The sequence below is a fragment of the Ipomoea nil genome, unplaced genomic scaffold (genome assembly GCF_001879475.1).
Source record: "Ipomoea nil cultivar Tokyo-kokei standard unplaced genomic scaffold, Asagao_1.1 scaffold0317, whole genome shotgun sequence".
Classification (NCBI taxonomy): domain Eukaryota; kingdom Viridiplantae; phylum Streptophyta; class Magnoliopsida; order Solanales; family Convolvulaceae; genus Ipomoea; species Ipomoea nil.
Window position 1 is genome coordinate 1,940,621 of NW_017616745.1, and position 56,420 is coordinate 1,997,040.

General features: G+C 36.5%; 3 protein-coding genes across 3 annotated transcripts; 2 read left to right on the forward strand and 1 right to left on the reverse strand.

Annotated features, from left to right (window-relative positions):
- The first annotated feature begins 1,205 nt into the window (after window positions 1-1,205).
- Window positions 1,206-2,980, forward strand: LOC109168872 (sporamin B-like). The gene is made up of 2 exons (XM_019317730.1): window positions 1,206-2,006; window positions 2,444-2,980. Exons 1-2 carry the CDS (start codon window positions 1,249-1,251, stop codon window positions 2,868-2,870), a joined length of 1,185 nt encoding a protein of 394 aa, XP_019173275.1. The 5' UTR covers window positions 1,206-1,248; the 3' UTR covers window positions 2,871-2,980.
- Window positions 2,981-9,734: 6,754 nt separating this feature from the next.
- On the forward strand, window positions 9,735-44,788 carry LOC109165655 (tobamovirus multiplication protein 1-like). Its single transcript, XM_019314512.1, has 8 exons — window positions 9,735-9,746; window positions 9,812-9,946; window positions 10,053-10,125; window positions 10,224-10,269; window positions 10,708-10,771; window positions 10,933-10,986; window positions 11,709-11,786; window positions 44,511-44,788. Exons 1-8 carry the CDS (start codon window positions 9,735-9,737, stop codon window positions 44,571-44,573), a joined length of 525 nt encoding a protein of 174 aa, XP_019170057.1. The 3' UTR covers window positions 44,574-44,788.
- Window positions 44,789-52,061: 7,273 nt separating this feature from the next.
- On the reverse strand, window positions 52,062-52,691 carry LOC109165663 (sporamin B-like). The gene has a single exon (XM_019314526.1). It carries the CDS (start codon window positions 52,689-52,691, stop codon window positions 52,062-52,064), a length of 630 nt encoding a protein of 209 aa, XP_019170071.1.
- Between the last annotated feature and the right edge of the window lie 3,729 nt (window positions 52,692-56,420).

Consider the following 56,420-nt stretch of genomic DNA (forward strand, 5'->3'; position numbering starts at 1 on the left):
GGTGTAAAATGCGGTGAGATCTAAGTCGTTGATCTAGATCAACGATTCAAATTGAAGGAAAAAAAAATTGCATCCTTAGTAACATGAATTCAAATGATGAAGTATATATGCACCTTAAGAAGTTAAACTGATCCACCCTAGCTTATTAAAGTAAAAAGTCATGCACTTTAAGCTTTAAACATATGCACCTTAAACAATAAAATTACTGACATTAAACTTTAGATTTACGCACTTTATGTTGTGACCTTACGCACCTAACGCTATAAACCTACGCACACACCTTAAGTTATAAACTTATGCACCTTAAGTTTTAAACCTACGTATGCACTTTAAGCTTTAAACTTACGCACACGCTACGTTAGGTAGCGTTTCAAAAATAAGCTAGTAGCTTATTACTAATTTTTTTTCATTTTTATCATTATTATTTTAAATAAATAATATCATTTACCACTCCCAATTAAAACCCTTTTGATATTTTCTCTTCTTCTATATTTTTATTCAACTTCTTCTGCAACTCTTCACCGCTGCAACTCCTTAAAGTTCCAACTGTAATCGTCCGTTCATAAGTCCATGACTACTTTATTATGAGATGTTAGATCATGATTATGTTAATAGTTTTATTTCAAAATGTTAAATTCTAATAGGTAAACAAACCTATTTAAATTTTATGAAGATGTCTTTTTTAGTCATTTTACATTTATCAAACTTGTATAAAATAAAAAAAAAAAAAACAAATTTTATCAAACACTTTTAAGCATAATTAGCTAGCTTTAACAACTCTTCAGTTTTCAGCTTCTAGTTTATACCTTTTCAGCTATCTTTTCAACTACGTTTGTCAAACATAGCCATAATCTAGATAGTGTGATTAATAATAATTAATTAATTAAGATCTTATCCATCCAAGGTAACATAACTTTGCACATTTAATTCAATTAACCAGCTGCTTCAATTCAGTAGATTATATTATATGGTCTAATGGTATCCGGGTTGGACTTTCATTTGGAAGATTATGAGTTCAAGCCTCAGTGGAGGCGTTATTGGTTCTTTGTGTTTCAGTAGGTTGAGAAAGTATATGAACAGATACTACAATGTAATAGAGCCAGTAACTTTCAAAAAAATATTATATTATATTATATTCCCTCTTCTGCCCTATAAATTATATTGCATGAGAGCTCATCTCAAACAACACAACACAACACAACACACCTACCTACCTCTCTTTTCCCAATTATTAATTAAGTTGTGAAGATGAAAACCCTCGTGGCACTGCCACTCTTATTCATCGCACTGTCCCTTCTCATTCTTCCCAACCCAACTCATTCTATACGCAATAATCCCATCCGCCTTCCCACCGCTGCTCATGTCGTAGCTCTAGCGTCTGATGACGTCACTCCGGTGGTTGACATCGACGGACACGAGCTCCAGCCCACCGGAGATTACTACATATTCACCCCTGATCCGGAACTAGGTCAAGGAGTGGTTGGGTTGAGTCGTGATGCTAACAAATGCCCAATAATGGACGTCATCCTATCCACCGACTCATCAGCCGACCCCGTTATAATCACGCCGGCGGACCCCAACGCCACCCAAGTCTTGGAATCCACTTTCCAGAGCTTCAAATTCAACGCTAGTGTTCCTCTCTGTGGGAATAACGTGTTTTGGGAGAGTCACTACGACATTCAAATAGGGCAACACATCTTGCAGACTGGCAACGCTAGCCATAGCCCATTCCTGATTGAGCGGGCCTACCCAGACGCCGGCACTGACTTTCCTATTATTTACAAAATCACTTACTGTCTTGACGATGATTGCTACAACGTTGGCACATACTACGACACCTTAATTCACGCTAGGCGTCTGGTTCTTAGTCGTGAATCTTTCCTCCCGGTTGTGTTTCAGAAACGTACTCCGCCGGTGCTCGACCACATCGGAGACCAGCTCCTCGCCGGCGACCTTTACAACATACTCTCCATTGATGATCCCGAAGGAGAAGTGGCACTTGTTAGGTTTGTAAGAAATATTGTTTTCCCGTGTTTCAGTGTCAGTGCATGCACGGCTGGAAATTATGAAATTTCCGACCACTTGAAAGTGATCAAAAAGTGGTCGAAAATAGCAATAAAGGTTTTTTCGGATATCAAAAGTGGTCGGAACACGGCTGGAAATTATGGAATTTCCAACCACCTGAAAGTGATCTTAAATCAAGTCGAAAGCCTTGTTCCGATCACTTTTGGTATTCGAAAAAACCTTTGTTGCTATTTCTGACCACTTTTTGCTTTAGACTTGATTTAAACTCACTTTCAGCTGGTCGGAAATTTCATAATTTACAGTAATGAAATAAGATTTTCTACTTATTTCACTTTCAGGTGGTAGAAAATTCCTTAATTTTCAGTAGAGATGGTAATAATATTGTTTACATATTTATCTAATTACCCTATTCTAATAGGTTGGAGGTCAACAACGACACATGCCCAAGCGACGTGATCATACATGACGAATTAGGCGACCCCATTATATTCCAATCGTGGGGCCCCGCCTTCGTCTTGGAATCGACTCTCCTCACCATCAAATTCAAGCCTTTGCAGCCCACCCCAAATTGTACAGAAAACGTATATTGGGACAGTCAGCCCGACCCAAGCACCGGCCAAATTTTCGTGAAAGCTACCTCTTTTTTCTCGAAGCTGTTCAAGATTGAGAAGGTCCCATCGCCGGATGAGACTTACTTTTACAAAATCATGTACTGTCCTCCGGCTACCCCATGCTACAACGTTAGCACCTACAAAGACACGCGTCCGTCCGTTAACGCTACTCGTTTGGTTCTCACTTATGATATCCCCCACCCTTTTACGTTTAAGAAAGTTATCACACTGTAAGCACTTGCCGGTAATGTAGTACGTAGTTGCATGCTATATGATAAATAAGTTACGTTGCAACTGTATTGACAACGTACATGCATGCAACAAATCCGGCCTACCTTCTTCAATTCTCTGTATTGTATTGTATGGTATTGTATCAATGTATTGTATGGGACGTTATCTCCGCACCTGAGCTGCTCCATACTGTGTAAAGTCTAAATATGGAGGTTATTCAACTTAAAGTGATTATTAAACCAATTATCCATACAAATCGTTTGTAAATCTTACAAATTTAATTAGAAATTTAGTTATATGTTATTGAAAAGAATGCACAAGATATAACAAATACTGCCCAGAAGTTATGCACTTGAAGGCATAAAACTGTGCTCTTGAAGGCAAAAGGGTTCACTTGAATGCTAAGTTTTTTATTTTATTATTATTTTTTAATTTAAAATTTGTAGACAATACCAAGACATACATACACTTTTAGGCATTAAATTGAACACTTGAAAGCATAAAGAGGATCACTAGAAGGCAAGGGAGAAAAAAAGGACACTAAAAGAGAAAATTCGAATGTAATTAATTATGCACTCTTAGAAAGTAAAACATGCACTTTGAAGGCTACAAAACGTGCACTTGAAAGCCAAAAGATTTGCACTTAAAGGCACAAAGATGTGCACTCAAAATAGAAACTAAGTACTGAAATAAAACTGATGCACTCGAAGAAGAAAAAGTATGCACTTGAAGAAGTGAAAATGTGCACTCGAAGAAAGACAATTGCGCACTCGGATACAAAAGACAAGCTGACTTATTTACTCAAAATTACAATAATATTACTGCGCATTTTTTTTTTAATTATCTTCAATCTGAGCTGTTGATTTGGACTACATCTATGTTTGATACTTAACCCTATTTTTTACCTAAAGACCTCTTGTGCATTTGATCTACATCATATATATATATATATATATATATATATATATATATATATATATAAGTTCAAACGCGGCGATGTCCTTAGGTGCGGCGGTGCGACGAAATTTCAGAATCTTGTCCTTATCTTTTATCCTTCCTTCTTAGACGAAGGTTCCTTTTGTAAGAGCAGTCTATCTGAGACTTGCTCAATCCTTCTTTTGTCTTGAAGCATCTTTCGATCATCTTGTTATCTTTGAATCTTCATGTAGACCTATTATACTAGTCTCGTGCATGGTTTATACATCTCATGACTTTGTTATACGGGACTTATCTAACAAACGAAAAATAGGGGTCTGCAATCTAAACAGTTTGGTATCATCAAAATCTAAATACACTTGTTCCTAACACTATTTCCGACCACTTTTTGCTTTCGACTTGATTTAAGATCACTTTCAGGTGGTCGAAAATTTCATAATTTTCAGTAGTGATTTAATCATCATAATAATTGGCATTGGTGTTATGAACAAGTGTACTTAGATTTTGATGATACCAATCTTGCTAGAATCGTAGACCCCTCTTTTTAATTTCTTTATCTTAGAACTTTCGTGTTAGATGAAAGCAATAGCAACTCACCATGTGATTCGGTTAAGTATCATACATACACGAATCTGAGTTGTGTTCAATAGTTTTGGTCTACGAGAAGAAGTGAAGATCGAGAGAATAGCATAGATCGAAAGACGGAAAAGTCTAGCTCTCGTGTAAATATCAAATGTTAAGAAAAGCCATTTGATCATCGAAGACAACGAAAGATAAAGGCAATCTTTCGTATGACTCTCCCGAGACCATTAAGTCTAAGTCAGACTTAAATAGACAAATTTAATACACGAGCAAAGAGAATGTTGTCTATGTCTCACTGTTGGGCAATCATCTTAGACAAAAGAAGTCCTAAGAATGATATTCACAAAAACAAGGAGCATTAAATGATTAGTACTTATTGTCAGTCAAAAAGAACAAAGCCATAATGCTTTTTGACACCAACAACTACACAGTACAGCCGCAATAAATGCTCCATACTCAATGGCCTCGACCATCGTTGTGGTTTTGCGCAGTTGAGGCCTCGTACCTCGGCAGCTGCCGAGGCCCAGCACCTCGGCCGCTACCGAGGCCCAACGCCTCGGCCACTGCCGAGGCCTTACACCTCGGCACAAGCCGAGGACTCACACCTGAGTAGTGGCCGAGGTCTTGGTTCATGTGACCCCACGGCCACACCTTTGCGCTACGAGCGGGCAAGGGACAATGATGGTACCATAAAGCCTCAATAAAGGAAAGCTGATTGTTCATTCAAAACACCAAGTCTAGTACATAACAAAAAGGGGAAGAACGACCAAGTCTAGTGCATGGAAAAAAGGGGGAGAACAAGTTTTTTGGCTACATGAGCCTAAAAAGAAGGTAATCCAAAGCAACCTAAATCTAGCCATTCAGGTAGGGCGTGGGGGTGGAGGCATTATAAGCGGCGACATCCTCTGCATACTCTTCCTTGTTCGACGGGAGATGGATATTCGCCAAGGTAGTGGAGACAAAGCCAATAGTCATATAGTCTGATTCTCCAGAAACTCATCTAACCCCCTAAGGTCCTCTGCACCAACAGGAACAACGATTCCACCAACTGGCCACCTGGACGAGCAAGACAGGGAGGCAGCCATCTCGCCTGGGGATTAAAAGTAGCGTACTGCTCCTTCAAGATAGCATAGATGTCCTGCTGCATCATATACAGGCCCACATCATAAGGTGTTATCCCCTCATCCTCAATACTGCTCTTCCAGTCCTCCGAGGCGAGCCACTCATCTATCAGCTCCTGCAACGGCCGTGGGCGTGTGACATAGCATCCACTACGAACTGGGGAGACTTCTGGTAAACCGGAACAGCACGGCCCAGCTCATATCTCAGCTTCTCATTGTCGCGGCGGCGGGCCTCTTTCTCCTACTCCAACGAACGGGTAAGCTCGGCAATCCGCCCCTGGAGGGTCTCATGGCTCCCGAAGAGAGAGGTACAGTGGGGGACAGTCTGTCAATTTAAGAGGGGAAGCATGTTTTCGAAGCAAGGTACGAAAAAAAAGTTTGTGTTCAGCTTGGGTTCCACCAAAACCATGGATATTTGGGATTCTTGTAGTAGTAATACTGGTCTCATCACCTCACAGTTCATCACTTTCCATTCTTCTGCCAGTTTTAGTGATTGCAGTTCCTTCAATTCAGCATTCCCAACTGCTTTATCTCTTTCCTTTTCTGTATTTCAATGCCTCAATTCCACCATTTACTTGAATGATGAAGGGATTAGTTGATCACCCTTCTGAATTCAGCAGACTACGAATCCTAGCCGTCAATGGTGGTCACGGTGCCGGTGGGAATCCTCCGCGGTCGGTCGCTGCGAAGCTGCCTCAGTTCACTGTTTAATCGGGGCAAAACACTAATTTCGCATTTCCTGTGCCGCGAAGTTGCACTGATGCCAATTATCAAATCAAACGTACATACGCCAAAAGTTTTTCTCCAGGAGATAAAGATATATGCATTGATATTTAGGGTTTACACAATACAACACATACACGCAACAAGCAGGCAGCTAGCTAGAGCAGCTAGGATTTGTTGCATGCATGTTTATTCTTACATAATTAAGTAGCCAGCATCCATGCATGCTACTAGCATACGGGAGGGTCAAACACGTATTGAAATATACTTGAACAATTAAGGGAGAGTCACCATCACCCACAAATCCACAATCAAACGTCTCTCGCCAATAGACTTGTCGTAGTACGTGCTAACGTGGTAGCAGCACAACCGGAGCGCACAGTAAATGATTCGGTAAGTGTTGGGCGCTGGGGCTGGCTTAATTAAGAAAGGGTATGATGAGACGATATCTCCGGTCTTCACGAAAGGTAGAATCACTTCTGGAAATTATGAAATTTCCGATCACCTGAAAGCTGTCTTGTTCCGACCACTTTTGGTATCCGGAAAAACTTTTGTTGCTATTTCCGACCATTTTTTACTTTCGACTTGATTTAAGATCACTTTCAGGTGGTCGGAAATTTTATAATTTCCAGTAGTGAATACACAAACTCTTAACATAATTTTAACATAATGCATAATATACATAAACTCTTAACATAATATACATAAACTCTTATCATAATACACATAGAGTCTTGGGGCACACAATGCATAGTGCACCTAGTGCACGATATAATTTGCCATTAAAGGGTGATTGGGCTTGAAATTTTAGGCCTATTAGTGTGATCTGCTTCTCAATTTTTGGCAAAAATTTATATCCTACACCACGGCGCGCGTTGCACTATGTGCCCAGATGCAAAACGATGTCGTTTTAATTTTTAATTTTTTTTTTTTGAAATTTCCCGCCCCAGTGTATGACAGTTAATTTTTCTTTAAAAAAAAACCCATGTTCAAAAATGTACATAATGTTATACTAGAATACACATAATTGTATACATGAATGTACATAATTATATAACAAAATATACATACTCTTTTTAAAAGATAATACACATAATCTAACATAATACATAATAAACATAAACTTTTAACATAATACACATCAACTCTTAACATAATACACACAAATTTTCTGATTCGGATGTACATAATTGTATAAAAAGAATGTACATAATTGTATAAAAAATGTATAACTGTATGAACAAATATATATAATTATATGAACAAATACACATAATTGTGTGAACAAATATACATAATATATATCATTCATATTCCCTTTACTTCACTCTCTACTTCTTCAAACATCATCATCAATCTAGTACAATCTTTATATATATATATATATATATATATATATATATATATATATATATATATATATATATATATATATATATAGGGAAGGGATCAGGTGGATTTGTTGTTTCCCGTGCGGATGTGCGGTGGATTAATGTGCGTGAGGTTTATACTTAATGTGCGTGAGTTTGTACTCAATGTGCATGAGATTTGTACTTAATGTGCGTAATGTTAATATGCGTGAGTTTTGTACTTAATGTGCCTAAGTATTGTGCTTAATATGCGTGAGATTTGTGCTTAATGTGCGTGCCTTTTAACAAGGTTGTTGAAGATCGCCTATTTCGTCCTGGACCAATTCCGATGGTGGTGAACAGAGATTAGGTTCGGCGGTGACGAATTCTTCCTATCAGCGGCGGTGGTGTGGCAATTCTGGTGGTGTTCACAGGTACGGCGATCCATAGTGAGTTCCGTTCGACAACTGCGAATTCTTGTTAGGCGCAGCAGAGTCCTTAGCTGGTTAAAATTCTCTTTGCGACATCAATTTCACGGTGGCAAATTGGCTTTGTTTTATGTCCAGATTATTAATTTGTGAACATGTTAATTCCATTTGTATTCTTTCTTGTCAGTTTGTTGAGTTAATTCTTTCTTTAGGTACATGAATTAAGTACAAATCTTAGGCACATTAAACACGAGACTAAAACACATTAAGTACAAAACTCACGCACATTAATTAACATTCCACACTCACGCACATTAAGTACAAAGTTCAGACACATTAAGCATAAGACTCACGCACATTAAATACAAAGCTCACGGACATTAATCAACCGCACGAGAAGCACCCATCTGCACTGGAACCTTTCACTATATATATATATATATATATATATATATATATATATATATATATATATATATATATATATATATATATATATATATTAAGGTGCTGTCAGTGCGATCGCACCCATAGTTATGTAAATATGCACCAATGATGTTACGAAACACATAACAAAAAAAAGTACAAATACATAAAAAACGCACCATTAGGTACGCATCACACAAAAAACGTGACATTAGGTAAGCATAAACGCATCACATAGTGTTTGGAAATGCACAATTAGGTGTAGGGAGGTATGGTGCGTTTTTTTGGGTGTGTTGTGCGTTTTGTGGTGTATTTGTGCATTTAATTGTTGTGCGTTTTTCTAACACTATTGGTACCTTTTTTTAAGCGGTCGCACAGACTGCATGTTAAGGTGCGACCATATTTGAGCAGAAGTCTATATATGTGTGTGTGTTAACAATCATTGCTTATTACATGATGATTTGAAGGGTTAATATGCATGCATGGTTGTTTGTTTATTTTTTTGGTGACTAGAGAAACCTACCGTCACTATCTAAAGGTGTACACTAGATAAATCTAGTATTGTGATCCTAATTGTGAAAGGAGCACAACAAGTTAGGTAAATCAATTTAGGTTGCTCATAGCTGATCGGTTAAAATAAACCAAGAAGACTAATAGGTCACTCTCGTCAGGAGTTAAACTTGAAATCCTATGATTACCAAATCAAACAGTCTAACCAACTGCAGGAGTTGTCCCATGGTTGTTTGATGTTAATACGATGTAGAATGAATGTGTGTTACTTGTTTCGGATTTTCCATTGTTGTAGGTACAACTGTGAATTCAGTTAAGGGTTCCAGAATACGGTTGGACAGCACAAAAAGTGTTTCACTTGATGAATTGTGTTGTCAATGGATGTAAGCTCACCTCCATTACTAATTTCAATTCAGAATTCCTTGTTTTGTGTCAATTAAAAGTTTTAACTAATAATTATAATATATAGGCGTTTTATTTCTGTTTCAACTAAATGTTTAACCTGATAGTGATGAGACAACCATCTGATTCTAACATAAACCCGGCCTACCTCCTTCTTCATGTTTGGCTTCTACTGGGGCCGTGTTCCATTTGAGACAACAAGTAAGTTTCCTGACCCAGTAGACATTATATTCCATCTTGTTGAGTTTGTCGGATTAAGGATAAAACTAATATATTTATAGACATCTAATTCCTGTACAATGTATCTACCCGTTAACGTTTCACTCATACTCTTAGTATGAGACAAACTCAACACATCTCGACTAAATGTTTAAGTAATCCGGGGGATTGATGGTTGTTTGGGTAACTTATAAAATGCATGAATATGAATGAGCAGGCACTGAGAGTGTTGCTATTGGATCGCCCAGGGGCTTCTCTTCTTCTCCACCTATACATTACTCATTCTGTTCTGGGCAGAGGTTTACGACCAGGCAAGAAGCTTCGCCATTGATAATCTTCGACCCACATACTTTAAAATCAATGTGGTTGTATACATCATACAGGTGAGGATTATCATCAACTAACATTATATTTCTTCAGACTTTCATATATTTCAATTTGATTTCTTCAGAATACTTGTTTGTGAAACTCTGATATGAACATATATAGATATGCATATGGATATTCATCAAACTCAGTGGAAGCCCTGCAGGAGTTGATATTGCAAAGCTAATTTTTTCAGGTTAAATTGATGGATTAAAACACTTTTTTGTTAGTTTCATGTTTATTGATTGCCAGCTGCACAGTTAAAAGGGAAATGTGATCTTTGATTTTCTGCAGTTATTTCATTTTGTGCTGCTATGGGATTCTTGATATATGGTGGAAGGTGAATGCATGCTACCTTCAAATCTCTAGATTTTACACCATAAGTATTGGCAAATTATACAACGGACCAGGGTCTATTGTAGACGCTAGTCTAATTTTGTATCTATAGTTGACACATTCTGTACCTGTGGCTATCATATTATGTATTAGCAATTATCAAATCAGATTCTATATCAATAATTGATATATTCTGCACCTGTAACTATCATATTATATGTCAGCAATTATCAAATTATTTATCTATATGTATGTACAGAATGTGTTAACGGAAGGTACACAATTTTTGTATCAGGGTTCACAATGCAATATGAACCTTGGTCCATGGTATAAGAATTGATAAGTATTACTTAGGGGCTAAAAATTTGCCATTTTTCCTTTTAATTATCTTGTGTTTATTTCATTAATTAATATGCGACCTCGATTTAATGTTGCTTTCCAGGTTGTTTGTCATGCTGCGACATTTTCCCATTGAATCCAGGGGACGGCAGAAGAAGCTGCATGAGGTCTGTTCATAGTATTTTAACTAACAGGAATCTGGGAAACAACTTATAATGCATATATATAAATATACATTTACATATACATATATGTATGTATTTCAGTTTAATTTGAAAAATCTCTCGTTTGACTTGAGATGGTTGTGCTTAATCCTAGTTGTTGGCAGGTGGGGTTTGTGACTGGAGTTTGCAGCATATGTTTCTTGATCAAATGCATAGTGGTATGCTTTAACAGGTTATATATATATAGAATTGTTTTAAGGTGTCAATCAAAAGTATTGTCTTTTTAGGTAAAAGATAACATTTTTTATTAAAATCGTTGTCTTGAGTATACATATTTTCTTTAAAAGACACCGGTTGTGGTCTATGTGCTTTTTTCTTGTAGTGAACCATACATAGTGAGAACAAGTATAAGGAGAACAATTATCGATAGTATCTGCAAGTACAACTCAAATATGGTTGTACATGGTATAAAAGGCCTTGGTGCCACAATATAGAATATCCCATACATCTCAAATTGATACAACTCAAATATAGTTGTACTTTTTTTTTTTCAAATATAGTTGTACTTGATATAAAAGATACTGGGTGTCGATTGATGCCTTAGAATATCCCAATTGAAAATTAGGATGTTTCGGCTACTTGATAGGTAATATACCCCAGGTTATTGAACCGTACATACCGAGCACTTGATTGGATCTGACTCCAAGAATCTTAAGGATAAATTCCGATCGTGTCCCACCTGCTGGGGCGTACTTAACTGACCGGACCTGATACTAGGCTTCTTCTTAGCTTAATAAGCTTTCTGCTCTGAATCCTTTAGGCTCGGTTCCGACTTGAATGCTCGGTCGGCCCCCGAGCCCGAGCCCAAGCCCAAGCGACCAGTACCTAAAGATGAATGTGGATAATAACGTCCGAAAGTCTAATCAACATGACATTGCAGGTTGGTATTTCTGCCTTTGATGAGGCTGCTGATATTGATGTTCTTGTTCATCCAATTCTAAATCTCATTTATTACATGGTAAATTAATCTTTCTGCATATATTATTTCCAAAAAAAAAAAAAAAATCTTTCTGCATATATGCATACATTTGCCCAGATAGATGACTGATCATTTGACTGAGACAAACATTTTGATGTTGTCTTCCACAGATGGTGGAAATCTTGCCTTCTGCAATGGTTCTCTTCATCCTCCGGAAATTGCCCGCGAAACGAGTCTCCGACCAGTACCATCCAATTCAATGACACCGCCGGCGGCAATATGCCATAAACGTTGAAGATCAGATCAGAGGATGTTCCGGCCGGCAGTTTTGGTTATTATTAGTACGATGATGTTACAATAGGCCATGTGTTGTGTGTTTAATTTATCAGTTTTGTCTGTTGTCTTCACTTTGATACAGTAATATATATATATATATATATATATATATATATATATATATATAATTTTGGATACGTAGTTTGGGTATACCTTTAGTCAAATGGGGCAAGCCAATGGCTTATAGAAAACCTTAATTATTTTACATGTAGAATTATTCAGTATTTCGAGTCCCAGCTAGGATTGCTGACGTTCATTGTTGCAGTGGTTGAAAATCAAAGTTTGTAGAGGAAAACGTAGAGCCTTTTCCGGTAAGAATGGTCAATTATACTTGTTGATGAGCTTCTTCAATTCTGCCTTGCGAGGTAGAGCCTCTTCAATAAGTCTTGGTAGTGAATTGAATAGGAAGTAAGTATAACCCATGACTATGTGAGAATATAATATAACTGAAAAACTGATGGTTTTATTCATACTTTACAACCCTTTATATACATGAAGAATATGGTAACAACTAGCTATATGTGCAAACTAACAAAAGAGAATGATCAGGTGAGCTTGAGAATTTCAATACAAAAGAATAATTAATAATAATCACTAATAATACTAGGGCTTAATACGCCCCCGCAAGATGGAGGAGCCATCAGAAACTTTCATCTCGGACCGAAAATGCTCAAATGAATGTCTTACCAACCCCTTTGTGAGAATATCAGCGATCTAGTGAGTAGTTGGGACATGCTGCACACTAAGTGTACCATTTACAATATGATCCCGAACAAAAAAGTAGTCCAATGCGAGATGCTTCATCCTTGAATGATAAACCGGGTTCTGACAGATGTACGTAGCACTCAAATTGTCACAGTGCAACACCGGAGAACGAGGAAGAAGAACCTCCATATCCTGCAATAAATTGTGTACCCATATAACCTCAGCCGCTGCATTCGCTAAAGCTCGATATTCTGCTTCTGTAGAAGAACGGGCTACTGCCTTCTGTCGGACCAAGCGCCAATAAATTATATTGGGCCCTAAAAATAAAACATAGCCAGTGGTCGACCGGCCACCATCATGAACACCACCCCAATCTGAATCTGAGAAAGCAGCAAGATTTAACGTAGAGCTACGACGAAGAAGCAGCCCGTGAAACACTGTTCCCTTCAAGTAACATAACACTTGTTTGACCGCTTGCCAATGAATCAATAGAGGATTGTGCATGAATTGTGAAAGGCGGTTTATGACATAGCCAACATCAGGATGAGTAATTGAAAGGTATTGTAAAAGACCAATTACCCTTCAATATACAGTAGCATCAGTAATAGCAGCGGATTGATCCTTCGGCCGGAATAAGTCAACAGAAGACCCAATAGGTGTGTGCACAATCTTAGCTTCATGCATGTCAACTTATTTCAAGATATCAATAATATACTACGATTGAGACAAAAACAATTCATTTGAAGTGAGAATTACCTCAACACCAAGAAAATGATGTAACGCCCCCAAGTCTTTAACCGAAAACCGTTGCGCTAAGCAGGAAACAAAATGATCCAACAACTCATCAGAATTTCCTGTGACTGCAATATCGTCTACATATGCCATAAAGTAAATTAAGGCACCATTAGACTGATAAATGAACAAAGAATAATCTGGACGGGACTTGCGAAAACCAAATTCAACCAAATATTTAGAGAGCTCCATATACCACGCCCGAGGCGCTTGCTTGAGACCGTACAAAGCCTTTCTAAGGCGACACACAAAGGAAGGATACTGAGGATCACAATACCCTGGTGGCTACTTCATATAAACCTCTTCAGACAAGGTGTCATGCAAAAAAGCATTATTGACATCGAATTGCCGTAGTGTCCAATTGTAGGCTAATACCAAGGTAAGGACAATACGTATCGTAGCAGGCTTTGCCACGGGACTGAAAGTACCAAAGTAATCCATCCCAGATTCTTGCAGGTATCCCTTAGCAACTAGGCGAGCCTTATCGCAGCAGGCTTTGCCACGGGACTGAAAGTATCAAAGTAATCCCTCCCAGATTCTTGCAGGTATCCCGTAGCAACTAGGCGAGCCTTGAACCTATCAATCGTTCCATCTGGTTTTCGTTTAACTCTAAAAACCCATTTGCAACCAATCGGCGGTCATTTTGGCGGTGGTACCAGTTCCCATGTACCATTTTTGAGAAGCGCAACAAACTCGTCGTCATCCATGGCTTGTCTCCAACGAGGATCCTTCTTGGCTTGGGTAACAGAGGTAGGCTCAACTGGTTCTGGTATTGGGTGATTACTGGTGAAGATGACGGTTTTATAATCAAAATATTTATGGTTTGGTTTTCGAATTCTAGTTGATCGCTGAACCTGTGTAGGTGTAGACTGGGTAGAATTATTATGGTCGGAGGAGCCTGGTTGCGACTGGTCGGTGGAGAGATCATGTGTGAGATCAGTAGATGAGGGTGGCGGTTGGGTAGTGAGAATATCATGCGGCTGGGCGGTGTCACTAGGATATGAAGAGGGCGGTTGGGCGGTGTGACCAGGAGATGAAGAGGGCGGCTGGGCAGCGTGATTAGGAGATGAAGAGGAGGGCTGGGTGGTGACAATATCATGCAGATGATTAGTAGAGGAAAATGGCCTGGCGGCTGGACGGTGGAATTATCATGCAGCTGGGCTTGCGGCTGGGCGGAGAGGGAAGTTTGCGGCTGGGCAATGTCCATTGGTTGATCGGAGGTAGCGGAAGGTTGAGCGGGAACTGTTGGAGGCACGGTAGATGGAAAAAAAATAGATTGTTGATAAGGATTAAAATTAATAATATGAGATGAAAGACATGAGGCACTTACACTGGGAGGTCCGGCCGAAGTTGTACAGGCTTGGCTGTACGGAAACACATGATCAATAAACCGCACATGACGATATACATAGACGCGGCCTGTTTTCGGATCAAGACACTTATAACCTGACTGTGACAGAGAATATCCTAAAAACACAAGATATTGATTTTTGCTAGAGTTTGGTGTTGGTGTACGACTTAAGCCAAGGAAAACATAAACAACCAAAAGGTTTTAATTTTTTGTAATTCGGTGTCATTCCAAATAGAAGTTCAAAGGGTGATTTATGCATGAGATTTATTTTTGGCATTCGATTTATAAGATACACGACTGTTTGAAACGAATAAGACCAATATGTACGGGGCATAGAAGCAAAACCAAGTAAAGACAACCCGGATTCTGCAACCCTTTATATACAAGAAGAATATGGTAACAACTAGCTATCTATGTGCAAATTAACAAAAGAGAATGATCAATCAGGTGAGCCTGAGAATTTAAATACAAAAGAATAATTAATAATAACCACTAATAATACTAGGCCTTAATAGACTATCCCGGCTGTTGTAGTGAAGAACGCTGATAACGGTAATTCCCGTGTATGTAGAAACAATGTAGAGAGTAGACAAGAAATAACTCAAATGGATCTCTTTTATTCATGTTTGTTTTTGCATGTTTAGAGAGAATGGAGAGTATTCTCTAAGTCTAGAGAGAGAGGAAAATGGGAGAAGGAAAAACCCCTAACTTGGAGGGCTAAGGCCCTATTTATAGGGTCAAGGGTTGGCGGGTTGACCTTGACCCGTTGAACCTGACCCGAACCGTTTGACCCGACATCGATTCGGTCTTTTCCCGATCGCAATCAAAGTTAAAAGGCAAACTCGAGAATCCATCGTATCTACTCCCTTATGATGACGATTCTCGTAACTAAGGGAGTGGGGGGCTACACTGGTGCTCGTTCGCCAAATAATTTCCCGAATATACCGGTCGAGTAGCGCGTTCGTGTCCCTAAAGTATTCCCCGAGTAGATCGGTCGAGCAGCACATTCGTTTCGCTAAAGTATTTCCCGAGTAGGTCGGTCGAGTAGCGCGTTCGTTTCACTAAAGTATCTCCCGAGTATATCAACTTAGCTCGTTCACCAAAGAGCTTCTTAAGTAGACCGACTTTTTCAGTCCCGTTGTCACTTCTCGGTCAAAGTGACCTTCCCGGTCCCGTTATCATTAGACTTTCGGGTCTCCTAGCACTAAAGTGCTCCGCGAGCTGATCGACCTTCTCGGTCTCGTAGATCGCCTCACGAGTTGGTCGACCTTCCCGGTATTGTAGATCGCCACACGAGTAGATCGACCTTCCCGGTCCCGTTGATCGTTTCACGCGTAGATCGACCTTCCCGGTCTCGTAGATCGCTTCGCGAGTAGATCAACCTTCCCGGTCGCGAATAGGGTTATTATCCTCATATAGAAGGAATAATATGTACCATTATGTACTCAATAAAGAGTTGATAATGGACTTGGTTATTATCCTCATATAGAAGGGATAATATGTACCATTATGTGCTCAATAAAGAGTTGATAATTGACTTATTTATTATCTCAATCAATATTGATGGTGTAAACAGCTTGATGATGTCAGTTCATGTTTAAAGACTGAGATTTTTGAAATAAAAGCTTGTGAAAGATATAAGTATTATCTCGACTTGAAGATCGAGTTTTTCTTTGAAGAATTTTTTTTTATACACCAGTTAGCCAATACTTGATTTTGATTAGATACTTATACAAATCAATATATAATGGGCTATTTGGGTACTGGCTATTCTTTTTGTATCCCCATAATGCCAAAGTCCCAAAACTGGTTGTACTATATTTACCCCCATTGTCCTATAAAGTGACAATAAAGATTGTGTTGCATAAATGCTAATAGGATATATAATGAAATCCTTTTGACTAGACATTATAATGTCAATATTATACTCACGTGAGCTCCAGAAGAGTCACGGGACTATTATAGAGTATATTCATTCCATTGAGAGTTTTACATATTTATTTACTAAATTCCTCTATACATTTTGGAAATTTAATGTATGGACTTAAAGATTATAATCCTGAGGGGTAGTATCATTTTACATGAATCAATCCTGAAGATTGGGTCTTTATGATTAATGATTGTACTCTTTTCCTTAGCTAAGCTTTTTCCCTACTGGGTTTCCTTAGCTTAAGGTCTTTTAAGAGAAAGCTAATCTAAAAAAAGAATACACATACATCCATGCACTATTTTCCTCAACTAGTTTTTCCCACTAGGTTTTCTAGTGAGGTTTTTAACGAGGCATGAGTATGATATAGTAATGTAAATGGGGAAAAGTTGCAAAATAATTGTTTAAGTAAACAAACTCAAAAATCCTGAAGATTATGCCGATTGTGCCCTGAAGGCTTATGGTTATACTCTTTTTCCCTTAGCTATGTTTTCCCCACAGGGTTTTTCTAAGTTAAGGTTTTTAATGAGGCAATCAGTGCAATCTATGATTTTACAAATATCATGTACTCTTTTCTTCAACTAGGTTTTTCCCACGTGGTTTTCCTAGTGAAGTTTTTAACAAGGCATGAATATATATATATATATATATATATATATATATATATATATATATATATATATATATATATATATATATATATATATATATATATATATATATATATATATATATATATATACTCCTTTTGTCTAGTTTTTTCCCATAGGATTTTCCTAGAAAATTTTTGACGAGGCATGAATGTGAGAAGATAATGCCCAAGGGGGAGTGTTATAAAGAAATATTATGGTGGACATTATTATCCATCTTTGTAACAGTTGTAGGTGTAACTGATATACTTATTTCTATTTAGTACATATTTACTCTTACCTTGTATATATGTATCTTTCCATAAGAATGGCTGATGATAAATGAGATGATCGGCATTCCCTCTCCATTCTCAATTTTCCTTCTCCCTGCTGTTTGATTTTACAACACATATATAATTTTGATTGGTAACATGTCTCTTTTTCTTCTAGCTGCGAGATTTTAAATTAAAGGTGTATTCGCCTAAGTTTGACTCCCAATGAGAGCGGTCTATTGGTCTTCTTGGTTTAATCCAGTCAACTATGGACAAGGTATATATGCTAGTTTATATCACTATCGTCACCTACAAGGTGGAGTTTACCCAATATACACCCTCCAATAGTAACAGTAGGTTTCTCTCAATCACCCCTGCGGCCCTGCACATGCTTAGTTCACTAGTTCAATATGCAGTATTTGGGTGAAGAGACCAATGTTCGAACCTTGGCAGCGGCAGTGTGGGGATTATGTCCAAAATGGGCAGATCCCTTGTACGTACCGACATTTGGCCCTGTTTGCTGAGCCAGTCGGGCTGGGGTGTAAGGGACCTTTGAGGTTGGGGATTCAACCTTTAGGGAGAATGTTTTTCTTGATGGGATGGTCAATCAACATGACATACCCCTGGTCGGGTTGGGCAACGAATAAGATTAGGAGTCAGTCGATGGGCTGAGTGCGGAAAGGTTCGATACCAGGCGGAAGGCTATCTAGGCGGTCAGAGGTGCACAAAGGGGGTGTCAGTAAGGATAAGGGGCAGGCAGTCGGCCGGTGCGGGGTGACAGGGTCGTTCAGTTTAGTCGCAGGGTACTCAATGTAGTCGGACAGGTAGGAGAACGTACGGTCAGCTTAATCAGTCGGAGAGTCGGATGAGTCTTTCATGTAGTCATTCGAAAAAACGAATGAGAGCTCTAGGTAGTTAGTCATATATCTGGATGGGGATTGGACCAGTCTATCAGACGATCGGATGGGTCCTTCAAGCAGCCGATAGGGTGATGGAGTAACTAGTTGGTAATTGGGGAGAGAGCATCTAGTAGTAGGAGAAGAGGTCGAGTGGTGGGGCCCAGAGGCGAATACTCAGGCGGGGTGCTGAGGAGATAGGGACTCGCCGAGAGGAGATCAAAGGAGATCGAGTGATCCAATGGGTCGTAGCAGGAGTGTAGATGAGCTGGGGACGACTGAGCTATTCAGTCGCCCAAAGGGAGGATGTGCCGACTCCGCGGATGACTCGGACAATCACCAGAGATACGAATGTAGTCAGAAGAAATCTGGATCGGATTTTGCGGAAGGCAGTGGAAAACGCGAAGATTATTAAGAAAGAAGAACTCTTGAGTTTAGGAAGGGAGATATCTGCTAAGCACCTTGTGCTCAGATGGCACCTTTGTGGCTCCCTTGAGGGAAGGTCACAGGATCGAACCCCGGTGGTGGGGAATTGACTCTTTGGGTGCATTAGTTTGAGAAAGTATAGACATCCCTAGATCGTAGCGATTTCCTGCCTAGCGCCTAACTATATATATATATATATATAATGACATATATACACCCACACACGTGCATCTTTCGTTTTTATAGTTAGGTGCTACTCTACCGCTCGACTAGCGCCTAGCACCTACTGCAACCATGCTTGTGCTAGTCTAGCACCTACTGCAACCATGCTTGTGCTAGTCTACCGCTCGACTAGCGCCTAGCACCTACTGCAACCATGCTTATAATAGAGTTATAATAGTATTAAAAAAAAAAAAAAAAAGAGGAAGGGATATCTCTTGAATTTAGAAAGGAAGATGAATTGTATTTATGGCAAGATGGAGTTGCCTAGTTATGCCCCTTAATTCTTGTATAAATAGGCCTTGAATACCTTGAAAAATGACACCCAATGATTAATCATAATATATGATATGCCACATTAGAAATTTAAAAATATTAATTTTTACTCGTCGTAAGTGGATTACACCCACCACATGCATTACAACAAGCTAGGACTTGTTGCATGTTTATTATTATTACATAAAACGTGCACCATGCGGCCATGCCGAAGTTCTTGACATTACGTTATTATTATTATTATTATCAATATCATTTCCGATGCATAATTATTTTTCCTTAAACACAATTAAACTATTATCGAGGGATTCGGTGCTATTAGTCAAAGCCAAATGCGTATTACCGGTTGCCCAGTCCAAGTACCTCCCGACATCATAGCAGTTATCCTCGTCCCGGGGACAGTACGTTAATTTATAAATTTGAGGGCCAATATCCACCGGCTCAATCCTGAACAAATTGCTAACGTTTTCCACAGCCTCGCCGGCCTTCACCAGTTGCCGACCAAACTCGTCGTCTTGCTCCACCTTCCACGACAGCTTGTCGGCACACTCTTCGGCGGCGGCGGCGGCGGTGAAGCTGATGGTCTGGAAAGTGGACTCAATGACGAAGTTGTCTTTTACCGCCGGCGTGAACACGACGGGGTCACCCAGGTTGAAGCTCGGGACCACGATGTCGTTCGGGCATGGAGCCGTGAAGTCCAGCTTCGCTAGCTTCACTCCTTGTCCACGGGCTCTTCCCGCAAAGTCTGTGCTCAGGTAGTACTCTGAACCGGCGAGAAGGACTTTCCCGTCGACGTCCATTACCGGCTGGCCGGCGGTGGGGAGGCGGATGGGGTCCAACGCCGCCGCGGAATGTGGTGGGGCGGCGAGAATGAAAAAGGAAAGGGAGAAGAATAGTGTAAGCTGGATCTTCATAGTTAAGTATATGGAGAAAGAATTCAAGAGAAGAAGGTGATGGTAGGAATGCCATTTTCGCTCCCAATTTATAGATCACAACCATGGTATAGTACAATTGAGTTACTATTATTATTATTATTATTAGTTGTTAGGTTGAGATTTGGAGGACCAAGTTATCTTATATCAATTTTGATGTGCCAATATAATAGTAAAAGCTACTCCGTATTTATATTGAGGATGTGCACGAAATTATTACTGTCCCTACTATATTCAGATTAATTAATTCTTATTTGAACTAGCCCGGTCCAATTAAGGAATAAAGTGTTGATCAGATTAATAAGTTTTTTATAAAGTAAATACCCAAAATGGTTCCTCAAGTATAGCTAAATTCACAAATTAGTTTTCGACTTTCAATTTTAATCAATTAAGTCCTTAACTTTGCAATTTTAACACGATTTGGTCCTTCGAACACTTCTGCATTAACGCCGGCGCCCGCGCCGTCATCGATGATCTCCAGAAGAACCCACAGCTCTCACCGGAGCACATGGAGGCCTCCAGGATGACGTTGCACCGGTTCGGAAACACGTGGTCTTCTTCACTCTGGTACGAACTCAACTACATTGAATCCAAAAGGAGGATGAAGAAAGGCGACATGATTTGGTAGATTGCTTTCGGCGGTGGATTCAAATGTAACAGTGCGGTCTGAAATTACATATATATCCTCAAAAATCACAGTCAACAAACGGTCAAATAGACAGAGGACCAAATCGTGTTAAAATTGCAAAGTTAAGGACTTAATTGGTTAAAATTTGTTATAATAATATTATTATTATTATATTAAACCAAGTAAGATGAGTTAGTTGGTTAAAAATAATGGGAGTAATTATAGGTGCAGTACATGGCCATGATGTTAGCTTTACATGGAGCATTAATTCCTTAATTTTAGCATTTGAGTTATCTTATCTAGTATAAATAGTCTTTGTATTCAAGCTTTTATTATCAATCAAGTTATCTATTCCTCTCTCTCTCTCTCCTCAATATATATATATACATATTATATTTAATATAAATTATAGATATATTATATTATATTTAATATATATTATATTAAATATATTATATTTAATATATCTAACATTTGGTATCAGAGCCAGTCAACCTTTCAACCCCGAGATATTGTTCGTAGTGAAATATGGCTGTAAATTTCAATATTGTATGGACGGGTCCCAAATTGGACGGGAAACTCGATTACAATTATTGGCAAATTATGATGTCCACACATTTGCAAGCTCAAAATCTTTGGAGCTTTGTTGATCCCGGTCTACCCGAAGGAGCTGATGCAGCCGCTATACGGCGAGATAAATTGGCCTTGGGTCAGATTCACCAAGGTGTTCATTATTCCATTTTTGGGCAATTAGCTCGTGCTCAAACAGCAAAACAAGCTTGGGACATCTTAAAGGTGTCACACAAAGGAGTCGATCGGGCACAGAAGTCTAAGTTGCAGTCGTTGAGAAGGTTGTACAATAATTGTGAGATGACCTTTACAGAAACAGTAGATATGTATTTCACTCGTCTTATTGATATGGTGAATAAGATGAGGTTATACGGAGATACAATTGAAGATGGTGCAGTGGTTGAAAAAGTTCTTCGAACTATGCCGATGAAGTATGACCATGTGGTGGCTTCAATAACAGAGTCACACAAAACCGAGCTCTTATCAATTGTAGAGCTGAAAGGTATGGTAGAAAGTCATATTGACAGGATTGCGTCAAAATCGGAACCACTAGCAGAAGAAGCTTTGAAGAGCCAAGTCACCCTTAATGTGACTGGCACTAATCAAAGAGGTGGAGGATCTGGTAGAGGTCGTGGAAGAGGAAGAAGAGGTTCTAATGGAAGAGGTCGTGGTAACTTCAACCAAGGAGGAGGACGTGGTAACTCCAACCAAGGAAGAGGTGGAGGTAATACCAAACAAGGTAAATTTCCATTTCATTGCTACAATTGTGGCAAGTATGGGCACAAGATTGCAGATTGTTGGTATAATGAGGACAACAATCGTGGAAATCAAGCAAACATTGCTGAAAACACTGCTAAAAAGTCTGGTGAGAGTTCTGAAACTTTACTTTTAGCCAGCGATAGTTTTTCTGCAGATAAGAACATATAGTTCTTGGATACTGGGTGTAGTAACCATATGTGTGGGAAGAAAGAATTGTTTTCCGAACTAGATGAATCAGTCCGGTCTGAAGTAACGTTCGACAATAAGTCAAAGGTGCCAATTTTGGGAAAAGGTAAAATCTCTATTCAGTTGAAGGATGGTACTCACAATTTTATATCCGATGTGTTCTATGTTCCTGAACTACACCAAAATTTGTTGAGTTTGGGTCAGTTGTCGGAAAAAGGATATAAGATACATATTGCTCAAGGGTGTTGTACCATTGAAGATGCTAAAGGAGTTTTGATTGCAAAGGTAAATATGTCCCAAAATCGACTATTTCCTTTGAAAATTAAGCATACTCTCCTTGATTGCTTTAATTCTGAAGTTTGTGATGATAATTGGTTATGGCATATGCGGTTTGGGCATTTCCATTTCTCTGGGTTAAACTATCTTGCGAGAAAGGAACTTGTTTCTGATTTACCTGTTGTGAATGTCCCTGATCGTATCTGTGAGATTTGTGTGATTGGGAAGAAGCATAGAGATCCCTTTCCCGTGGGCAAGTCAAGGAGAGCTACAAAACAGTTGGAGATTGTTCACTCAGACCTGTGTTCGTTGGAGGTTCCTTCACATGGAGGTTGTAAGTACTTTATTACTTTCATTGATGATTTCAGTAGAAAAACATGGGTTTACTTTCTGAAGCAAAAGTCTGAAGCATGTGATGTTTTCAAACAATTTAAGGCTTTTGTTGAAAAGCAGAGTGGTTATGAAATTAAAATCTTGAGATCTGATAGAGGTACAGAATATATTGCTTGTGATAATTTTATGAAAGAAAAGGGTATTCAGCACCAAATGACAGCTAGATACACTCCACAACAAAACGGAGTGGCTGAGAGGAAGAATAGGTCAATCATGGATATGGTGAGGTGCATGTTGAAATCCAAGGATCTGCCTAAACCTTTTTGGGCAGAAGCTGTTGCTTGTGTTGTCTATGTGTTGAATAGGTGTCCAACTAAGAGTGTCCATGATAAGACGCCCGAAGAAGCTTGGAGTGGGAGAAAACCCTCTATCAAATATCTCAAGGTTTTTGGATGTTTGACATATGCCCACGTGCCGGATCCATTGAGAAAGAAGTTGGATGATAAAGGTGAGAAGTGCATATTCATTGGTTATAGTGACGCTTCAAAGGCTTATAAACTATACAATCCTGAAACTAAAAAGGTTGTTATAAGTCGTGATGTCACTTTTGATGAATATGGTGCTTGGGATTGGTTAGCTAAAGATGAAAGTTCAGTTGTTATTCCTGCTGTTGAAAATATTGTTGAAGAGCAACCAATTCCAGATAATGTCCAGTCTCCTTCACAGCCAGAGTCGTCAGTTCGACGATCTCAGCGCGAGCGCCACTTACCAGCTCGCTTGCAAGATTATGTTTTGGGTCATGATAATGACTTGTCGGATGAAGAGATTATTCAATTTGCTCTTTATTCAATTTGCTCTTTTTGCAGATTGTGATCCTTTATCTTTTGAGGAGGCTGCTACAGAAACTCATTGGCTTAAGGCGATGGATGAGGAGATACGTGCCATTGAGAAGAATGGTACCTGGGAGTTAACAGATGTACCTCTTGGGAAGAAGCCAATTGGAGTAAAGTGGGTTTATAGAACGAAATACAAGTCCGTATATCCAACTTGAAGACGGAGACATTTCTTAAATTGAAGAAGGAGATATTGGGATGACCAATATATCCAACTTGGTTTAAAGGAGGCAATGTTATAATAATAATATTATTATTATATTAAACCAAGTAAGATGAGTTAGTTGGTTAAAAATAATGGGAGTAATTATAGATGCAGTACATGGCCATGATGTTAGCTTTACATGGAGCATTAATTCCTTAATTTTAGCATTTGAGTTATCTTATCTAGTATAAATAGTCTTTGTATTCAAGCTTTTATTATCAATCAAGTTATCTATTCCTCTCTCTCTCTCTCTCTCCTCAATATATATAAATATAATATATATACATATTATATTTAATATAAATTATAGATATATTATATTATATTTAATATATATTATATTAAATATATTATATTTAATATATCTAACAAAATTGAATGTCAATGACCAATTTGTGAATTTAGTTATAGTCGAGGGACCATTTTGAGTATTTACTTTTTTTTTTTTTTATATGAGAAGGAGTTTGAACTCTCAATCTCTGGACAAGAGTACATGGCCCACCAATTAAGTTGATTTGTGCAAAAATTTATTTGGATAATGAGATCGGTGTATGCTGTATGCTGAATTTGACGACTAACATTGAAACACTTGTTAAGAATCAGAATTGTAACTTTCAAATATGAAAATTATATTTTATTAACATGTTCTCTTCTTTCGGGATATAAGAAATTGTTGAAGTTACTAAATATAATGGAGGGTACATATTGAAAAGTATTCTTTACCTACAAAACTATTAGAAAAATTTATAGGTTATAGAATACTATATTTTATAAATAAAAAGGGATAGTAGTCAAAATGTCGCGACTCATTTCTACTTATTTACTTTTATACTTAGGTAAGTAAGGTTAGTTTCACTGAATTAATCATTCTTCCAAAAGGCTGAACCCCAATCTTAAGGGTCTCCCACAACATTGAATTAATCATAAGTTTACAGGATCCCGCCTCTAGACCTCTGCAAAAGTAAATCGCTAGTCACGCAATTAGTCCAGCGGTCAAATTCTAGTTTTCATGCACGCACAATAGATCTGATCCACACCTTCCATCATTATATACATTTTTTTATTCATATTTTTAGTGATATTCGAATCCCACACTATCACTTTCAATCATGACATCAAATTAGCCGATAAACCACTAAGCTAAGACCACTAGGAAGGTGGAACATAATTCTCATACCTAAAAATTACAAATTTAATTTTTATCATCATCATTTCAACTGAGTCGTACCATTTTCTCACGCCTCACCAAAAACAAAAAACAAAAACAAAAATAATAAAAGAGAGCATGTAAATAGAAAACACATGTAATTTTAAAAGAAAATTAAATCTGGCAGGTAAATGCTTGTAGTTCACAGTTGAATTAATGAACGTACCACAGTACTTTTTATCAACACTGTAATAAGGTTTTTACTTTTTACCACGCAATTTATTAGTATATTCATGTCTGCCTCCACTGAAGCTCGAATCCACGACTTCTCATATAGAGTCTAACCTTGGTGCTATTAAACCACAAGATCTTGGCATGATATGCGTATATAAAAGTTTATATTTTTAAAAGGAATTTAAGTCAAATAATAGACCATTACATTACATGTAAAATTATAATTGGATTAACAATGTCAAAAAATAATGATTGAATATCTAAATAACGCAAAATCAAATAATTGAACCTCAAATGAAATGTTTACCCAATTTTTATTGACGTGACAATTACCTTATTTTTTTTTTAATAAAATCAAAATCCCAACCCCTTCCCTGCATTCGTCTATGCCGAATACGAAGAACCTATCTTCATCTTTGGCTAGAGAAAAAGAAGGTTTTTTGTCTCCAAGTCGGAGACGATCAATCCATTTTTTTTTCTTCAGGCTGGAGACGAAGAGTCCGATAAGAAACAAAGAAAGGCTCTTCATCCATAGCCATAGATGAAGGCGCGGGGGGAGTGGGTTGGGTTTTTTTTTTTTTTTTTTTTTGGTTCTTTTTTGTGTTTTTTTTTTTTTTTTTTTTTTTTTTGTTTTTAATATGATTTTATTTAAAATTATTAAAATGAATTTAAAACGTAATTTATAATAAGGTAATCGCTACGTTAGCAAAGACAGGGTAAACATATTATTTTAGGCTCAATTGCATTATTTTGTGTTGGTAAGAGATTTAATAATTGCAGTATTTTTAATTTGAGTTAGATAGTCTAATTGTAGTTTTATACACTAGTACAGAATAGGTCATACGCGTCCAAAGTTGCTTGGACGCGTATGTAGGAGACGCATATTGTACATATAATCTTGCTCCAAAGTAACTTTGGACGCGCATAATAGACTATACGCGTCTAAAGTTCAAGAACTTTGGACGAGTATATGTTAGTGTTTTAATTGTTCAAAAACCCCAACTTATAATTGACAATATTATTATGGAATACTAAGATAGGTTTAGTTCAGTGTCTGTTTTGTTCCACAGAGGACTGATCAACCAGATTCAACAACAGAAGGACTGACACTGAAGATCTGTTTTAGGAAGCTGTCTTCCTAAATACTGTACGCGGTTTTACAGAAGTCAGATTTGGAAAGAAGATCAGCGTATCTGCTTTGGAAAGGTATGGACTGAATCCTTAAGATTACATTCTTCAAATATCGTCCTACCATCTACAATCAAAGACATCTATGGAAGGAGTGTTCTTTTGACAGAACTATAAGTATCCTCATTCGAAGAGAATTAGGGTTACGCCTTTGAAAAAGAAGAAAACACTTCACATCAGTTTGATGAGATCAGATCTTTGATTATCATGTCTCTTCTCAATACAACATGTTCATGGTGATTAAGATGACGAACTTGAGAAGAATCACTGCTGCTTAAACGAAAGGACACTGTGATCACACTGTTGTGGGAACAACTGTAAAGAGCGTCATTGAAGTGGGCTGCATCAGAGTGGCTCTCTAAGTGAAGGGATTTCATTGGACTTCTGTATGCATAGCTCTCCATCTTCAACAATCCACTAAACCTGTGTAGACTGGGTATGTACCTTGTGTGGGGCACTTGGGTAAGATTATTGTATACCTACCTTTGTACATGATTTAGTGGATTGGATGCCTATGTGATCGTCCCCCAGACACGTAGATACACAATGTATCGAACTGGGTAAACATTCTGTGTTGTTGGCTTTGTGGTGTTATTTTTTCTTTAATCTTCACTGTGATTAGTTATTACTGATTGAATTCATCGCTGAATCAGTCAGTTCATTTAGTCAGTTGATTAATCCAGTTAATCGGTTTAAAAAGAGAAAATGCAAAATTACATGTAGTATCAGAGCTTTTAAGTCTACATAGTGACTTGATATAAACTCTATATAACTGTTATGCTGTATAATTAAGAGACTATGACCCTATTTGGTAAAATTGTTAGCCTATAGACTAATTTTGGCTTATTTGACCACTATTAGCTATTTGATTTGGTTAAAAAAGTATTTGGTTAATTAGGTTTTTGTAACTCCAAAATGCTAACATTGAAAAAGCTATTCAAAATAACTTTTTCAATTAGCTTTTTGGAAAAAAAAAATTATACAAAACAACTATCAGCTAACAGTTAATTTACCAATCACCTTTCTACAATCAACTAATGTTATCAACTAGTTATACTTTTTAATTAGCCCAATCAACTAACAATTATTTACCAAACTGGGCCATATGTATATTTTCTTAAGAAAATTTTTATTGAATCTATTTATATTCCAACTCCTACCTTATTATCTATATAGAAATATTATACAAATGGTGAACCGTGTGATTAACTTGGGTGGCTAGCTTGGCGGTGGTATATATATATATATATATATATATATATATATATATATTCATTGGATTATTATTGATTTTGGAGTATTAAGACTGAGTCACTAGACTACAAGGTCATTGATAGCTTGACAATGATATAATTTAAATGATTTGCATACATTAATTATAAGAATTTTTTAATTAGTCATTATCCACATCTACTATGGAGTAATTTTTTTTTTTTTTTTTTGTCAACCACACATTGTGGTTCGGGTCTTTCTTTGTCTGTTTAACGGTCCAGGTCCACCCAATTCGCTCCGAGTTGATTTAAAATAGAAATATTATAAAAATGGAGAACCGTACCATGTGATTAACCTTGCGGCCTAGCTTGGCGATGGTATATTTAAAATGATCTGCAAACATTAATTATATATAAATTAATTTTTAATCAGTCATTTTCTACATCTAGTAATTGATTTAAAATTCAAAAACCAATCAATCAAATATTGTTTTCAATAGTCAATGGCATTCTCATCTAGGGGTATGAAGTGGTTCTCTTAAATGAGAAGTCATGTGTTTGAATCCCAGTAAAAGCATATCTGAAAATATTGTTTCCATCAATTTACCAACAGCAACACTTTTATCTTGGCCCTGTTTGGTAAAAAATTGGCTTATAGGCCAATTTTGGCTTATTTGACCACTATTAATTGTTTGATTTAGTTAAAATATCAATATAAATGTTTGGTTAATTAGCTTTTTGCAACTCCAAAAGGCTAAAATTAAAAAAGCTACTCCTAGCAACTTTTTCAATTAGCCTTTTGAGAAAAGAAATTATACCAAACAGCTATCAGCTAACAGTTAATTTACCAAACACTTTTCTACAATCAGCTAATGTTATCAACTATTTATACATTCTAATTAACACAATCAGCTAACAACAAACAGCTATCAGCTAACAGCCATTTTACCAAACAGGTCCTTATCTACTATTAAAGAATATTCTTATTCCTATAGTGTTATTCTTTTAGTTTTAAATGTGCATCATAAGAATGACTAACTTATATATTTAATTACTTGTTAGTAGATAGGAGTTGTAGTTGGTAAGCTTGCATCTTCAAATCGATGGAGACAATACTTAGTGATTGATTGCTTGTTGAATACTGTCAATCGAAATAAATAACAATGAATTGTAATTTGTAAATCAATTACTACGTGTCAAATGACAAATAAAAATAATAAACTTACAGTTAATGTATCCAAATTATTTAAATTATAACATGGCCAAGGCCGGTCAGGTTACTCAAATGTTTCACGATTTGTTCATCATTTCTAATCATTCAATTTTTATAACGTTATAAAAATAATAAACTTACAATTAATGTATCCAAATTATGTAAATTATAACATGGCCAAGGCCGGTCAGGTTAATCAAATGGTTCACGATTTGTTCATTTCTAATCATTCAATTTTTATAACGTTATATATATATATATATATATATATATATATATATATATATATATATATATATATATATATATATATATATATATATATATATATAGCATGCGGATCAAATGCGCAAAAGGTATTTAGGTAAAAAATAGGGTTAAGTTTCAATCATAGATGTAGTCCAAATCAACGACTCAGATTGAAGATAATTAAAAAAAAAATGTGTGGTGACATTTTTTTAATTTTGAGCAAAATAAGTCAGCTTTTCTTTTGTATCCGAGTGCACATTTGTCCTTCTTCAAGTGCACATTTTTCCTTCTTCGAGTGCATCACTTTTATTTTAGTACTTAGTTTCTATTTTGAGTGCACATCTTTGTGCCTTTAAGTGCAAATCTTTTGGCCTTCAAGTGCACGTTTTGTAGCCTTCAAATGCATGTTTTCCTTTCTAAGAATGCATAATTAATTTTATTTGAATTTTCCCTTTTAGTGTCTTTTTTTTGTCCACGCTTGGCCTTCTAGTGATCCTCTTTATGCTTTCAAGTGTTATATTTAATGCCCAAAAGTGTATGTGTGTCTTACTATTGTGTAAATAAAAAAAAATAAAAAATAAAAAATAAAAAATAAAAACTTAGCATTCAAGTGCACAGTTTTATGCCTTCAAGTGCATGTTTCTTTGCCTTCAAATGCATAACTTCTGGGCAGTATTTGTTATATCCTGTACATTCTTTTCAATAACATATAACTAAATTTCTAATGAAATTTGTGAGATTTACAAACGATTTGTATAGGTAATTGGTTTAATAACACTTAAGTTGAATAGCCTCCATATTAGAGTTTACCCAGTATGGAGCAGCTCAGGTGCGGAGATAACTTCCTATGTCGAAGTGCGGTGATCAATGCTCTTAAAAATATATATTCTAAACTGATACACCTTAAGCTTCAAATCTACGCACCTTATGTTGAATTAACATAAATATGACTTTTGTAGAGAAAATCTTATAAAGAATAGTGGTTGTGTTTTGAGACTGCAAAATAGAAAATAATAATAATAATAATAATAATAATAATAATAATAATAATAATAATAATAATGGTGCGTCATCAAGTAAAAAAGAAAACAGTAAAAAATGGCGCACTTTAAGAAGGAAAACAACGCATCTTAACAATACAATGATACAATACCATACAATACAATACAATACAGAGAATTGAAGAAGGTAGGCCGGATTTGTTGCATGCATGTACGTTGTGAATACAGTTGCAACGTAACTTATTTAGCATATAACTAGTGAGCATGCAACTACGTACTACATTACCGGCAAGTGCTTACAGTGTGATAACTCTCTTAAACGTAAAAGGATGGGGATATCATAAGTGAGAACCAAACGAGTGGCGTTAAAGACCGGGTCTTCGTAGGTGCTAACGTTGTAGCATGGGGTAGCCGGACAGTACATGATTTTGTAAAAGTAAGTGCTATCCGGCAATGGGACCTTCTCAATCTTGAACAGCTTCGAGAAAAAAGAGGTAGCTTTCACGAAAATTTGGCCGGAGATAGGGTCGGGCTGACTGTCCCAATATACGTTTTTTGTACAATTTGGGGTGGGCTGCAAAGGCTTGAATTTGATGGTGAGGTGAGTCGATTCCAAGACGAAGGCAGGGCCCCACGATTTGAATGTAATGGGGTCGCCTAATTCGTCATGTATGATCACGTCGCTTGGGCATGTGGTGTTGTCATCCAACCTATTAGAATAGGGTAATTAATTAGATAAATATGTACACAATATTATTACCATTACTGCTGGAAATTATGCAATTTTTTACCACGTGAAAGTGATTTTAAATCAAGTTAAAAGTCATGTTCCACTACTGGAAATTATGAAATTCCGACTACCTGAAAGTGATTTTAAAATCAAGTCAAAAGCAAAAAGTGGTCAGAAATAACAACAAAGGTTTTTCCAGACTTTCGACTTCATTTAAGATCACTTTCAGGTGGTCCGAAATTCCATAATTTTCAGCAGTGTTCTGACTACTTTTTTATCATCATGACTCAGCCCAACCACTCCTTTACCTAGTTCCGGATCAGGGGTGAATATGTAGTAATCTCCGGTGGGCCGGAGCTCGTGTCCGTCGATGTCCACCACCGGAGTGACGTCATCAGACGCTAGAGCTACGACATCAGCACACATAGGTTTAAAACTTAAGGTGCGTAAGTTTATAACTTAAGGTGTGTGCGTAGGTTTATAGCGTTAGGTGCTTAAGGTCACAACATAAAGTGCGTTAGTCTAAATTTAATGTCCGTAATTTTATTGTTTATGGTGCGTGACTTTTTACTTTAATAAGCTAGGGTGCATCAGTTTAACTTCTTAAGGTGCATATACTTGATCGTTTGCATTCATGTTATCTAGGAAGTGATTTTTTTTTTAAAAAAAAATTCCTTCAATTTAAACTGTTGGTCTAGATCAACGACTCAGATCTCACCACATTTTTCACGGAAAAGCTTGACACGTTAAACAAACACAACCTTGTCGATCGGGAGGAAGATTAAAATCAACACCACCATTATCCGATAAATTTTGCAAGTGACAACATTGCAGTACCATAACTTGATATTCTTCACTAATTAAACAATGATTAATTCATGAGTTAAAAGTTTATTTATCTCGCATGACATTTAAAGAATTTATGATGAATCATAATATAATCTATGATGGCCGTCTGACAGTCAGAAATGACTTTCCCAATCTTGTCCAATCAAGTAATAAAAGATGCCCACATAGACACTAATGGCGCTCAATCCACTGGTCTCATGCATTGTATGTATATGTAGCCATGTAGGTGTGCTGCGTTGTTTGAGCTGAGCTCTCATGCAATATAATTTATATGGCTCAAGAGGGAATATAATATAATATAAATTACTGAAGCACTTGGGAAGAATTGAATTAAACGTGCAAATTTACGTTACGTTGGATGGATAAGATCTTAATTAATTATTAATCACACTATCTAGATTATATATCCAAATTATATTATTCTTCCCAAAAGGTTGAATCCCCAATCCCGGCCTGACAGAGTATCTGCGAGGATGACCATAGAGACTAGATCTTTATTTACTGCGCACTAGGAGCCCCCCTCACTTTAAAAGGTTCTCCCATACTTCGCTGGTGAAACTTGGTCCCTGGTCATTCTTCCCAAACTTCACCTCTATGACCAGTTGAGCTGCCCATGCGGCTCCAAATTATATTATTGAATGGCTTTCAATTGGTTGGTATGGTATAATGTAGCAATTCAAATACTATACGTGTTGGGTAATATTACACCTCAAGTGCTAAAATCACGCACATTAAGTGTTAAAATGACGCATCTTAAATGTTAAAATGGTGCACTTTAAATGTTGAAATGACGCACCTTAAGCTTTGAAAATACGCACCTTAAGTTTCAATAATAACACACCTTAAATTATCAATTGTAAAACTGGCGCACTTTTAAGCGTTAAGTGTTAAAATGACGCACTTTAAGTGGTTTTTTCAACAACACGTAAAATTATCATAATGCCACTGCATTTTTTTAATCAATTTTTAATTTGGATGGTTGATTTTTGCAAGATCAATGTCTATCATTCGCCCACATGTTTCACCCGGACACTTCCTTCATATTTGATCTCTATTCTATATAGACAAGGGATCAAGTGCGAAGCTTCTCCTAGGTGAAACATGTTGATTAATCACAACCTGGAATCTTGCCAAAATCAATAGCCCAAAATGAAGAACAATAAAAAAATATATATAGTGGCGTTATGGTAATTTTGCGTAAGGTCACAACTTAAGGTGCATAAGTTTAAAGTTTAAGATGCGTAAGTTTATAGCTTAAGGTGCGTGTGTATGTTTATAGCGTTAGGTGTGTAAGGTCACAACATAAGGTGCGTAAGTCTAAAACTTAATGTGCGTAACTTTATAGCTTAAGATGCGTATATTTAAAAGTTTAAGATACACCAGTTTAACTCTTAACACCGTATATTTAAACTTAAGGTGCGTAAATTTAAATTATAACTTAAAGATACATTATTGATTTCACTTTAATTTTATATTTTCAAATTTTTTTGTTCTTCGCCAAATAACTTTTATCTATTTTATTACTTTTAAATTCATACGAATTCAATCTTTAAATAAGGATGGGTTTATCTACTAAATTTTATATTGTATGTAAAAAAAAGGGAAAACGAAACTTATTTACTTGAATTATATGTTTATAGCACATTTTTTTTCTTGAATTATTTATGTATTTACATTAGTCTCCTTAAATATTTTAAAAGTGTTTTTTTTTTTCCTGATAGATTAAATGTATATTTCTACCCTTAAAATAAGCATGTTTTTTTCTTCTCCAACAAATTATTATTTATACGTAGGGATGATCAAGGTTCGGTTAGAACTGAACCGAACAATATAACAATCAAATCGAAAGTGTTCAGTTATGATTCAGAACCAGAACACAATATTTGGGGTTCAGTTTATTAAAATCATGAATCGAAAAAACTGGATCCTAATTTGTTGGAGAAAAAAATAAATGAAATATTTATTTTAAGGGTAAATATGTCTATTTAACATATTATGGAGAAAAACTGCCACTTGAATAATTCAAGGGGAAAAAGTGCCATAAACATATAACTTAAGGTGTGTTGTGTTGTTTGAGCTGAGCTCTCATGCAATATAATTTATAGGGCATAACGTGTACTGAAGAGCCTCATAAACGTACCATCCAAAACCAAAATAAAAACCAATGCCAATAAATGGGTTCAAAAATCACAAAAGCGATAACATACTTATTTCACAGCCGACAGGAAAAATAGATTCACTGTTTTATGGAAAATTCATAGAAGAAATCAACATAATTTGGAAATACTTAAAAATTTGAATTTTTCTACAGAAAAAAAAAAGTAACAAAAACATCAAGTTAGATGAAAAAAAAAACATGTCAGCATTTCGTTTTTATTTTATTTTTCCATGTAAGCAAATTAGATGAGTTACTTGTTAGAAACTTGCTAAAAATGCTATCTAGATGAAAAATAATTGGGAGTATAATAGCCTAGATAGACCGTATTTTAATTCATGGTGTTAGATGGACAATCAATGTTAGTACATGAGTCTATTTGACCCTTTTGCCCAATTTTTACTATATCATTATAACAATATCTATTGTAACCATTGTTAGGAACACTTGTATTAGGATTTTGATGATACCAATGTAACTTAGAATGTAGACCCCTAGCTTTCGTTATTTCCATCGCTGCTTTCGTTCTAGACGAAAGTTGCCATAACTCATCCTGTAATTCGTGTTAAGTTAGACAAACACACGAAAACGAGTTATGTTCATTAGTTAGGTCTGCCAAAGCGAAAAGAGACAAAGAGCACGAGATCAAAGGCTTCAACAACGGAGATCACCTCGGGTTATCAACCATCTCGACAAGACAGTAACCTTTATGAAAATTTATTAAGACATTCATTCTCTCCCATAACGAGAAGAATGTCTCTACTGTCTGAGTTGATCAACCATCATGGAGACAAAAGGACTTTAAAGTGTAGGACACATATACCAAGGAGCATTAAATGAAGCTGTACTATTCTTCAGAAGCTAAAAGACAAAAACCCTAAGGTTGTTCATGTCTACAACGGCTACATGGTACAAGCCGCATTAATGGAGCATTTATTGCGCCAAGCTCCCCTGTCCTTATCCAATGGATAATAGGTTTGAAATTTCATCTCCCTCCAACGGATGAAATTTTCCACACCTATAAATACCCACCTTCATCACCCAAGAAGGTGCTGGTTCTTTTCACTCGATCATTCTTTCAAGCAAAAGCTCTTGTATAAGCTAACTTTCTTACCAAGCTTTTGCGAACCAGTTTTTCAAGGCGTGAAGATTTCTTAAAGAAACTCATCAATCTTCATCTTCCACCTTGAAGAAGTCTTGCATCTTGTACGAAGCAATCATCCCTCTTCAGTCAAGACTTCACCGTGTTGGAGAAATCAGAAAATACTTTCTGTTGGAGATTACATTCAAGATGGTGGTTTAAAGTGTGTAGAAGGAAGACACTCTTGTCCCACATTGGAAGGATAAGGGACTAATTCCCACCTTTTTAATACCAACCCATTTGGAAGGCTTAAACTATTGTAGAGAGAGAAGGAAAGGGAATTCCACACGCGCGCCGCCGCCGCCCGCCCGGTTCGGTTCGGTTCGCACGCACGCACGGTGGGGTGGGCTCGAGTCAGCGTTTTACTCGGACTTTATTTTAATTCCGAGTTTTTTTCCTTTTTAGAGGTAGATTTCATGTAGAAATCTACCATCCACACATTAAGTTGTGGTGGAACAAGTCTTCCTATTCTTGTGGGCATTTTCACCACAACTCTTCCTAAAATCGTGGAGCATGAATGGCTGAGAGGGGAGGGGCGGGTATTTCCAATACTATAAATACCCTGCTTCTCCTCAGTTCTATTCACTCATCAAATTCTCTTCTTCTCTTCTGCAATCCTGAGCTTCGGTGTTAACTGGTCGAAAGCAACCGGTAAGACTACAACTGTCTCCGGGAAATTTTTGCTTTTAAGGTAGTGTCTTGCACATGTCACCGATCCCTTCAGGATTCATCCATTCTCAGCCTATAAAAAACAGTAGCCCCAGGTCTACGACATACTCTATCCGAATTTTCCCCAACAGTTAAAAGCAAAAATTCTATTCTTTTTATTATTTCGGATATGATGTCGAGCTTCGTACCTAAGCCTGCATCTGACCTTGCCAAGCTTCAACCTCTTGACGGCTTAAACTATCGTCGTTGGGCAGTCAAGATGCTCATACACATCGAATCTGTTGAACTGGAATACGTTCTCACGTATGTTCCTGAACCTGCTCAAGCGAAAGCTGCTGACTCCACTAATCCTCAAACAGAGGACGGCTCCACTTCAACCCCTGTGTCTACAACACCTGAACCTGTCACAATTGACAAGTCTCAAGACATTCGGGCTAAGTTCGAGCGGGACAACAAAACGGTTCGCGGTCTTCTGCTGCATCACATGTCTGACAACCTGTTAGACATCTATGCTAAATACAAATCTGCAAAGGAAATCTGGGACATGCTCAAAAGGAAGTATGGCGCTGATGATGCAGGTCGGAGGAAGTACACGGTTGGGAGGTGGCTCAACTATCGTATGGTGGATACAAAACCAGTGATCGAGCAAGTGCACGAATATGAGAATCTGGTGTCCGACCTTGAAGCTGAACTCATTCCGGTAAGTGAAGTGCTGCAAACCTATGCCTTACTTGAGAAGTTGCCAGAATCCTGGGGAGAGTTTCAAAACAAAGTAAAACATGAGTCCAAGGATTACTCTTGGGAAGAGATGGTCAATCACATCAACATAGAAGACGCCTATCGACAAAGGTCTGTTTCTAATTCTGGTACGTTAAAAGCTAACGTGGTTGAATCCAGTGATGTTAAAGGTGATAGGTCCAGAACTGGGAGTGGTGGACAAAATAAAGGCTGGAAAAGAGGAGTCAAAGCCAACAATAACAACAAGTTCAAAAACAACCAGAAGAAAGGGAAAGGAGGACCTTGTTACGTCTGTGGGAAGAACGGTCATCGCGCGGCGCAGTGCTATCGCCGATGGGGCGCAAACGACCAAAAGAATGTCCAACAAGAGAACAAGAATCAAGCAAACGTGGTGGAAGAGACTGAAGTCATAGCAGCGGTTGTGACGCTGGAAGCAAATGTGGTGACTGGCACGGAAGAATGGATCATAGACACTGGAGCAACTCGGCACTTTTGTGCGAGTAGGATCATGTTCAAGGAGTTTCGTGCCTTCACTCAAGGACAAGGAGATCAAGTCTATATGGGAAACGACAGTACTGCTGAGGTAAGAGGAATAGGAACAGTAGAGATAAAACTCAATTCCACAAAGTATCTGTTTCTGTCTAATGTGTTGTATGTCCCCACTATGCGGAGGAACTTGGTCTTAGGGCCCTTGTTGGTTAGGGCCGGGATCAAACTTGTGTTTGAATCCGAGAGAATGATCATGACCCGTAGAGGGGAGTACCTAGGGAAGGCTTATTTACGTGGGGGGCTGTTTGTTTTGCCCCTCATTGCATTCACTTCTGCAAACTTTGAAACTTTCATGAATAATCTTGCCACACGTAATGGCGGTTCTGCGTATATTGCTGTTTCTTTTGATGTATGGCATGCTAGATTAGGACACGTTGGTCTCAAATGCATGAGTAGATTAAAAACCATGAATATGCTCTCAAACGTGCAAGATGATTCGCTTTCTCAATGTGAAGTATGTGCTGAAGCTAAACTAGCTAGAAAACCTTTCATTACTGCAAAGCATCATACAACCTGCGCTCTAGAGTTAATACACTTAGACATAGCTGATTTTAAAAATACTGAGACAAGAGGGGGAAAACGATATTATATATCCTTTATAGATGATTTCACTCGGTTTTCAAAGATATATCTGCTTAGAACTAAAGATGAGGCAGAACAAAAATTTATAAGCTTTAAAACTGAAGTAGAAAATCAGTTAGAGAAAAAGATAAAAAGACTTAGGTCTGACAGGGGTGGAGAGTATGAGTCTACCTCCCTCAAAACCTTTTGTGAAAAACATGGAATCATCCATGAGGTGACAGCACCTTATACACCACAACAAAATGGTGTGGCTGAAAGGAAAAATAGAACCCTAAAGGAAATGATAAATGCCTTTCTAATAAGCGCAGGTGCTTCTAACTCTTTGTGGGGGAAGCTGCATTAACAGCTAACCACGTCCTCAACAGGATACCTCACAAAGGTTATGAAAAAACTCCATATGAGCTATGGAAAGGTTACGCACCCAATCTAAAATACTTCAAAGTGTGGGTGTGCCTGGCCAAGGTAGGTCTTCCTTACTTCAAGAAACCTAATCTTGGCCCTAAAACCTCAGATGCAATATTTGTGGGGTATGCAGAAAATAGCGCTGCATATAGATTTATGTACCTAGACGGCCACTCTATGTGCGAGGCACAAGAGGCCGAGTTCTTCGAACACATATTTCCACTAAAACGTGGATCAAATACCTATGAAAAAGTCTCGTCCTCACTACCTTCAACTTCTGAAACAGAAATTGAGTCAGAAGAACCTAGAATGAGTAAGAGAAAAAGGACCGAGACAAGTTTTGGGCCTGATTTCATTACGTACATTTCTGAAGTAAATGACATTAATGAAATTTCTGATCAGTTTGTGTGTCAGTTAATTCTAGAGGAGGAACCAAAATCCTTTGAGGCAGTTATGCGCTCAGTCGATGCGGTCTTCTGGAAAGAAGCAATACAAAGTGAGCTAGATTCAATCAAATCTAATCACACTTGGGAGGTTGTAGACCTACCGAAGGGAGCCAAACCTATTGGCTGTAAGTGGATCTTCAAAAGGAAGATGAGACCCGATGGGTCGATTGAAAGGTACAAAGCAAGACTTGTGGCTAAGGGATATAAACAGAAGTTTGGTGAGGACTACTTCTGCACCTATTCCCCTGTAACAAAAATAGCCACAATACGCATATTGTTTGCTCTAGCGTCTTCTCACAAGTGGCTGGTCCATCAAATGGATGTAAAAACAGCTTTCCTAAATGGAGACCTGGAAGAAGAAATTTACATGTCTCAACCTCCTGGATGCGCCAACCCCGGGCAAGAAGGGAAGGTATGTAGACTAGTAAAATCCCTATATGGGTTAAAGCAAGCTCCCAAACAGTGGTACGAGAAGTTCCACAAAACACTGTTAGATCTGGGATACACGGTAAACCGATCAGATGCTTGTTTGTACTCAAAAGAGATTGAGTCTAGCATTGTCTTGATTTGCATTTATGTAGATGATATGCTAATCTTTAGCTCAAATATAAATGCAATAAAAGAGACAAAGAGGTCTCTGTGTGACAAGTTTGATATGAAAGGTATGGGCGAAGCCGATGTGATACTTGGAGTGAAAGTCATCAAAGAGAAAGATGGCTACAAGTTATCACAGGGTCACTACACAGAGAAACTGCTAAAGAAGTTTAACAGTTTTGAAGTGAACCCTGCGCAAACTCCATATGACCCAAGTGCAAAACTCTCGAAGAACACAGAGGCAAGTGTGTCTCAAGAGGAATATGCGAAAATAATTGGGAGTCTGATGTTCTTAATGAACTATACCAGACCGGATATTGCACTTGCGGTAAATCGACTAAGTCGATACACTCATAATCCCAGCGATACCCATTGGAATGCACTAAAGAGAGTGTTACGCTATTTAAAGGGAACAATGAACTGGGGATTGCACTTTTCTGGCTTCCCAGCGTCCCTAGAGGGGTATTGCGATGCGAATTGGGTGAATGATAGTGATGAGGTGAGCTCCACCAGCGGGTATGTTTTTACCATGGGAGGAGCAGCAGTATCGTGGAAATCCACGAAACAGGCGTGCATAGCCAGATCAACGATAGAAGCTGAATTTATAGCTCTTGATCTAGCAGGGCAAGAGGCTGAGTGGTTTAGAAACCTACTGGCAGACGTGCCATTGTGGGGGTCTTCTACGCCGTCAGTGCCCATACATTGTGACTCACAAGCTGCGATATGCGTAGCCAAAAATAGTGCCTATAATGGTAAGAGGAGACACATAAGAGTCAGACATGAGTCTGTGAGACAACTAATTCTAAGTGGCGTACTTTCACTAGAATATGTGAAATCCGAAAAGAACATTGCAGATCCTCTCACGAAGGGGCTAAACAAAAGAGCCATCCTCGAAACATCGAGGGAGATGGGCTTAATAGCAATACAGTGAGCAAACTTCGAGGTCATATAAACCTGGAAGCTAAACACACCTATTCAGAGATAGGTCTCAGGTCAAAGAGTTGACCTTACGAGAAAGACCAAGTTATATATACTTACAGGGTGATTGCTGGTGTGTGAACTGAGTTCAAAACTAACTCTTCTTTCGATAGTTCAAGATCTAATTCACTATCAAAGGAGAAAGTTACTCAAGTCACTACGTGTCAGTTCAAGGTACAACCACTGACATTAAGATCAGCACTCATGCCAGAAATTCCGTCTTCTTCTTGCCACCTTGAATGTGTGGGGGATTGTTGGAGATTACATTCAAGATGGTGGTTTAAAGTGTGTAGAAGGAAGACACTCTTGTCCCACATTGGAAGGATAAGGGACTAATTCCCACCTTTTTAATACCAACCCATTTGGAAGGCTTAAACTATTGTAGAGAGAGAAGGAAAGGGAACTCCACACGTGCGCCGCCGCCGCCCGCCCGGTTCGGTTCGGTTCGGTTCGGTTCGGTTCGCACGCGCGTCGCGGTGTGGTAGGGTCAGCGTTTTACTCGGACTTTATTTTAATTCCGAGTTTTTTTCCTTTTTAGAGGTAGATTTCATGTAGAAATCTACCATCCACACATTAAGTTGTGGTGGAACAAGTCTTCCTATTCTTGTGGGCATTTTCACCACAACTCTTCCTAAAATCGTGGAGCATGAATGGCTGAGAGGGGAGGGGCGGGTATTTCCAATACTATAAATACCCTGCTTCTCCTCAGTTCTATTCACTCATCAAATTCTCTTCTTCTCTTCTGCAATCCTGAGCTTCGGTGTTAACTGGTCGAAAGCAACCGGTAAGACTACAACTGTCTCCGGGAAATTTTTGCTTTTAAGGTAGTGTCTTGCACACGTCACCGATCCCTTCAGGATTCATCCATTCTCAGCCTATAAAAAACAGTAGCCCCAGGTCTACGACATACTCTATCCGAATTTTCCCCAACACTTTCTACCAACCTCAACTCTGAAGAAGACGTTGATAGAGGCGGAGTAAACTTGCGGAGTTGAAAAACCTACAGGAAGCTGTCCGGCTTAGTGATCAAGGAAGCTTTCGTGTGTATTTGTACTAATTAGTGATAGTGCAAACCTTCCATAAGTTGTGGAAGAAGAGTGGAGTAGGAAAAGTTGGCCGAACCACTATAAAAAGTCTCGTCTCTCTATCTTTTTACTTTCGTGCTTTACTTTTCAGCATTGCATTATCATTCGCCCAAACCGAAAGTTACCTTATAACTTCAAATTGTGCAAAGCAACTAAAATCAATTTAATTTATCCGCTGCGTTACAACCCCGAGAGGTTGCTATTTGCCGAAAATCGAGAAGAGTCTATTCACCCCCCCCCCCCTCCCCCCTCTAGACTCTCGTTCTAACCCTACCGGGACCAACAACCATATATTTCGAATTATTTATTATTATCATCTATTGACAACAATTGTAGCAATTGTCATTGACAAACTGTACTCCCAAAACAATTTGTCTCAACCATGAATGAAAATAAAAATAAAAATCAATGACTTCATTGTTGTGGATGAAAAGTAAGTACCCACTTTATTACTCTTATTAAATTAAATAAATTAGTAGCTACAGCAACAAAAAATGCATATGTATTTAATTAATTTAGAATCAGATGTCTATAATGATTTTATTCAAAAAAAAAATTAAATTTAAAAAGAGATATAATGAATTTAGTTATATTATCTTTATTCCTTCAATTCAAAGATTCCTTACCTTCAAATTCATTAATTAATTATATTTACAACATTGTCCATTATTGTCTTCTTTTTACACTATCTTGTAATTAAATATCAAAGTTATAATATAAAATATGTTATATATTTATTTAACAAGTATTTTCTATAAATATAATAAATATTAATATTTTGTTCAAAATAATCTACGACACACATCTCACAACATATGAAACACGTATGGAAAAAACTACCACTGCAAAATATCAACAGGCGCTTGCAAGAAAAAAAGTTCATAGTACACACTAATATCCTAGTCATATACACAACAAGACAAATCTAAAACTTCATACACCATAATCTCATTTCATGACGCCGCCCTCTATGCTACCACCAGTAACTCAATTGCACATGACACACTACCAATAAAAAAGAAAAGGACAAGTACTGAAGATGAAGACATTGACAATAATACTACCCAAAAGAGAAGTAAGAAAACTTAGAGAAATTTAAAACAAAAGAAGTAGTTATTAAGAGTATCGTTTTTAGACTAAGTATTTAGATTAGCGTTATTACAAAGTTGGTAACATTTATTTTAGTGACAATTATAATCAATCTCTCATATATTATCTTACATTTATATACTTTAAATTACTGATTTAAATAAACAAATTCAACATTCAATTACCTATGCATGGACATCTCCTATATAATAATCTTGCATTAATATATTTTGAAATACTTATTTAAAAATAAACTTTAGGTATTATCTCATTCGTGTAATGCGCGTGGAAAACTAGTAAAAAAAATAATTGTTAATATAAAATACTCAGTAGTATTTAATGAGAAAAAATAATAATTTTTTTTAAATATAATATGAAATTGTGACTCACTTTTAAAAGTGTGTTAGAGTTACAAAAATTTGGGAAAAATAATTATAAATTATAAATTTAGTTTTTTTTTTTTGAATGTTACTGGCCCTATTACATTGTAGTATCTGTTCATATACTTTCTCAACCTACCGAAACACAAAGAACCAATAGCGCCTCCACTAAGGCTTGAACTCATAACCTTCCAAATGGAACTTATAAATTTAGTTATGTGAATGTAAGGTGCACGTTTAAAATTAAAAGAGTATATTATAGGAATAAGAATATCCTTAAGTAGTAGATAAGAGTTGTAGTTGGCATCAATTGTTGCTGTTGGTAAACTCACATCGTCAGATCGATGGAAACAACATTTGATTGATTGTTTTCTGAATTTTAAATCAATTACTAGTGTAAAATGACTAATTTTAAATAAATTATACCATCGCGAAGGCCGCCCAGGTTAATCACATGGTTCACCATTTTTATAATAATTTACTAATATATAATCTACAATCTATTTACAAATCTACGATCTACAAATCGAATAAGAGTTAAAAGTTATTAGGTCGTTAACAAATAATAATAATAATAAAATTTGTTGTAATTGTTAGTTGAAATGAATTATTCATATTATTTTTATTTTAATATTTCTTATGATTTCTCGTATTTATCTTCTATTATATTATATTTTTTCTTTAAATAATCTTACATTTCATTAGTATAAACTTTAGTAACAGAATATGTTAGGAACAAGTGTATTTAGATTTTGATGATACCAAACTGTCTAGGAATGTAGACCTCTATTTTTCTTCTATAGATAGGTCTCTTGTGACAAACGGGAGTTTTTGTATGCTTTAACAGGTTTTATATATATATATATATATATATATATATATATATATATATATAGAGAGAGAGAGAGAGAGAGAGATCAGAATTGTTTTAAGGTGTCGATGGAAAATATTGTTTTTAGGTAAAGGATAACAATTTTTAAAAAATCATTTACAGTGTCGATTGATACCTTAGAATATCTCATAATTGAAAACCAGGATGTTTCGGCTACTTAATGGGGAATATTCCCTGAGTTATCGACCCGTAACATCTGATCGGATCAGACTCCAAGCATCTTAAGGATCAATTCCCGACGTGTCCGACCTGCCGGGGCGTACTTAACTGACCGAACCTGATAGTGAGCTTCTGTTCTGAATCCTTTAGGCTTGGTTCCGACCTGAATGCTCGGTTGGGGCCCCCCGAGCCCAAGCGTCCAGTACCTAAAGATGAATGTATTGTAGATAAATGTACCGAAAGTCTGATGAACATGACATTGCAGGTTGGTATTTCTGCCTTTGATGAGGCTGCTGATATTGATTTGTTCTTGTTCATCCAATTCTAAATCTCAATTATTACATGGTAAATTAATCTTTCTGCATATATTATTTCCAAAAATAAAAAAATCTTTCGGCATATATGCATACATTTGCCCAGATGACAATAATCATTTGACTGAGACAAACATTTTGATGTTGTCTTCCACAGATGGTGGAAATCTTGCCTTCTGCAATGGTGCTCTTCATCCTCCGGAAATTGCCGGCAAAATGAGTGTCCGACCAGTACCACCCAATTCAATGACACGGCCGGCGGCCCATAAACGTTGAAGATCAGATCAGAGGATGTTCCGGCCGGCAGTTTTGCTTATTATTAGTACGATGATGTTACAATAGGCCATGTTTGTGTGTGTTTAATTTATCAGCTTTGTCTGTTGTCTTCACTTTGATCAGTACTATAATTTTACATGTAGCATTCAGTATTTCGAGTCCCAGCTAGGATGCTGATGTTCATTGTTGCAGTGATTGAAAATGAAAGTTTGTGGAGGAAAACAGCTTTTTCTGGTAATTAGAGTGGTCGATAATACCAATTGATGGATACCCGGGTAGGATACCCATGGGACACTCGCTAGACAGTCGAGAGTTGACAGCTGAAAATTATGGAATTTCCGACCATCTGGAAGTGATCTTAAATCAAGTCGAAAGTAAAAAATGGTTGGAAATAGCAACAAAGATTTTTCTGAATGCCATAAGTGGTGGAAACAAGATTTTCGACTTGATTTAAGATCAATTTCAAGTGGTCGAAAATTCCATAATTTTCAGTAGTGTGAGTAGTCCGCAGTCAGCAGTCAGCAGAGGAAGGGCTGGCCACGGCGCATAAACATTACAGGGCGTTTGGTTGGAGGGGGAAATTATGTGGGAAAGGAATTGTAATTCTATGGGAGTTAAATTACTGGGAATGAAGTGGGAATTTAAATTCCAGTGTTTGGTTGACAGGAATAAAATTACTGGGAATTTCAATTCCAATGTTTGGTATACAGGAGAATTGAAAGGGAATAAGTAGTATAAAGTCCAAAATGTCCATTATTGTTGTTAAAAGGAAAGATCATACATTTATTTTAGGTTTAAAAAAGAGAAGGGTAATTTTGTCTTATCAGTATTTTTTTTTTCGTCCTAAAATCCCAGGAATTAAAAAATCAGGGGGACATGGGATTTTAATTCCATGAAAATGGAGGAATTGCAATTCCTTCCAACCAAACTACGGAATTTAATGACCTTTGAAATTTGGTGGGAATTAAGTGGGAAGGGAATTTAAAATCCCTTCAACCAAACGCGGAACGCCCATGAAAGGATACTCCGAGTTGAGATTCTTGCCATATTTTGGTGAGATTTCCTTATCCAATTTTAAGAAAAGGGATCCTACAACTTAGGAAAATAAATTCAAAGCTACTTTAGGAAGGTTTCTTAAATCAAATTTGGTTAATCTTTTCCTTTTCTTTCATTTTCCCCGATCGCCAGTCATGTATAATAAATACTCATGTGGTCACATGGTAAGGGGTTTATTTTTTACTCTCTAATAATAATACTGCTTTGTTGCTTTGTGGTATTCGAACTCCACACCACCGCTTTTAATCATGACATCAAATTAGCCGATGAACCACTAAGCTAAGACCAGGAGGGAGGGGTGAGGGTAAATTAAAGCGTACTGTGTGCTCCAAAAGGGATAGTCGAGTAGGTGAAACATGATTCTTATATCAAAAGATTACAAATTTAATTTTTATTAACATCAGAGCCATACCAAAGCCATACCATTTTCTCATGCGTCAAAAACAAAAACAAAAAATAATAATAATAAAAGAGAGCATGTAAATAGAAAACACGTGTATATTACCCACTGAAAATTTGTTATTGATAAAAGAAAATCTGGCAGGTAAATGCTTGTAGCTCAAAGTTGAATTAATGACAGGGCGTTTGGTTCACTGTAATTTAGCTGTAGTTAAATTGTAATTTAGTGGATGCCTCAATACATTGTTTGGTTGGACAGAATTGCAATTCCCTCCTTTTGTTTGTTGAATTGCAATTCATGGGGTACCCTACATGAATGACAATTTAATGAATTTGAGAAAGGAAAAACATATGAAATGACATTAATACCCTTGATTGTTATTACACAAGGGTGTTTTAGTCTTTATACCACTTATTTCCTTCTCAATTTTAATAATTTTATTTCTCCTTACCAAACAACATAATTTGAATTATCACTTTATTCCCATATTATTCTTTCCCACCGAATTACAATTTCTTTCCCACCTAATTTTTTCCAACCAAACGCCCCGTGAACGCACCACACTAATTGAGTTGGTACATGGGCAGTAATTTTAGACTACGTACTTTGGATTTCGTTTCGTGTAGCACTGTAATAAGGTTTTTACTTTTTACCAGCACTGTAATAAGGTTTTTACTTTTTTACCACTCAATATAAGAATAATAAAATTTCATGGTATACGTATATAAAAGTTTATATTTTTAAAAGGAATTTAAGTCAAATAGATCATTGAATAACATGAAAAATTATTATCAATGTTAAAAAATTATAATTGAATATTTAAATAACGCAAAATTAAATAATTGAACCTCAAATGAAATATTTACCCAATCTTTATTGACGTGACAATTACTTTATTTAAAAAATATTATTTTAATAATTTTAAATAAAATAAAAAATCAAACCCCAACCCTTTCCCTGCATTTGTCTATGCCGAATACGAAGAACCTTTATTTATTTCTGACCAGAGAAAAAGAAGGTTTTTTATCGCTAAGTGATCTTCTGGAGACGACGAGTCCGACAAGAGACAAAGAAAGATTATTCATCCATGGCCATAGACGAAGGCGGGGAAGGGGGTTGGGTTTTTTTTTTTTTTTTTTTTTTTTTTTTAAAAAAAATTATTTAAAATTATTAAAATGAATTTAAAACGTAATTTTTAATAAGGTAATCACTATGTTAGCAAAGACCGGGTGAACATGTTATTTTAGGTTCAATTGCAGTATTTTGTGTTGTTCAAAGATTTAATAATTGCAATATTTTGAGTTAGGTAGTTTAATTGTAGTTTTATATATAGTTCGATGTCTTATATTACCCATTTTAAAAAAATATATAAAGTGATACAATATATTTAAAATAGATAATGCATGTTGATATGGAATGCTAGGGCTAGCAAAAATCTTAGACATCGCATGAAACAATCTATACTAAATGTGGCAGATTTAGGGGGTGTATTCAATCATGACTTTTATAGAGTTTTAAAGATTTTTATAGAGTTTTAAAGACTTTTATGAACTTTAAAAGTTTGGAGGTATTCAATTCAAACTTTTAGAGAGTTTAAAAATCAGGCGGTATTCAATCAAGATTTTTAAAGAGTCTTTAAAAGTCGTGTGGTATTCGATTAGGACTTTTAAAGAGTCTTTAAAAGTCATGTGGTATTCAAAAAGTTATGAACTTTTGTAGACTTTTTAATTTTAAGACTTTTGTAGACTTTTCCTTCTCAATATAAATAGTTGAAATCCAACCATCAACCTCAAGATTTCAAAATTTTGTTTCTAACAACTTTGAATGTTTTCTCTCTCTATTTAAACTCTATTTTTTCTCCCTATTTAAAGTTTATAAACCTATATAAATTCAATAAAATTATTTTTTTCTTCATTATCCTATATTTTCCTCATACCTAAACTCTACTAATTTTTCTCTCTCCTAAACTTTACAATCTTCATCTAAAAATTCGAAATAATATTATTTTTACTTCATTATTGCTTGTTTATATTGATTTTTATTTTTTTCTATGAATTTTTTATCCCTAACTTTCTCTAATTCTCACTAAATACATGAATAAAGTAAATTTTTAATCGTCAAATTTCAGTATATGTTTCATAATATTCATATAAATACTTATATATTTTTATTTTTATTCTTTTTTATGTTTATATTCGTAATATATATTTTTTATATTTTTAACAACAGATTAATACAAATAGCGAACTATTGTTCGCAACAACAATTTGGGGTTGCAAACAGTAACACCTTGTTATTGTTCGCAGTCTCAAATTGCTATTGCAAATAATAGTACTTTGTGGAAATGCCTAGCAATATATCAAGTATAATTTTTTATATATATTATTAATATTAGATTTTTATTTTTTTTATTTTATGTAACTTGTAATTATATTTTTAAATATTTTATTTGATCAATTCTTTTATTATAAATTTTATTGTTCACTATTGTTATGAATTTCTAATGAAATAGGTTTTTTGTTTTTTTGGTTGATGTTTATTAATAATATATATAAGTAATTAGCATTTTTTTGAAGAATAAGTAATTAGTATATAAGTCTCAGCATACTATGGATAAAAATAATAATGTTGAGAATGTTGATGTGGGTGAAGAACTATATAATAAGAAGAATTTTATGATATATTATAAATGTTTTGTAAGAAAATTATAAATGATAAGAATCAAAATCATTGAAAGTTTGTAAGGATGTATTCAATTTAGAATTTCAATGACTTTTGTAAACTTTTTAAAATAAAAAGTTGATAAAAGTCTATAAATATTTTTATATAGACTTTTATAGACTCTTATAAAGTTTTAAAAATTTTTGAACGAGTCTATGAAAGTCAATCAAAGTTTATTAAAATATATAATTTTAAAACTCTTTAAAACTCTACAAAAGTCATGATTGAATACACCCTCCTTCTGCTCGATCAGTTACTTAGTATTCTTTTGACTTAGTTTTTGTATAGATAAATGGACAATTCAATAATCTCAATATTGGCATCTCTTTACTCTTAGTCATGTCAAGTATGAAATCTCTCTTTCTTTTACGAATTACCCTCAGAATTACTCCCAAATTTGCGAATATAAAATTTGATTCGCAGGTCTGGAGTAATTCGTAAAAGAAATAGAAATTTCACACTTCGCATGACTAAGAGTAAAGAGATGCCAATATTGAGATTATTGAATTGTCCATTTATTTAACACCAATTTGACGGAATAACAAACGAGAGACTAAATTGGGCAAAAAATATAAAAATTTGGGACTACATGAGGTCACTAAAGGCGTTTAGGACGAAATTGAGAAAAATCACTATAGTCGATGACCATTTAGGGTATTAACTCTATTTAAATTTCACTATATATATATTGATAGAGATTTATATTTATAAAGGTAAAAAACATAATCTCAAAAGACCTCTTGAAAGATGAAGATAGAAGTCTAGAAGATCTATAAAATCTCTATAATTGAGGTCCGTAATTGAGTTCAAATTCATTTGGACTTCAAGTTATTGTACTTTACAACAAAAATAAAAATCTAATTAAAATTTTTGGTCTCAATATAATGCATAAAAATTAAACAAAGAAATAATACAATTTAAAAGTTAATTTACAAGTGTCATTTTTCGTTTATATTTAAATACCAAATTTTAATGTCAATTCCTTCTAAAATTTTATTTTCAATTACAATTAAGATCAATCTATGAATTGAAAAAAATATTAATTATCAATTATAAAAAATAGAGTTAATCAATGATTTGATCCCTCAATTATTAGCGAACGGTCAATGTAGTCCCTTAATTCCTTATTCATCGATTTGGTCCCCGAAAATAATTGTTTTTAATCGATTTAGTCCCTCCGGTCGTCTTCCGTCAACAAATCGGCGAGAACTTCGATTTAGCAGGGGCATTTTGGTCTTTTTTTTTTTGTCTTGAGTCATCTTCTTATACCCAGGCCATCATTTCTTCGATAGCCACCGGCGACGACGACCTCTAACCCGCGATCTGATCGGACCAAAAGGTCCGTCTCGTTGAGGCGGACATGGAGATGTGTGGATCGCACCCTGATGAAGTCGAACGCGAATTGAATCGTGTTACGCTGCAAAGGCGTCAACCTCTTTCCGTCAGTGATCCGACGACTGCACACAGGCGACGATGAATCGAGACAAGCCAGAATGGTCTCCGATACAGCCGCTTCACATCGCGACCAACAGCGAGACGATCGGACTCCGATTGTGATTTCCCCAATCGCGACTTCGATGACGATCTTTGGCACTGTTCCGTAGTCGATGATGAGACAGAGAACTGGAGTCGTCGCTACCACCCAACAACATCATATGATCGGCGATCGGACTTGGGCGATCGAGACTTCGCGGAACCGTCAAGTCAACGGTTACCAGTCTCGATTCTCGCAAACCAGTCGACGATCGTGCCATCAATCATGTTCACTGACACCGGTGATGGTATTCGGAGACGCCCTCCAGGCTTCGTCACCCATTGGTGAGGCGATCGCCGTTCTCACTCGCCATCTCAGCGATCATCGACGCGATCACAAATTGCGATCCCGAGATCGCCTATCGCGATTCTACGAAAGCTGTGACGTTAATGGAAGGCCCCGTTGATCAATCTGAGACCACCGATGCACCCCTGCTGGCCTTCGTTTCCTCCGTGGTGAATCAACAGAACCCGGGTGTAGTGGATACGTCCACAATCTGGGACTTAATGCGAGTAGATATCCGGGATGGTTCTACTTTGTTGCCGGAGGTCCAGACGAGAGTCGCCGCGTCTCGTCGAGGTGGCCACCATGGTAAGAAGAGGGTTGAAGACAAGAAAAGACCAAAATGCCCCTGCTAAATCGGAGTTCTCACCGGATTGTTGACGGAAGACGACCGGAGGGACTAAATCGACTAAAAACAATTATTTTCCGGGACCAAATCGATGAATAACGAATGGGACTATTCGCTAATAATTGAGCGACCAAATCGTTGATTAACTCTAAAAAATAATAGATAATATCTAAAATATTTTTTAAAAAAATTGGGGGCCCTGTTCGGTCGCCCTGGCCAGACATGGCCAAGACCGGCCCTGCTTCCTGGCAACATGAATGCAAATGATATGCTCAAGTATGTGTATACACACCTTAAGAAGTTAATTAAATTGATACGCATTAAACTAGAAAGTGATGTTCCTTATGCTATAAACTTGCGCACCTTAACCTTTGAACTTAGGTCGGCACCTTAAGCTTTTGAACTACCTTAAGCTATAAACTTATGCATCTTAAACTTTGAACTTACTCACGTTAAACTTTAAACTTATGCACCTTAAAGTAGAAAGTAACGAACCTTAAGCTAACAAACTGAAAGCCATTCAATAATATAATTTGGATATATAATCTACATAGTGTAGCCAAGACTTTGTGGTCTAATGGCACCGAGGTTAGACTCTCAAATGGGAGGTTGTGTGTTCGAGTATAATCTAGATAGTGTGGCCAAGACCTTGTGGAGGTCGTGAGTTTGAACCTCACTTCTTTGTGCTTCATTATATTGAACAGATACTATATTGTAATAGAGTTGATTAATAATACTATACGGAGGTTATTCAAGAAAGTTACAAATAACACTAGTGGAAATCCGACCACCTGAAAGTGATCTTAAATGAAGTTGATACCAAAAAGATCACTTTCAGATGGTCAGATGGTCGGAAATTTCATAATTTCCAGTAGTGTAACTTGAACCAAGCATAAAAATACTATACGGAGGTTATCAAATAACCTTGATTATCTGATATAACCTGAACCAAACGCCCTCTCCAGGTTTACACAATACAACACATGCATACACGCAACATAGATAGAGCATGCAGCTAGGATTTGTTGCATCTTTATTCTTACATAATGAAGTAGCAAGCATGCATGCAACTAGTATACGGGAGGCTCAATCACTGCACGAACTGAAACTGAACAATTAAGGGAGAGCGATCATCACCCACAAACAAACGCGTCTCTCCAATAGACTTGTCGTAGTATGTGCTAACGGGCTTGCACATCAGGAACCCACAGTAAATGATTTCGTAAGTGTTGGGCGCTGGGGCTGGGTAAAGTATGAAAGGGTATGGTGAGTCATTATCTCCGGTCTTCACCAAACCTAGATCGGATTCCGAGTCGTACTCAGCATCCCAAGTTAATATTTGGTCACACGGTGGGACAACCGGAGTGTAGAATTTCAAATTCACGGGAATCCTTACCCAGACATCGGTGGCTTCCGGCGGGTACGCCGGCGCGATGCTAACCGCGATGCCGAATTCACTTTTCCATAGGACCACGTTGGTTGGGCATCTGGTATTGGTGTCATTGTACCAACCAAACCCCACTTTCTCCGGGGTTTCCGAGGTAGCGGAGACTATGTAGTAAACTCCGCCGGTCCGGACCTCGTCTCCGTTGGTGTCCCGCACCGGAGGCTCATACGGTGGACTGGGAAGGCGGATGGGATTAATATTATTGCGCGTAGAATGAGTTGAGTTGGGAAGAAGATAGAGTGAAAGTGCGAATAAGAGTAAAAAGGTTTTCATGTTAACTGAATTGGGAGAAGATCAGAGAGATGGGGTTTGTATATATGTATTTCAGAGAGAGAGAGTGAGGATGGTATGACTTGTCACTTTATCACAGCATCCAGGATTACAAGGGGATACTTGTTCCATTCCCACCATCATGACTCACCTCTTTTCTTTGGAACTTGTAATATAATTAGTTGTAAACAACTCTTTTTATAATATACCATCGCCAAGCTAGGCCGCCCAGCCAGCTTAAACAATTGGTTCATCATTTTTATAATATTTCTATATAGATCAATAATGATCGTTCTGCTAGAAAATGGGGCCGTATCCATTAATGATAGATCAATAATGATCGTTCTGCTAGTAAATGGGGCCGTATCCATTAAAAAAAAATTGCTTTCTTTCGCCATTAAAAGCGTTTGTCTAAAGTTTATGTTCATAATTACTGAACTCTATATTCATAATTTTTGAACTTCATATTCATAATTATTGAACTCTATATTCACAATTACAGAATTCTATGTTCATAATTTTTGAACTCTAAAAGTTTATGTTCATAATTATAGAGTTATCCCCTCTCATTTCTTTAGCGAGTTCTTTTTTTTTTTTTTTTTTTTTTTTTAAGATGAAACGATTTAATTGATCATGCATGGCGTATGTTTATCTCATCCTGAGCAATGAAGAAGATCTGAACCATGATATGCAGTTCAGAATAATGAAGATATTGTCTACGGACAGAAGAGCCGCAATAGTTACTCAGGTGGTATGCAAGACTTCTCAAATAGAGTCAGCCTTGGATAGCCAGATCATTACCAACATCAAAGAAGCTTCATGTTTCACCAATGAATTCAGCTTAAATCTTGTAACACAGTTTGCGATTCAAGTTTCTTTTAGCATTGCTAAAGAAAGTTATTTCTATGTGTAAAGAATGTTTTATCATTCTATTGATCTTTATTGTAACTGTTTCAACTTATGATTAATCAATTAGCTCTTTATTTTCAAAAAAAAACAAAAACAAAAAAAATTATAGAACTCTATGTTCATAATTCTTGAACTCTATATTCACAACGTCTCGCTGAGTTATTTTGACAAATTTAAAAATAAAATTCTGATTGGTAAAAGAAAACCGTGTCACTAACTGCACCCTTACTCCAAAACTGTCAAAGGGCGTCGTATTACAAGGAGGACACAGTTCCATGGCATAACAATTGACAGAACATGGTGGGGAAATATATAGTAGTATGAATACCCGGGGCGTTAGGCCTAAAAGTAGCGGACACTATGTAGTAAACTCCGCTGGTCTGGACCTCGTCTCTGTTGCTGTCCCGCACGGCCGCACCGGAGGGTCGTCGAACGTTACTACTATATCAGCCGTACTGCGAAGGCGGATGGGATTAATATTACGCGTACAATGAGTTGGGTTGGGAAGAAGGAGATAGAGGGAAAGTGCAAATAACAGTAAAAGGGTTTTCATGTTATTTGGTAGATCAGATGACAACTTGAATGAATCGAGCGAACTAGAGCACGTGCAGAACACAGTCCCAAAAAAGAGTAGAAACAGAGATTTTGGAACTTAAATCGTACAAGTGTATATGCTTATTGTTGTTGTGTCAAAAAATTCTGCTGCTCTACCACTTCTTATATAGTGGTTGAAGGAGTTCAATAGCATTCATGATGGCATTCAACACCAATCCTGTAACAGCAACCATTACTAGAGTTTTAATTCACAACTTAAAATTAGAATTAATACAAGATTAACTTCGTAACAGCTGAATTAAAACCCAACGGTCGCAACAGGAGATCAGACGAAACGACGAAGGCCTTGGCCGAGCCGAGCATGATTCGGCCTTGGCCATTGGCCTGGCCGAAACCCGAGCTTATGGAGGCCGAACGAATCTGGCCGAACCAATACCCATTTCTTAAAGCTAAACCTGTCAACCAAACACACTCTCATTTATCTTTTCGTGGTAATATACTATACGAAGACATGGTTATTAGTATTACACATACACGAATTTTGGATAAGATTTTTGACGAAGTTTGTTTTTTTTTTTTTTTTTTTTTTTTTTTTTTTTTTTTTTTGTATTTTTTTTAAAATTTTAATAAAATTTTAGTGTTATAGGATGATAAAAATCAGGATAACTCAATTCACTACACTGAAATCTAGAATCTTAATTGTTCCTAAATTTCATTCTCATAACCAATTGAACTGTTGATACGGACTTGAATAATCATTACATTAAAAGCATAAATTGTCATTTTTAATACCGCGCGCGGCACAACTCTTTTTATAATATATACCATCGCCAAGCTAGGCCGCCCAGGTGGCCTGGTTCACCATTTATACTATATATAAAAACAAAATCCTGAAATTTTAACTTCCCGCCCAATTCCTAAAAAATCTCTCTTCCTAATAAAATATATTGATTTCTACTTTCACATTCGTACAGTAATTCTGCGTTAAAATTCTATTCTAATACTATAAAATAGTGTAATACAATCTATCTATACTATATATAAAAAAACAAAATCCTTAAATTTTAACTTCCCTCCCAATTCCTAAAACATCTCTCTTCCTAATAAAATATATTTATTTCTACTTTCCCATTCGTACAGTAATTCTGCGTTAAAATTCTATTCTAATATTATAAAGTAGTGTAATACAATCTATACTATATATAAAAATAAAATCCTGAAATTTTAACTTTCCACCAAATTCCTAAAAAATCTCTCTTCCTAATAAAATATATTGATTTCTACTTTCCAATTCGTACAATAATTCTGCGTTAAAATTCTATTCTAATATTATAAAATAGTGTAATACAATCTATAGTATATATAAAAACAAAATCCTGAAATTTTAACTTCCCGCCCAATTCCTAAAAAATCTCTCTTCCTAATAAAATATATTGATTTCTACTTTCCCATTCGTACAATAATTCTGCGTTAAAATTCTATTCTAATATTGTAAAATAGTGTAATACAATCTATAGTCTATAGTATATATAAAAACAAAATCCTGAAATTTTAACTTCCCGCCCAATTCCTAAAAAATCTCTCTTCCTAATAAAATATATTGATTTCTACTTTCACATTCGTACAATAATTCTGCGTTAAAATTCTATTCTAATATTACAAAATAATGTAATACAATCTATACTTCTATACTATATATAAAAACAAAATCCTGAAATTTTAACTTCCCGCCCAATTCCTAAAACATCTCTCTTTCTAATAAAATATATTGATTTCTACTTTCCCATACAAAATCCTGAAATTTTAACTTCCCGCCCAATTCCTAAAACATCTCTCTTTCTAATAAAATATATTGATTTCTACTTTCCCATTCGTACAGTAATTCTGCGTTAAAATTCTATTCTAATATTATAAAGTAGTGTAATACAATCTATACTATATATAAAAATAAAATCCTGAAATTTTAACTTCCTGCCCAATTCCTAAAAAATCTCTCTTCCTAATAAAATATATTGATTTCTACTTTCCCATTCGTACAATAATTCTGCGTTAAAATTCTATTCTAATATTGTAAAATAGTGTAATACAATCTATAGTCTATAGTATATATAAAAACAAAATCCTGAAATTTTAACTTCCCGCCCAATTCCTAAAAAATCTCTCTTCCTAATAAAATATATTGATTTCTACTTTCACATTCGTACACTAATTCTGCGTTAAAATTCTATTCTAATATTATAAAATAGTGTAATACAATCTATCTATACT

What these genes read in the sequence shown, in the direction of transcription:
- LOC109165663 (XM_019314526.1), bottom strand. Translation starts at nt 52,691, where the DNA reads ATGAAAACCTTTTTACTCTTATTCGCACTTTCACTCTATCTTCTTCCC.
- LOC109165655 (XM_019314512.1), top strand. An exon ending in TGGTTGTATACATCATACAG is followed by an intron (nt 9,947 to 10,052) that starts GTGAGGATTATC and finishes GAACATATATAG; the next exon opens with ATATGCATATGGATATTCAT. An exon ending in TCTTGATCAAATGCATAGTG is followed by an intron (nt 10,987 to 11,708) that starts GTATGCTTTAAC and finishes ATGACATTGCAG; the next exon opens with GTTGGTATTTCTGCCTTTGA.
- LOC109168872 (XM_019317730.1), top strand. Translation starts at nt 1,249, where the DNA reads ATGAAAACCCTCGTGGCACTGCCACTCTTATTCATCGCACTGTCCCTT. An exon ending in GGAGAAGTGGCACTTGTTAG is followed by an intron (nt 2,007 to 2,443) that starts GTTTGTAAGAAA and finishes CTATTCTAATAG; the next exon opens with GTTGGAGGTCAACAACGACA.